The sequence below is a fragment of the Phyllobates terribilis genome, unplaced genomic scaffold, assembly GCF_046119375.1.
Source record: "Phyllobates terribilis strain yellow unplaced genomic scaffold, ASM4611937v1 Scaffold_171__1_contigs__length_4068163, whole genome shotgun sequence".
Taxonomy (NCBI): domain Eukaryota; kingdom Metazoa; phylum Chordata; class Amphibia; order Anura; family Dendrobatidae; genus Phyllobates; species Phyllobates terribilis.
This window is the reverse complement of record NW_027362931.1, coordinates 2,424,147-2,496,235: the sequence shown is the minus strand read 5'-3', so window position 1 is coordinate 2,496,235 and position 72,089 is coordinate 2,424,147. Positions and strand designations below refer to the sequence as shown.

Sequence of the window (72,089 nt, the reverse complement as noted above, 5' to 3'; positions counted from 1 at the left end):
CCTGTCCTAGGAGCTTACAATCTAATATACAGTATACAGACTGCTCCTGAGGGCATGCAGAATAATGTACACCCTGTCCTAGGAGCTTACAATCTAATATACAGTATACAGACTGCTCCTGAGGGCATGCAGAATAATGCACACCCTGTCCTAGCAGCTTACAATCTAATATACAATATACAGACTGCTCCTGAGGGCATGCAGAATAATGCACACCCTGTCCTAGGAGCTTACAATCTAATATACAATATCTGAGTGTAGCTTACCGAGGGGTGGTTGCGGTGGAGCGCGGTCACAGGAGGCCGGTGTCGGCGGTCCCTGGACTCTCATAAGATGTCGGCGCCGGTGAGCAGAGTAGCTTTTCCCATTTATTGCCTTGCAGTGGGCTTTGGGAAAATGAACGCTTGAGGCGGCGCATGCATCTCCCGAGATCTCAATCTGCGCATGCGTCACCTCCAGCAGCCATTTTCCCAAAGCCTACTGCAGGGCAATCTATAGGAAAGGGGACTCTGCTCACCGGCGCCGACATCTTATTAGAGCCCAGGGCCTGCAGCATCGCCCCACTCCTGTCGCCGCCGACTGCCTAAAGCAGTGGCCCTGCCTCCTGTTACCCCGCTCCACCACCGCCGCCCCCTGGTAACCTACTGTTAAACGGACTATAAGAGGCACCACCATTTCATTTAAAAAAATGATTTTCCACCCCAAAATTTGGGGTGCGTCTTATAGTCTGCAAAATATGGCAATGGCAATGCAAGTCTATGCGCTTGTGGAAAAATTGGACGGCGCTTTGACATCGGAGTGTGGTCCGATTTTCACCGACTTGCAGAAGGGAGAAGGTGAGAAACCTTTTCTTTCTCCTCTCTATGTCCGAGAAAACCTGATACCACTCTGATGAAAGTCTGATCAGAGTCTGTCCCTCTATTATACCAGGTGCCGCTGCTTCAGTTCTGCTCTTGATTTCCTGTGGTTCCAGTTCTGGTCTTCCTGCTGCCATCAAGCCACGGCGTTCTCCGTTGTTTCTGCTCGGCCGTCCTGCTGCGCCGCCGTCATCTGTCCGTGCTTCATTACTGCTGCTCATCTGAACTAGATGAGACATAACACCTATCATTACAAAAAAGAGGATTACATGACAGGTCCTATTTAAGGAATCATCCTGATGCACAAGAAAGAACACGTCGCTCAGAGATGTTTGCTGAGATTTTTTTAGGGGTAAATGATGAAGTTCTAAACTTCACCACAAACTCCGCACAGCTACACAATGTGTGAACAGGGCCTTAGTGCTAAGTGAAGAGCTACCTACATAGACTTGTCTTCCTCAAAATGCCGCCTCTGGGACACAAGATGGTTCAGGATTAGAACTTTACACATTCTGTACCAACTGTGATGTCATGTGATATCTATGATGTCATGTGCCCTGTGATGTCATAATAACTGCCACTGCTGTGTTATGTATCGAGTTTCCAACATCAAGGAAGAGTTGAATTAATAAAAAGAAATCACCGGCTGCAAATAACCACCGGCCTCATTATTAATTGAGTCATGACGCAGATAATAACCTAAACATTTCCACTCTTTTATTCTAATCCGCATCATCTACTGCTCTATGACCTAAAGGGAAACACCGGCGCCATCCTGCAACTCCTGATCACCATAAACCGTCAGCTCCCGGTCACTCCTGATCCAGCAGGACCATGAGAGCGGATAATGGAGAACTGGACCCGTCTGCTATTAAATGGATGTTCTGAAAACGCTAGGTTCTGACAACATTAATGGCAAAGCTGCCCAAAAATGGAGCCAAATGGGGGGGTGTCAGCCGGTGCTCCCCTTTCTATATGCTTTTATTACAGCACATGGGTGTCATAGAGGGCAAAGCCAGCCGATTGCTGAGGGTCTTCAAGACCAGTGACACATGATCAGTTGATGGCCAGCAAGTCCTCATTCAGGGAAGGGTCTGTCCGGATTGGTAGCCCCTGTTAGGCCGGGCTCACACTGCTTTACTAAAGCCCCCAAATGATTTTCCATGGAATCTGCTCAATAACATTTTTTTGTAAATCATAGACTCATTCTAACAATCCCAGCACGGGACACAGGATCCAGCGCCATCTGCTGAGATTTTCAGGTTAATGATGCAGTTCTGAATCCGACTACTAGCCCCCCATCTATACAATGTATGAGTGAGGTCATAGGTGAAGAGTTCCCGACCTGGACTTGTCACCTTCCAGCAGTCAGCCTGGAATGACACAAGATGGCTCAGGAGTTACACTCTGGACATTCTATACCAATTGTGATGTCATAGGATGCCTATGATGTCTATGTGCTTTGTGATGTCATCAGAACTGCCTGTTTAACCCCTTCCAACCCAATGACATACTTTGATTTTGTGAACAGGTTATTTGGATGCAACGACGCAGACAATGAAGGGACAATAGTAATCATCCAAAACTATAACTATAGGGACACATACACACACAGCTGAAACCAGAAGTTTCCATACACTATATAAAAAGACGCAGGTTTTTCTCAATATCTGACATGAAATCAGAATAAACCTTTCCCGTTTTAGGTCAATTAGGATTTTACCATCATTTTTAATATTTGCCAAATGCCAGAATAATGAGAGAGAGAGAAGGTTTTCAGGCATTTTTATGACTTACTGATTCCAGTGATTCAGTTCCAGGTGCGATATCACAGTGTTCAGGATCCAGCAGGATGGATCAGTGTTCTGGTCAGTATGAGGAGTGAGCCGCTGTCTGCAGCTGGAGAGATTCAGTGACCCGTGCACTGCTCTCCCGGGATGTCTAATGCTGGGAGGAGCAGTCAGCAGCACTCAGCGCACTAGCACATGACATGCTGCAAGCACGGCAGCTCACACGTGTCACTGATTACTATTCACCGCTCCTCCCAGCATTAGACATCCCGGCAGAGTACGGGAGTCACTGGATCTGTTCTGCTGCAGTGCAGACAGCAGCTCACTTCAGGGACTGACTGATCGCTGATCAATAATGCTGAATCTCTGCCTCTGCGATACCGCACCTGGAGCAACCAGGGAGAGCGGTGCTGCTGCTGGTAAGTCTAATAGTGATTGGCAGCATCGCAGCCAATCAGTGTTAGTTTTGTTTGTGGCCTCTTCCCCGTGCTAACAGCAGAGCTGAGGTAATGAGCCATGATGTGCTGAGTAACAGCGCTCCTCCCTAACTGTGTCACAGGCTGACAGTGAGAAGCACAGGAAGATGGATGGCCGCCTGCTACACCACTCACCAAAGGTCAGATATATGTAGCTGAGCAGGATTATCACATAACTAAGTGACCCCCATCAACACCAACACTGAGGGGCTTTACTCATTGGTGATAGAGGGTGAGAGGGCTCAGTCACTAACGGAGGATTTCCCTCAATGTTTTGTTTCACCCCTGACTGACTGAGCCTCCCCTGTATTACCCCTGAGTGCCCCTGTATCAACCCTGACTGATGCCCACCCTGTACCACCCCTGACTGATATAATGTCCCCCATCGTGGGCTCCATGCTATAACCATGTCCCCCTTCTGGTGTAATGTCACTCATCCTGGTATATTGTGCCCATCTTAATATAATGTTCCCAGCCTGGTATCTTATCTCCCATCCTGATATAATGTCCGCCATCCTGGTATAAGGTCCGCCATCCTGGTATAAGGTCCGCCATCCTGGTATAAGGTCCGCCATCCTGGTATAAGGTCCGCCATCCTGGTATAATGTTCCCCCAGCCGGTAGCTGACTTCTGCGGGCCGCCAGCACCTGCTGCTTGCCTCTGATTGGCTGGCAGCATGTCTTGAAGTGCAGGGAGCCGGCGGGTCTCTGCGTCACAATACATTTCAGCAGAATGTGTGTCAGAGAATGCACATCCAGGTGAAATCGGTGTCGTCGGGCCACGCACAAGCATGGGTTTGGTCCCGGTTGTACCCTCTATGACCGCGATCATTACGCCCCTGCTTGTTTTGTATGTTTTAATATAACAGTAACAGTATTGCAGTATATAGTGGAAATAATGATCCCATATGAATCCAGCCTAATGCTGGATATCACAGGAGTATCAAGATGGGTGCGCACAGCTGAATGGTCACCATACAGGCACATGCCCGCTGTATGTTGTGTGCGCACAGCTGAATGGTCACCATACAGGCACATGCCCGCTGTATGTTGCGTGTGCACAGCTGAATGGTCACCATACAGGCACATGCCCGCTGTATGTTGCGTGTGCACAGCTGAATGGTCACCATACCGGCACATGCCCGCTGTATGTTGCGTGCGCACAGCTGAATGGTCACCATACAGGCACATGCCCGCTGTATGTTGCGTGTGCACAGCTGAATGGTCACCATACTGGCACATGCCCGCTGTATGTTGCGTGCGCACAGTTGAATGGTCACCATACAGGCACATGCCCACTGTATGTTGCGTGTGCACAGCTGAATGGTCACCATACTGGCACATGCCCGCTGTATGTTGCGTGCGCACAGTTGAATGGTCACCATACTGGCACATGCCCGCTGTATGTTGCGTGTGCACAGCTGAATGGTCACCATACAGGCACATGCCCGCTGTATGTTGCGTGTGCACAGATGAATGGTCACCATACAGGCACATGCCCGCTGTATGTTGTGTGTGCACAGCTGAATGGTCACCATACAGGCACATGCCCGCTGTATGTTGCGTGTGCACAGCTGAATGGTCACCATACAGGCACATGCCCGCTGTATGTTGCGTGTGCTCAGCTGAATGGTCACCATACAGGCACATGCCCGCTGTATGTTGTGTGTGCACAGCTGAATGGTCACCATACAGGCACATGCCCGCTGTATGTTGCGTGTGAAGTGGTCTCCACTCCTGAGCCAACTCCGCACACGTGGACCCTGCTGTGGACGTACTGGTACTGTATGTTCATCTGTGCCAAGGGATTAATATATTTCTAATTGATTTTATGTATGTGCCTGGGGACAGGAGCACCCTGGCACCGGCTGTCTTAAAAAAGGCACGGAACAAATGCATTCATATTAAAACCATTTTTACATGCAAAAAAAGTTGCAATTTGTACAAAATTATATTACTATGCAACATTTGACCCACTGGATGTCAGCTCTTTTTTAGCATTGAGACGTGTGCTACCATGCTTAAAATGTTCTGCTTACATAATTTGCACCAAATGTATCATTAGTGACGAAATGTGATAAATATGGAATAATGGAGTTGAAGCGAGTACAAAAGATTTTGCTCAAATTCTGCCATTTTTGATAAATGTGAACCATTGTGTTTTTATGTTACACCACAATACTAGCATATTTTATCTCACAATTGGTGGGCTTGTATTATTTCTATGTAGTTACATATTGGGCCCCAGGAATAATTTCCTCTGGTGGGTCCGAGGCTCAGCAGTACGAGGCTGCACCTGAGTATGGAGCTAGCATTGGAGCGCCCCCCTCTGCTCTGCGATCTCGCCCCTCTGTCTGATACACTGTGACTGGCAGCCGCCTACAGGCCTGTGTCTAGTGTCTCTGAGGGGGCAGCAGCCGCCTACAGACCTGTGTCTAGTGTCTCTGAGGGGGCAGCAGCTGCCTACAGGCCTGTGTCTAGTGTCTCTGAGGGGGCAGCAGCCGCCTACAGGCCTGTGTCTAGTGTCTCTGAGGGGGCAGCAGCTGCCTACAGGCCTGTGTCTAGTGTCTCTGATGGGACAGCAGCCGCCTACAGGCCTGTGTCTAGTGTCTCTGAGGGGACAGCAGCTGCCTACAGGCCTGTGTCTAGTGTCTCTGAGGGGGCAGCAGCTGCCTACAGGCCTGTGTCTAGTGTCTCTGAGGGGGCAGCAGCTGCCTACAGGCCTGTGTCTAGTGTCTCTGAGGGGGCAGCAGCAGCCGCCTACAGGCCTGTGTCTAGTGTCTCTGAGGGGGCAGCAGCCGCCTACAGGCCTGTGTCTAGTGTCTCTGAGGGGGCAGCAGCCGCCTACAGGCCTGTGTCTAGTGTCTCTGAGGGGGCAGCAGCTGCCTACAGGCCTGTGTCTAGTGTCTCTGATGGGACAGCAGCCGCCTACAGGCCTGTGTCTAGTGTCTCTGAGGGGACAGCAGCTGCCTACAGGCCTGTGTCTAGTGTCTCTGAGGGGGCAGCAGCTGCCTACAGGCCTGTGTCTAGTGTCTCTGAGGGGGCAGCAGCTGCCTACAGGCCTGTGTCTAGTGTCTCTGAGGGGGCAGCAGCAGCCGCCTACAGGCCTGTGTCTAGTGTCTCTGAGGGGGCAGCAGCCGCCTACAGGCCTGTGTCTAGTGTCTCTGAGGGGGCAGCAGCCGCCTACAGGCCTGTGTCTAGTGTCTCTGAGGGGGCAGCAGCCGTCTACAGGCCTGTGTCTAGTGTCTCTGAGGGGGCAGCAGCCGCCTACAGGCCTGTGTCTAGTGTCTCTGAGGGGGCAGCAGCTGCCTACAGGCCTGTGTCTAGTGTCTCTGAGGGGGCAGCAGCCGCCTACAGGCCTGTGTCTAGTGTCTCTGAGGGGGCAGCAGCCGCCTACAGGCCTGTGTCTAGTGTCTCTGAGGGGGCAGCAGCCGCCTACAGGCCTGTGTCTAGTGTCTCTGAGGGGGCAGCAGCCGCCTACAGGCCTGTGTCTAGTGTCTCTGAGGGGGCAGCAGCCGCCTACAGGCCTGTGTCTAGTGTCTCTGAGGGGGCAACAGCTGCCTACAGGCCTGTGTCTAGCGTCTCTGAGTGGGCAACAGCTGCCTACAGGCCTGTGTCTAGTGTCTCTGAGGGGGCAGCAGCTGCCTACAGGCCTGTGTCTAGTGTCTCTGAGGGGGCAGCAGCAGCCTACAGGCCTGTGTCTAGTGTCTCTGAGGGGGCAGCAGCCGCCTACAGGCCTGTGTCTAGTGTCTCTGAGGTGGCAGCAGCCGCCTACAGGCCTGTGTCTAGTGTCTCTGAGGGGGCAGCAGCCGCCTACAGTCCTGTGTCTAGTGTCTCTAAGGGGGCAGCAGCTGCCTACAGGCCTGTGTCTAGTGTCTCTGAGGGAGCAGCAGCTGCCTACAGGCCTGTGTCTAGTGTCTCTGAGGGGGCAGCAGCCGCCTACAGGCCTGTGTCTAGTGTCTCTGAGGGGGCAGCAGCAGCCTACAGGCCTGTGTCTAGTGTCTCTGAGGGGGCAGCAGCCGCCTACAGGCCTGTGTCTAGTGTCTCTGAGGGGGCAGCAGCCGCCTACAGGCCTGTGTCTAGTGTCTCTGAGGGGGCAGCAGCTGCCTACAGGCCTGTGTCTAGTGTCTCTGAGGGGGCAGCAGCTGCCTACAGGCCTGTGTCTAGTGTCTCTGAGGGGGCAGCAGCCGCCTACAGGCCTGTGTCTAGTGTCTCTGAGGGGGCAGCAGCCGCCTACAGGCCTGTGTCTAGTGTCTCTGAGGGGGCAGCAGCCGCCTACAGGCCTGTGTCTAGTGTCTCTGAGGGGGCAGCAGCCGCCTACAGGCCTGTGTCTAGTTTCTCTGAGGGGGCAGCAGCCGCCTACAGGCCTGTGTCTAGTGTCTCTGAGGGGGCAGCAGCCGCCTACAGGCCTGTGTCTAGTGTCTATGGGGGGCAGCAGCCGCCTACAGGCCTGTGTCTAGTGTCTCTGAGGGGGAAGCAGCTGCCTACAGGCCTGTGTCTAGTGTCTCTGAGGGGGCAGCAGCCGCCTACAGGCCTGTGTCTAGTGTCTCTGAGAGGGCAGCAGCCGCCTACAGGCCTGTGTCTATTGTCTCTGAGGGGGCAGCAGCCACCTACAGGCCTGTGTCTAGTGTCTCTGAGGGGGCAGCAGCCGCCTACAGGCCTGTGTCTAGTGTCTATGCGGGGCAGCAGCCGCCTACAGGCCTGTGTCTAGTGTCTCTGAAGGGGCAGCAGCTGCCTACAGGCCTGTGTCTAGTGTCTCTGAGGGGGCAGCAGCCGCCTACAGGCCTGTGTCTAGTGTCTCTGAGGGGGCAGCAGCCGCCTACAGGCCTGTGTCTAGTGTCTCTGAGGGGGCAGCAGCCGCCTACAGGCCTGTGTCTAGTGTCTCTGAGGGGGCAGCAGCCGCCTACAGGCCTGTGTCTAGTGTCTCTGAGGGGGCAGCAGCCGCCTACAGGCCTGTGTCTAGTGTCCCTGAGGGGGCAGCAGCCGCCTACAGGCCTGTGTCTAGTGTCTCTGAGGGGGCAGCAGCAGCCTACAGGCCTGTGTCTAGTGTCTCTGAGGGGGCAGCAGCCGCCTACAGGCCTGTGTCTAGTGTCTCTGATGGGACAGCAGCCGCCTACAGGCCTGTGTCTAGTGTCTCTGAGGGGACAGCAGCTGCCTACAGGCCTGTGTCTAGTGTCTCTGAGGGGGCAGCAGCTGCCTACAGGCCTGTGTCTAGTGTCTCTGAGGCGGCAGCAGCCGCCTACAGGTCTGTGTCTAGTGTCTCTGAGGGGGCAGCAGCCGTCTACAGGCCTGTGTCTAGTGTCTCTGAGGGGGCAGCAGCCGCCTACAGGCCTGTGTCTAGTGTCTCTGAGGGGGCAGCAGCTGCCTACAGTCCTGTGTCTAGTGTCTCTGAGGGGGCAGCAGCCGCCTACAGGCCTGTGTCTAGTGTCTCTGAGGGGGCAGCAGCCGCCTACAGGCCTGTGTCTAGTGTCTCTGAGGGGGCAGCAGCCGCCTACAGGCCTGTGTCTAGTGTCTCTGAGGGGGCAGCAGCCGCCTACAGGCCTGTGTCTAGTGTCTCTGAGGGGGCAGCAGCCGCCTACAGGCCTGTGTCTAGTGTCTCTGAGGGGGCAGCAGCCGCCTACAGGCCTGTGTCTAGTGTCTCTGAGTGGGCAACAGCTGCCTACAGGCCTGTGTCTAGTGTCTCTGAGTGGGCAACAGCTGCCTACAGGCCTGTGTCTAGTGTCTCTGAGGGGGCAGCAGCTGCCTACAGGCCTGTGTCTAGTGTCTCTGAGGGGGCAGCAGCCGCCTACAGGCCTGTGTCTAGTGTCTCTGAGGGGGCAGCAGCCGCCTACAGGCCTGTGTCTAGTGTCTCTGAGGGGGCAGCAGCCGCCTACAGGCCTGTGTCTAGTGTCTCTGAGGGGGCAGCAGCCGCCTACAGGCCTGTGTCTAGTGTCTCTGAGGGGGCAGCAGCCGCCTACAGGCCTGTGTCTAGTGTCTCTGAGGGGGCAGCAGCCGCCTACAGGCCTGTGTCTAGTGTCTCTGAGGGGGCAGCAGCCGCCTACAGGCCTGTGTCTAGTGTCTCTAAGGGGGCAGCAGCCGCCTACAGGCCTGTGTCTAGTGTCTCTGAGTGGGCAACAGCTGCCTACAGGCCTGTGTCTAGTGTCTCTGAGTGGGCAACAGCTGCCTACAGGCCTGTGTCTAGTGTCTCTGAGGGGGCAGCAGCTGCCTACAGGCCTGTGTCTAGTGTCTCTGAGGGAGCAGCAACCGCATTCTGCCACCCCTTTCAGACAGCTCCAACAAGCGCCTGGGGCAAGATGCTCATCTCACCTCATGACAGAAGCAGCCCTGGTTGACATATAGAGAATGAGTAGAAGGAATGATGGCGCAGAGAACCAGTACAGTACAGACCAAAAGTTTGGACACACCTTCTCATTTAAAGATTTTCCTGTATTTTCATGACTTTGAAAATTGTACATTCACACTGAAGGCATCAAAACTATGAATTAACACATGTGGAATTATATACTTAACAAAAAAGTGTGAAACAACTGAAAATATGTCTTATATTCTAGGTTCTTCAACGTAGCCACCTTTTGCTTTGATGACTGCTTTGCACACTCTTGGCATTCTCTTGATCAGCTTCAAGAGGTCGTCACCGGAAATGCAATTCAGCAGCGGTACCCGACAATTTAGAATAGAAGGAATAGAGAATCATACATAGATTAGATAGATAGAAACATGTCAGTCACATATATAAGAAGTACAGTGACAGTGTTGATTACTCTACTTGTCATTTAGTGTTAAAATAAAGGATTTATTTTAAAAAAAATTGGCGAGGGGTTCCCCGTAATTTTAGGCTCTAGCGGAGGTTAAGCAGACTGCTGGGGCAGATGTTTGAAGCCTGGGAAGGGGGTAATACCCACAGAGCTTCCCAGGCTACTAATATCAGCCCCCAGCTGAATACCTAGCCTTTACTAGCTATTAAAATGGGGGACCCCCCCAAAAAAATGACGTGGGGTCCCCCCTAATTTAATAGCTAGCAAAGGCTAGGCAGACAGCTGGGTGCTGATATTAATAGCCCAGGAAGGGAGCCATGAATATTGGCCCCCTCCCAGGCTAGAAACACCAGCCGTCAGCCACCTCAGAAATGCATGAGGTGAGCCGAGTTCATTGGACATGAACTCGGCTCATCTGGATGCCGTCACTGCGCTTCTCAGTGTCTGCGGGATGACAGGCTGGATGGCAGCGTTCTGCTGCGGTCCAGCCTGTCATCTCGATGTAGCAGAGCTGAAGCTGTCGTGGGAACCATGGAAAGGTAAGGATGAGGTTGCTTTATTATTTTTCTTTTATTGCAGGAGATCGTTGGCTTCAGCTGGAATGGGCGTGATGGTAAGTATGGTTTAATTTAGAACAATAAAGAATTGTGTCTTTATTTCAATTAAAGGACTTTTTTCTCGGTGTTGTGTTTTTTTTAAATACTTTACTAGAAAATCATGGTGGTCATGTCTAATATTGGCGTGACCCCATGAATTTCAGGCTTAGGGCCAGCTGATAATATCAAGCTTGCCCTAACCCCTTTATTACCCAGTGAGCCACCGCACCAGGGCCCTGGATGAGTTGGGTACAGCGCCAGAAGATGGCGCTTCTATGAACGCGCCATTTTCTGGGGTGGCTGCGGACTGCAATTTGCAGAGGGGGTGGCCCAGAAATCTTGGGCCTCCCAGCGCTGCGGATTCCAGCCCCCAGCTGCCTAGTTGTACCTGGCTGGACACAAAAATAGGGCGAAGCCCCACGTCAATTTTTTTTTAATTATTTCATGAAATAATTTAGAAAAAAAGGGCTTCCCTATATTGTTGTGTCCTGCCAGGTACAAATAGGCAGCTGGCAGTTGGGGGCAGCCCGTTCCTGCCTGCTGTACCTGGCTGGCATACAAAAATATGGCAAAGCCCACGTCAAAATTTTTGGGAGAAAATAATTAAAAAATAAATAATAATTTAGGGACTGCATCTTTATTAATCCCTCAAGTGTCATTTACTGTTAAAATAAAGGATTTATTAAAAATAAAATTGGCGTGGGATCCCCCATAATTTTAGTCTCTAGCGGAGGTTAAGCAGACGGCTGGGGCAGATGTTTGAAGCCTGGGAAGGGGGTAATACCCACGGAGCTTCCCAGGCTACTAATATCAGCCCCCAGCTGAATACCTAGCCTTTACTAGCTATTAAAATGGGAGACCCCCCAAAAAAATGATGTGGGGTCCCCCCTATTTTAATAGCTAGCAAAGGCTAGGCAGACAGCTGGGGGCTGATATTAATAGCCCAGGAAGGGTGCCATGAATATTGGCCCCCTCCCAGGCTAGAAACACCAGCCGTCAGCCGCCCCAGAAATGGCGCATCCATAGGATGCGCCAATTCTGGCACTTAGCCTCGCTCTTCCACGCTGCCCTGGTGCGGTGGCAGGGGGTAATAGTGGTGGGGTTCATGTCAGCGCCAGCTGCCATGAAGCCCAGGTTAGTAATGATGGGCATCTATAAGACACCCCCATTACTAACCTACAAAGTGTTAAAAATAAAAAACTCACACTACACCCAGAAAAAAATAATTTATTTGAAATAAAACACACAATTTTATTTAATTCTTAGTTTACTAAAAAAAAAATAGTTACCTGTCCACGTTCCTGCGCTGATCTCCCATGCACAGCTGTCACATCTGGAGATGGTGACAGCTGTGCATGGCTGCTGTAAGCTCACACTGCCGGGAACACGTCCGCTCCCGGCAGCGGGAGCCACTGACTGAGGTCACCGGAGTGCATTCAGGCAGCGTAGCTCCGGAGACCTCCTTTACGGCACTGCTGTACCGTGGGAATTTCTCACGATACAGCAGGGCCGTAAAGGAGCTAACCGGAGCAGCGCTGCCTGAACTCCGGCGAACCCGCTTATGCAATGAAGGGGCTGCTCTACGGCCCCATCATTGTAGCGGCGGCAGCGGTTCAGAGCGGTTATATTCTATGTGGCTGCTCTAAACTGGAGATCATCGTGGGACACTCGTGGACTACTACGGAGGGGTAAGGATAAGGTTGTGGTTTATTATTTTATATTTTATTACAGGAGATCGATGGCTTCGGGGAATTAGGTGTCTAGGTGAGCATAGGTGTAGTTTTTTATTTTTTACTTTATTTTAGGTGGCGATCGGCAGGGACAGGTAATGTATGAACTAATTTATTGTAGGCAACCACTGGCCACCAATGACATGTATTTAAAATTTATTGGGGACACAGTAGGGTAATTTAAATAGCAGGATCAGGCTGATGGGAACTACTGCTCCCATCGAGCTGATCCTGCTGGCAGGAGTGGACGGGGGACAGACATAGGCCGATGGGAGTAGTAGTGTCACATCGGCCTATGTCTGCCTGCACGCGCACACCCGCAGACATCGCACAGACACCGCGCACACCCGCACACACTCGCAGACATCGCACAGACACCGCGCACACCCTCACAGACATCGCACAGACACCGCGCACACCCGCACACACTCGCAGACACCGCGTTCACCCGCAGACATCGCACAGACACCGCGCACACCCGCACACACTCGCACAGACACCGCGCACACCCGCACACACTCGCAGACATCGCACAGACAGCGTGCACACCCGCACACATCGCACAGACACCCACACACACCAATCATGACGGGCTGATGGTCTGGGAGGTGAGGCTGCCCTGTGCGGCCGTGGGAAAGTTCATGTGAGTTCATGCAATGCAGTCAAGCATGAACTCACATGAACCCTCTGAGGGCACCGCGGCTACTTCAATGAACAGCTGATCGGCATCACCTGATACCTCAGCTGTTCAGTTGAAATAACCGGCGGGAAAGCGCAGCACAGAACGGGAAAGCCGGCGGTGAAGTCTTTTCACTGCCGGCTTCCCCGCCCGGGTCCTTCGCTCCCCGCTCCTTGGTGCTGCACTCCCCGCCCGGTCCTAACTTACGATCGGGATGGGAGGTGGCGAGGGGAGTGGAGGATCGGGGTGGGAGGCTGCGGGGAAGCAGTATGGGGCTGTGTGATTGTTTAAAAGCCGGCGGATTTTTACCGCCCGCCAGCATTTTACCGCCCGCCAACTTTTTACCGCCCACCAGCTTTTTACCGCCCACCAGCTTTTAACCCCTTAAGCCCCGCGGGTGGTTTGCACGTTAATGACCAGGCCAATTTTTACAATTCTGACCACTGTCACTTTATGAGGTAATTACTCTGGAACGCTTCAACGGATCCCCCTGATTCTGAGACTGTTTTTTCGTGACATATTGTACTTCATGATTGTGGAAAAATTTCTTCGATATCACTTGCGTTTATTTGTGAAAAAAACGGAAATTTGGCGAAAATTTTGAAAATTTTGCAATTTTCAAAATTTGAATTTTTAAGCCCTGAAATCAGAGCGATATGTCACACAAAAGAGTTAATAAATAACATTTCCCACATGTCTACTTTACATCAGCACAATTTTGGAACCAAATTTTTTTTTTGTTAGGGAGCTATAAGGGTTAAAAATTGACCAGCGATTTCTCATTTTTCCAACAAAATTTACAAAACCATTTTTTAGGGACCGCATCACATTTGAAGTCACTTTGAGAGGTCTTTATGACAGAAAATACCCAAAAGTGACACCATTCTAAAAACTGCACCCCTCAAGGAGCTCAAAACCACATTCAAGAACTTTATTAACCCTTCAGGTGCTTCACAGGAATTTTTTGAATGTGGAAGAAAAAAATGAACATTTAACTTTTTTCACAAAAATGTTACTTTAGACCCAATTTTTTTTATTTTCACAGGGGTAACAAGAAAAAATGGACCCCAAAATTTGTTGTGCAATTTCCCCTGGGCACGCAGATACCCAATATTTGGGGAAAAAACACTGTTTGGGCGCACGGCAGGGCTCGGAAGGGAAGGAGCGCCATTTGACTTTTTGATTGTAAAATTTGCTTGAATAATTAGCGGACGCCATGTTGTGTTTGGAGAGTCCCTGTGTGCCCAAACTTTGGAGCTCCCCCACAAGTGACCCCATTTTGGAAACTAGACCCCCCAAGGCACCTTTCTAGATGCATAGTGAGCACTTGGAACCCCCAGGTGCTTCACAAATTGAGTCGTAAAAATGAAAAATTGAAAAAAAAAACACTTTTTCATTTTTATGAATCAATTTGTGAAGCACCTGGGGTTCCAAGTGCTCACTATGCATCTAGATAGGTGCCTTGGGGGGTCTAGTTTCCAAAATGGGGTCACTTGTGGGGGAGCTCCAATGTTTGGGCACACAGGGACTCTCCAAATGCAACATGATATCCGCTAACAAATTGAATGGAAAATCGGCTCAAATTGTTAGCGGACACCACATTGCGTTTGGAGAGCCCCTCTGTGCCCAAACTTTGGAGCTCCCCCACAAGTGACCCCATTTTGGAAACTAGACCCCCCAAGGCACCTTTCTAGATGCATAGTGAGCACTTGGAACCCCAAGGTGCTTCACAAATTGATTTGTAAAAATGAAAAAGTGAAAAAAAAAACACTTTTTCATTTTTATGAATCAATTTGTGAAGCACCTGGGGTTCCAAGTGCTCACTATGAATCTAGATAGGTGCCTTGGGGGGGTCTAGTTTCCAAAATGGGGTCACTTGTGGGGGAGCTCCAATGTTTGGGCACACAGGGACTCTCCAAATGCAACATGATATCCGCTAACAAATTGAATGGAAAATCAGCTCAAATTGTTAGCGGACACCACGTTGCGTTTGGAGAGCCCCTCTGTGCCCAAACTTTGGAGCTCCCCCACAAGTGACCCCATTTTGGAAACTAGACCCCCCAAGGCACCTTTCTAGATGCATAGTGAGCACTTGGAACCCCCAGGTGCTTCACAAATTGATTAGTAAAAATGAAAAAGTGAAAAAAAAAACACTTTTTCATTTTTATGAATCAATTTGTGAAGCACCTGGGGTTCCAAGTGCTCACTATGCAACTAGATAGGTGCCTTCGGGGGTCTAGTTTCCAAAATGGGGTCACTTGTGGGGGAGCTCCAAAGTTTGAGCACACAGGGGCTTGCCAAACGCAACATGGTGTCGCCGATCACCTCCCCTTGCCCCGCAATGCCGCGGTTAATGTGCTGGGAGCGGTGCAGGACCGCTCCCTGCACATAGTATCGGGTGTCAGCTGTGACAATCAGCTGACACCCGGCGGCGATCGCGCCCGCACAGTCTGTGTGCGCGCGCGATCGCCATGACGTACTAATACGGGTCTGGCTTTTAAGTCCCAGGGCACAGACGCGTATTAGTACGTCAGATGTTGTTAAGGGGTTAAACAATCAGGAGAATTCTCTCACGCTGGGATGGCATTCTGATGACAGGCTGGATCTCAGCTGAGCGCTGCCATCCAGCTTGTCATCCTTCAGAGACACTGCAGAGCGCAGGCATTATGGGAACTTCCGATTCCGGTATTCGATATTGTAAAAGTATCGGAATTAAGTATCGGAATTCCGATACCGCGAATATCGGCCGATACCCGATATTTCATTATCGGAATGCTCAACACTACTAATTATATATCTCACGGATATCTATCATCTATCTCAATATTTGCACATCTAACACCTAAATATCTGTCATTTCTATTCTGCGCTCTCTTCCGGCACGTGTCACACAGACGTGTGTGCGGATGTCACACTTTATGTCATCTGTGTGCAGGACGTACTGACGTCCGAGCTGCCGGCAAAAAACGGACATGTCCGGTCCGTGTGACCATGTGCGCAGCCTATAGATTATAATGGGTGTACGTGTGTGTCTCCGGTACGTGTGAAGGGGGCCTAAAGGGTATGAGCACTTCTAGTAAGAGTTACCAGTAGGGGGCGTGACCACTTAAAGTGCCTAGGGCAGCATGAATGCCAGATACGGCCCTGAGCACAGCCCTAATAAAGTCATTAGAGCTGCAGATAAAGGGGGCTCGATCACAGCTCTGGATAGTGGGTTGTATGAGCCGGAGGTTATGTACATGGATGACGATACTAATATATGCCGCACTCTAGATGGAGATCCTACTAATTCATACAATACGCCCTTACATTGTCTTTTGGAGGAGGGTTTGGTATCGGCTGTACTTAATGCCAAACAAATAGAACGATTAAAGGAAAATCACCCACAATGTCCAATATTTCATACATTACCGAAAACTCACAAAGAAGGAAACATCCATCAGTCTAGAGATACATTCAATACTGGCTGCAGAGAAGATTCCTATAATATAGTGAATATTACCAGAAAACATTTACCTATGTTATACACTGACAAGGATCCAGCAACAAGAAAGACAACTGACACGTGGAGGACAAACACCAAAGGTTTCATTGAATGTGGGAGAAATAAATGTGGTTTGTGCAAGTCTGTGCACAAAGCAAAAATGTCTGCATCTACTAACCATAATAAACCCTATAATATCCGACATCTCATTAGTTGTAGCTCCACACGTCATTGACACCATACAATGTGAAGCTTGTCTGCTGCAATATGTGGGGGGCACGGTCAGACCCTTACGTCACCGCATTGGGGGACACGTTAGGGACGTTCTTGGCCCCACAACACGTAATACATCACAACATCTCATACAACACAATAGGGATTAATCCCTTTACAGTTGTGGGTATTGAATATGTCACCAGACCAGCTAAGGGGGAGATTGGTATAAAAAGTACACCCCCGAGAAGCCTTGTGGATTCTGGAATTGGACTCCAGATTCCCCAGTGATATGAAGCTTCCTTCAGACCTTGTATCCATTTACTGAATTGTGTTTTTCCTCTTTTATAGTAATTATACATAATATACACATTATAGATGCAGACACTTCATTCTTCTATTGCACGGATGCTTTTTGTTGTGGACATATGATCATCCATAGGGGTAATGTAGACATACTTGCACATGTCCATTTGGGGCTGGGGGTCTCCGCTGTGCATTAGACCCTATGATGTGTATAAGAAGCCGGTTACTGTTGATTTATTATGTCATGAAGAAGAACTGAACACAAATACCAGGTAGAAACGCAGAGATGTTTTGCTCCTATCTGTTTTTTAATGTTTCTATGATTTTAATTTGGATTTTTCAATAAAAGTTTTTGGTTTTATTCACACTGGAAAACAAGTGCTGGATTATCAGTAACTTTCTTTGTCCCGTCCATTCCTTCCCAACTGTGATTTTTCATCCAAGCATTGAGAGATGAGCTGAAAGCAGACAATGTTTTCTATAGAGGAATGGCAGACATGGGTGTTGTCCACATAGAAAGCCTCTCCTAAATCCCATACACAAAAAAGCCGCCCTACAATCTGCCAGGACACATGTGGAAACATATGAAGACTCCTGGGACTTTATACTCTGGAGTGATGAGACCAAGATAAAGGTTTTTTTTGGAACTGATGGCTTCAAAACTGTATAACATTGAAGAGGTGAGGAATACAATGAGAATGCATGGTGTCTACAGTGAGACCTGGTGGTGGCCGTGTCCTTATGTGCGGCTGCATGAGGGGCTACATTTCATTGATGGTATCTTGAATTCACAGATGTTCTGCTCTATAGTGACAGAAAAGATGCTGCCCTCACTCTGTTCCCTTGGTAGGCCACTGTTACATTTCTGAAGAACAGGGTGACAGTGATTCAGTGGCCAAGTGTCTCCTGATCTGAACCCAACCAAACACCTATGGGGAATTCTGAAGAGACAAGTTGTCATCGCTCCATCCAGCATCCAGGCTCTAAGAGCTCGTTATCGAAAAAGAGATAAAAGATAGATATAGTATTGTCACTAACTTGTTCATTCCAGGCCTAGAAAACTTGGTGCCGTCCTTTAAAATTATGGAGGCCATACAAAATAATAGATGTAGTAGCTTTTAATGTGGGGTGTACTCATTTTTGCATCAACTATATTGAGTAAAACTGAAGGTTTTCTAATGAGAGTTATATTATTACCCTTACTTTCATGTTTTGATTACAAAAAAATGTTCTATGAAACTTAGTGTTGGCAAAATTGTAGGAATTGATCTTGTGTTCAGTGAGCTATTAAATAAAATCTTACTCATCAAAGGGGGTGTACTCATTTATGCTGAACAATATTTATTAAACTTTATAAAACACAGTGAACATAATTACACTTTCTTTCCCATATGACTTCTCTCATGTTTTACAAGGTGTGATTTTTGTATAAAAGATTTCCCACATTCTGAACATGAATACGGCTTCTCTCCTGTGTGACTTCTCTCATGCTGCACAAGATAAGTTTTTTTTGTAAAGCATTTCTCACAGAATGAACATGAATACGGCTTCTCTCCTGTATGAATTCTCTTATGAGCAGAAAGATTTGATTTATGTATAAAAGATTTCCCACATTCTGAACATGAATACGGCTTCTCTCCTGTGTGAATTCTGTGATGTATAACAAGCTCTGATTGATATATAAAAGATTTCCCACATTCTGAACATGAAAATGTGTTTTCTCCTGTATGAATTCTCTTATGTGCAGCAAGTTGATATTTATGTATAAAAGATTTCCTACATTCTGAACATGAATACGGCTGCTCTCCTGTGTGAGTTTTCTGATGTCTAACAAGATATGATTTCTCTGTAAAACATTTTCCACATTGTAAACATGAAAACGGTTTCTCCCCGGTGTGAATTCTTTGATGTAAAACCAGATCTGATTTACTTTTAAAACATTTCCCACATTCTGAACAAGAAAATGGCTTTACTCCTGTGTGAATTCTGTGATGTTTAACAAGATGTGATTTATAACTAAAACACTTCCCACATTCTGAGCATGAATATGGCGACTTTCCAGTATGAATGCTCTGATGTCTATTAAAATGCCCTTTAGCTGTGAAGGTCTTCCCACATAGTGAACACAAAAATGTTTTTTCTCCTGTGTGATTTCTCTGATGTGTAATAAGATTCCCTTTATTTGTAAAGCATTTCCCACATTCTGAACACGAATATGGCTTCTCTCCTGTGTGAATTCGCTGATGTGGAATAAGACTCCTTTTATCTGTAAAGGACTTCCCACATTCTGAACATGAATACGGCTTCTCTCCTGTGTGAATTCTCTGATGTATAATAAGACTCCCTTTAAATGTAAAGCATTTCCCACATTCCGAACATGAATATGGCTTTTCTCCTGTGTGAATTCTCTGATGTATAACAAGCTGTGATTTATCTGGAAAGCACCTTCTACATTGTAAACATGAAAAAGGTTTTTCTCCTGTGTGAATTCTTTGATGTTTAACAAGGACTGATTTACTTCTACAACATTTCCCACATTCCGAACATGAAAATGGCTTCTCTCCTGTATGAATTCTCTGATGTGTAATAAGATCTCCTTTATGTTTAAAGGCCTTCCCACATTCCGAACATGAAAATGGCTTCTCTCCTGTGTGAATTCTCTCATGTATAATAAATTGTGATTTATATGTAAAGCATTTCTCACATTCTGAACAGGAGTATGGCTTCTCTCCTTTATGTTTTCTGTGTGTTAAAAAATCTGAGCTTTTTGTAAATTGCTTGTCACACTGAAATCTTGAATCCACTTTGCCCCCTGGACTTTTGGTAACAATGTGAGATTGCTCAGGAGATGATTCCTCATGATCAGGTGGATTATAGGAAAGTGAAGTGCTGTGAAGTCCAGGAGGTGCAGGAAGGGTGATGAGGTTTTCTCCATTAGAGTGCTTCCTGATATCTTCTTTTTTATAATTTAGTGATGAACCGTTATTCTCACAAGGATTTCCTATTAGGATGAAAGATAAATTAGATGTGAGTTTTTTCTTCAACACAAAAGAGATTTCTGAATGTATTTTCTGGATCTCACAGTGAAGACCCTCGTCAGTGAAAGTACCGGGAATAAGGAGGACAACTACATGCCATAACATTAACACAATGACGGGTAAAGTGAATGACACTTATAAACTGGTGACATTGGCACAAGTCAGGGGTGGCAGAGATTAGACAGCAAATAGTTCTTTAAGTGGTAATTACTGATGACCGGTTCCCTTAATGTACCTCCAGTGCCATTTCACTCTCTCAAGCTTCGTATCTTGCCCTCAGTATAGAAAAGTGTCCACGTAATTAAAGAAGTTGTCCACTACTATTAAAAATGCCCCCAATGTAATTAACCCGTTGAGAGAAGATTTCTTTTAATTACCTAGCTTTGTCTTTATTGGCTGTGAGCGGCGCTATCGCTGGACACTCACAGGCATCACGCGACCCCCGGCTGCAGCCGGCTCTTGCTTCACCTGATGTCTGATGTCACGTCAAGTGAGGCGTGACTCGGTGGGCTGTGGGTGGGGTTTCCCCACGCGTCACACCCAGCATCCACCGCTCAGTTTCCCAATGAATACAAGGTAATTGTGATTCACAAAATGTTATACAATTGAACGGTGAAGGAAAAAAAAAAATTACATTTTTACCACTATAATGTTATTTTAGCCCCAGATTTTACATTTTCACAAGGGAAACTGGGTAAAGATGACCACATAATTTTATACAATTTCTGCTGAACGGGGCAATACCCCATATGTGTCTGTACTGTACTGCTTAGCCACATGGCGAGACTCGGGAGGGACGGAGCGCTATTTGACTCTTGGAGAACAAACTTTAGTAGAACAGTTTGCAGACTCCATATACAGAGCCCCTAAGTGGCAGAAGAGCAGAATCCCCCCTCAAGTGACACCAGTTTGGAAATTACACCCCTATGGAAATGTATCTACAGGAATAGTGATGAATTTGACTCCATGGGTGCTTTCCAGAAACGAGCAGTAATGGATGTTGCGAAGTGAAAATGCAAATATTTCCTTATAGTGGTCAGTACATTGTAGCGTCCGGTACATTGCAGTGCCCTTACGTTGTAGCGCCCAGTACATGATTCCCAGCTAGTGCTTTCTGGAGAAATAAATTGGCTCTCCTCGCTACAGTAATGCCAAACATGTGGATGCTAACTGCACACGGTGGGGCTCAGGAGGAGGGGGCATTTGGATTTGGGAGCGCAGATGTCACTGGATTTCTTTAAGTGGGAGCCAAGTCACTTTTCCAGAGCCTTTGTGCTACCAGTGATATGGACACCCCCTATATTACTGTTTACAGATGATGAACCTGAGTGGGGACTTGTTTTTTGTGGGTTGAGTAGAAGCTCTTAATGGTGGCATTTTGGGGTACAGAACATTTTGGAGCATATTTATCCTGTGCTGTACACTGAACACTTACAGTGGGTACGGGAAGAATTCAGACCCCTTTACATTTTTCACTCTTTGTTTCATTGCAGCCATTTGGTAAATTCGAAACAGTTCATTTATTTTTCTCACTAAAGTACACTCTGCACCCCATCTTGACTGAAAAAAAGCAGAAATGCAGACAATTTTGCAGATTTATTAAAAAAGAAAAACTGAAATATCACATGGTCATAAGTATTCAGACCCTTTGCTCAGACACTCATATTTAAGTCACATGCTGTCCATTTCCTTGTGATCCTCCTTGAGATGGTTCTACTCATTTATTTGAGTCCAGCTGTGTCTAAAGAAACTCATAGGACTTGATTTGGAAAGACACACACCTGTCTATATAAGACCTCACCGCTCACAGTGCATGTCAGACCAAATGAGAATCATGAGCTCAAAGGAACTGCCCAAGGAGCTCAGAGACAGAATTGTGGCAAGGCACAGATCTGGCCAAGGTTACAAAAGAATTTCTGCATTATTGAATTGAAGGTTCCTAAGAGCACAGTGGCCTCCATAATCCTTAAATGGAAAAAGTTTGGGACCACCAGAAGTCTTCCTAGACCTGGCCGTCCAGCCAAACTGAACAATCGTGGGAGAAGAGCCTTGGTGAGAGAGGTAAAAAAGAACCCCAAGATCACTGTGGCTGAGCTCCAGAGATGCAGTAGGGAGATGGGAGAAAGTTCCACAAAGTCAACTATCACTGCAGCCCTCCACCAGTCGGGCCTTTATGGCAGAGTGGCCAGATGGAAGCCTCTCCTCAGTGCAAGACATATGAAAGCCCGCATAGAGTTTGCTCACAACACATGAAGAACTCCCAGACTATGAGAAATAAGATTATATGGTCTGATGACACGAAGATAGAACTTTTTGGTGATCATTCTAAGCGGTATGTGTGGAGAAAACCAGGCACTGCTTATCACCTGCCCAATACAATCCCTACAGTGAAACATGGTGGTGGCAGCATCATGCTATGGGGGTATTTTTCAGCTGCAGGCACAGGATGACTGGTTGTAAATGAAGGAAACATGAATGCAGCCAAGCACAGAGATATCCTGGATGAAAACCTCTTACAAAGTGCTCTGGACCTCAGACTTGGCAAAAGGTTCACCTTCCAACAAGACAATGACCCTAAGCACACAGCTAAAATGACAAAGGAGTGGCTTCAGAACAACTCTGTGACTATTCTTGACTGGCCCAGCCAGAGCCCTGACCTAAACCCAATTGAGCATCTCTGGAGAGACCTGAAAATGGCTGTCCACCAACGTTCACCATCCAACCTGACGGAACTGGAGAGGATCTGCAAGGAAGAATGGAAGAGGATCCCCAAATCCAGGGGTGAAAAACTTGTTGCATCATTCCCAAGAAGACTCATGGCTGTACTAGCTCAAAAGGTGCTTCTATTCAATACTGAGCAAAGGGTCTGAATACTTATGACCATGTGATATTTCAGTTTTTCTTTTTTAATAAATTTGCAAAAATTTCTACATTTCTTGTTTTTTTCAGTCAAGATGGGGTGCAGAGTGTACTATAATGAGAAAAAAATGACTTTTTACAATTTACAAAATGGCTGCAATGAAACAAAGAGTGAAAAATCTAAAGGGGTCTGAATACTTTCCGTACCCACTGTACATCGGGGTTTCCATCTAAATCTACAAAATACATGATTCAGATGACACCCCCGAGGGATCCATTCAGAATAATGAGGCAGCAGAGTTACACCGGACTTCGTCTAGCCTCTGGTCGACTGCGCTTTTATGCACGCTGAAAAAGATGGACATCACTGGATCATAGGCCAGACGGCGTCCACAGCGCCTCATTATACGGAATCTTCCCCCGGGGTTCTGTCCGAATCGCAAGCTCAGTCATTTATATGGCAGCAAGAGACTTGTGTAAGAATAATATGAAAGTAAAAGATGGAAGTAATATTAAAAAACACAATTAGGAAAATTAAAAATGTGCTTATTAAATCATTAAGAAGAGGTGTGAATGCGGCCCAGTTATTCATCGGTGCGCAACCGGACTCTGTACAAGAGCAGCCGCGCCATCACCGGACGCTTCTGCTGTGATGTGGACGGCGGATAAAGCTTCACTGCACCGGAGACTTCATACAATATCACACACCGGTCATCATCACACGCCGCTAATCATAGTCACATGCCAATCATCGTCATCATCATCACACGCCGCTAATCATAGTCACATGCCAATCATCATCGTCATACGCCAGTCATCATCATCACACGCCACTAATCATAGTCACATGCCAATCATCATCGTCATACGCCAGTCATCATCATCACACACCGCTAATCATAGTCACATGCCAATCATCATCATCATACGCCAGTCATCATCATCACACACCGCTAATCATAGTCACATGCCAATCATCATCGTCATACGCCAGTCATCATCATCACACGCCACTAATCATAGTCACATGCCAATCATCATCGTCATACGCCAGTCATCATCATCACACACCGCTAATCATAGTCACATGCCAATCATCATCATCATACGCCAGTCATCATCATCACACACCGCTAATCATAGTCACATGCCAATCATCATCGTCATACGCCAGTCATCATCATCACACACCGCTAATAATAGTCACATGCCAATCATCATCATCATACGCCAGTCATCATCATCACACGCCGCTAATCATAATCACATGCCAATCATCATCATCATATGCCAGTCATCATCATCACACGCCGCTAATCATAGTCACATGCCAATCATCATCGTCATACGCCAGTCATCATCATCACACGCCGCTAATCATAGTCACATGCCAATCATCATCATCATACGCCAATCATCATCATCATCACACGCCGCTAATCATAGTCACATGCCAATCATCATCATCATACTCCAGTCATCATCATCACACGCCGCTAATCATAGTCACATGCCAGTCATCATCGTCATACGCCAGTCATCATCATCACACGCCACTAATCATAGTCACATGCCAATCGCCATCGTCATACGCCAGTCATCATCATCACACGCCACTAATCATAGTCACATGCCAATCATCATCGTCATACGCCAGTCATCATCATCACACGCCTCTAATCATAGTCAGATGCCTATCATCATCATCATACGCCAGTCATCATCATCACACGCCGCTAATCATAGTCACATGCCAATCATCATCATCATACCCCAGTCATCATCATCACACGCCGCTAATCATAGTCACATGCCAATCATCATCATCATACGCCAGTCATCATCATCACACGACGCTAATCATAGTCACATGCCAATCATCATCGTCATACGCCAGTCATCATCATCACAAGCCGGTCATCATCATCACACGCCGCTAATCATAGTCACATGCCAATCATCATCATCATACGCCAGTCATCATCATCACACGCCGCTAATCATAGTCACATGCCAATCATCATCGTCATACGCCAGTCATCATCATCACACGCCGCTAATCATAGTCACATGCCAATCATCATCATCACACGCCGCTAATCATAGTCACATGCCTATCATCATCATCATACGCCAGTCATCATCATCACACGCCGCTAATCATAGTCACATGCCAATCATCATCGTCATACGCCAGTCATCATCATCACAAGCCGGTCATCATCATCACACGCCGCTAATCATAGTCACATGCCAATCGTCATCGTCATACGCCAGTCATAATCGTCAGGCGCCGCTAATCATAGTCACATGCCAATCATCATCGTCATACGCCAGTCATCATCATCACACACCGGTCATCATCATCACACGCAGCTAATCATAGTCACATGCCAATCGCCATCGTCATACGCCAGTCATCATCATCACACACCGGTCATCATCATCACACGCCGCTAATCATAGTCACATGCCAATCATCATCGTCATACGCCAGTCATCATCATCACACGCCGCTAATCATAGTCACATGCCAATCATCATCGTCATACGCTAGTCATCATCATCACACGCCGCTAATCATAGTCACATGCCTATCATCATCATCATACGCCAGTCATCATCATCACACGCCGCTAATCATAGTCACATGCCAATCATCATCGTCATACGCCAGTCATCATCATCACACGCCGCTAATCATAGTCACATGCCAATCATCATCATCATACGCCAGTCATCATCATCACACGCCGCTAATCATAGTCACAAGCCAATCATCATCGTCATACGCCAGTCATCATCATCACACGCCGCTAATCATAGTCACATGCCAATCATCATCGTCATACGCCAGTCATCATCATCACAAGCCGGTCATCATCATCACACGCCGCTAATCATAGTCACATGCCAATCGTCATCGTCATACGCCAGTCATAATCGTCAGGCGCCGCTAATCATAGTCACATGCCAATCATCATCGTCATACGCCAGTCATCATCATCACACACCGCTAATCATAGTCACATGCCAATCATCATCATCATACGCCAGTCATCATCATCACACGCAGCTAATCATAGTCACATGCCAATCGCCATCGTCATACGCCAGTCATCATCATCACACGCCGCTAATCATAGTCACATGCCAATCATCATCGTCATACGCCAGTCATCATCATCATCACACGCCGGTCATTATTACACACCTGTGGAAACATCTACAGGAATCTCCTCCTTCCCGTCGCTCACACACGGCTGATCCCTCCTCGTCATCACTTCTTCTTCTGTCTCGTCCTTCACTTTATTCTTAGTCGGATCTTCCTCCTGATATATCAGATGTAACAATCAGCACAATACAAGAAACCACCAAAATCTGTGACATCTATGACCTCGATCAGAAATGTCCCCCCATATACAGATCCGGTACAGGGCTCAGCACCGTCTACCTGATGACTCTCCGGGATGTTGTGATTCTCTTCTGGACAGTCCTGGGGATACAGAGGACGGGGACATCTCTCTGGTGGATTTCTTTCCATGAGTCCATCTGTAGGAAACACATAGTGACAGAATACAGTGACATGTAAAAGTTTGGGCACCAATGGTCAAAATTACTGTTATTGTGAACAGTTGAGTTGAAGATGAAATAATCTCTAAACGGCCTAAAGTTAAAGATTACATTTCCTTTGTATTTCAGGCAAAATAATAAATAATAAACTATATATACAGTGGTGGCCAAAAGTATTGGCACCCCTGCAATTCTGTCAGATAATACTCAGTTTCTTCCTGAAAATGATTGCAATCACAAATTCTTTGGTATTATTCTCTTCATTTAATTAGTCTTCAATGAAAAAACACAAAAAGAATTGTCCTAAAGCCAAATTGGATATAATTTCACACCAAACCTAAAAAAGGGGGTGGACAAAAGTATTGGCACCCTTTTAAAAATCCTGTGATGCTTCTGTAATTGGTGTAATTAACAGCACCTGTAACTTACCTGTGGCACCTAACAGGTGTTGGCAATAACTAAATCACACTTGCAGCCAGTTAACATGGATTAAAGTTGACTCAACCTCTGTCCTGTGTCCTTGTGTGTACCACATTGAGCATGGAGAAAAGAAAAAAGACCAAAGAACTGTTTGAGGACTTGAGAAACCAAATTGTGAGGAAGCATGAGCAATCTCAAGGCTACAAGTCCATCTCCAAAGACCTGAATGTTCCTGTGTCTTCTGTGCGCAGTTTCATCAAGAAGTGTAAAGCCCATGGCACTGTGGCTAACCTCCCTAGATGTGGACGGAAAAGAAAAATTGACGAGAGATTTCAACGCAAGATTGTGTGGATGGTGGATAAAGAACCTCGACTAACATCCAAACAAGTTCAAGCTGCCCTGCAGTCCGAGGGTACAACAGTGTCAACCCGTACTATCCGTTGGCGTCTGAATGAAAAGGAACTGTATGGTAGGATACCCAGGAAGACCCCACTTCTTACCCCGAGACATAAAAAAGCCAGGCTGGAGTTTGCCAAAACTTACCTGAGAAAGCCTAAAACGTTTTGGAAGAATGTTCTCTGGTCAGATGAGACAAAAGTAGAGCTTTTTGGGAAAAATCATCAACATAGAGTGTACAGGAAAAAAAAGAGGCATTCAAAGAAAAGAAAACGGTCCCTACAGTCAAACATGGCGGAGGTTCCCTGATGTTTTGGGGTTGCTTTGCTGCCTCTGGCACTGGACTGCTTGACCGTGTGCATGGCATTATGAAGTCTGAAGACTACCAACAAATTTTGCAGCATAATGTAGGGTCCAGTGTGAGAAAGCTGGGTCTCCCTCAGAGGTCATGGGTCTTCCAGCAGGACAATGACCCAAAACACACTTCCAAAAGCACTATACAATAGTTTGAGAGAAAGCACTGGAGACTTCTAAGGTGGCCAGCAATGAGTCCAGACCTGAATCCCATAGAACACCTGTGCAGAGATCTCAAAATGGCAGTTTGGAGAAGGCACCCTTCAAATATCAGGGATCTGGAGCAGTTTGCCAATGAAGAATGGTCTACAATTCCAGCAGAGCATTGTAAGAAACTCATTGATGGTTACCGGAAGCAGTTGTTTGCAGTTATTTTGGCTAAAGGTTGTGCAACCAAGTATTAGGCTGAGGGTGCCAATACTTTTGTCGGGCCCATTTTTGGAGTTTTGTGTGAAATGATCAATGATTTCATTTTTGCTTCATTCTCTTTTGTGTTTTTTTCACTGAAGACAAATTAAATGAAGATAATAAGACCAAAGAATTTGTGATTGCAATCATTTTCAGGAAGAAACTGAGTATTATCTGACAGAATTGCAGGGGTGCCAATACTTTTGGCCACCACTGTATTTTCATCTTTTACATTTAAAAAAAATTTCAATGAGGAAAAATGGATAAATGCAAAAGTTTTGGCACCTGGCAAGGTTAGTACCCAGTATCGCCCCCTTTTGAAAGTATCACAGCTTGTAAATGCTTTTTGTAGCCAGACAATAGTCTTTCAATTCTTGTTTGAGGGATTTTCATCCTTTCTTCCTTGGAGGAATTCTTCCAGTTCTGTGAGATTCTTGGGTCGTCTTGCATCCTCAGCTATTTTGAGGTCTAGCCACAGATTTTCAATGATGTTCAGATCAGGGGACTATGAGGGCCATTGTAAAACCTTCAGCTTGTGCCTTTTGACGTGTGTTTAGTACCATTATCATTTGCCATCCTCTTTTTACCTTCAGCTTTTTTGCAGATGGTGTTATGTTTGTATCAAGAATTTGCTGAAATTTCATGGAATCCATTCTTCCCTCTACCCGTTCCCTGTGCCATTGGCTGCAACACAACCCAAAAGCATGACTGATCCACCACCATGCTTAATGGCTGGCGAGATGTTCTTTTACTAAAATTCTGTGCCCTTTTTTCTCCACACAACTTTGATCATTGCTCTATTTTAACCTCATCGGTCTACAAGACTTGTTTACAAAATGCATCAGACCTTCTTAGATGTACTTTTGCATACTTCTGACGCTGAATTTTATGGTGAGGTCGCAGGAGAGGTTTTCTTCTGATGACTGTTCCATGAAGGCCATATTTGTGCAGGTGTCTCTGAAGAGTACAACAATGTTCCACAACTACAGAGTCTGCTAAATCTTTCTGAAGGTCTTTTGCAGTCAGGCGGGGGTTCTGATTTGCCTCTCTAGCAATCCTACTGAAAATTTGCTTGGTCTTCCAGACCTTATCTTGACCTCCATTCTTTCTGTTAACTGCCATTTCTTTATTACATTTTGAACCAAGGAAAAGGCAACTTGAAAACGCTTTGCTCATAGCCTTCTCCTGCTTTGTGGGCCTCCACCATTGTTAGAGTGCTAGACAGCTGCTTAGAAAAAGCCATGGCTGCGGTTATTTTGGCACAATGTTAGAGTAAGCTGTGTTTTTATAAAGCTGGAAATTTGCATCACCTGGCCTTTCCTAACGATGATAGTGAACGAGCCATAACCCTAACAGGCTAAGTAAGGTCTGAATCATTGGTCAAAGTTATCTGAGCACACAAATGTCCAAGGGTAACACAAAGGAAATGTGTCATCTTTAACTTTAGGTCTTTTAGAGATCATTTCATCTTCAACTTGCTTAACTGGTCACAATAACAGTAATTTTGACCAGGGGTGCCCAAACTTTTACATGCCACTGTAGATTGTATCATGTGATCATGAGATGATGGGAGTAGTAGTAGATGGCCACAGAACCGACATGACAGTCTGCCCTCCTCACCCTGCTGATCGGCCCATATTGCGGTCGCCTCTTGTGCTCCATGTATAACCTCAATCTTAATATCAATCAGATCTTCACCCTAAAAATAAAAATGGAAGATGAGCTCAGGTCCCATCACTTCATGGTCAGATGTTGTGGGGACTTCAGTGTCATCTACCTGATGATCCTCCGGGATGTGGTGATTCTCCTCTGGATAGTCCTGCGGATTCAGAGGACGGGGACATCTCTCTGGTGGATTTCTCCTCCTGGATCCATCTGTGGAGACACACAGACTGAATACATGACCTGCCGTGTATCTGTCTATATATGAGATCCGTCTCTCAGAACCGGTAATTCTATGTGTATGTATCTGGGAATAAATTACATTGTTGTGGTCCTCACCACCGATACAGAGGTCCCAGCACATTGTGGGCCTCAAGTATGAAGTGATAATCAGCGAGGCCTAAGCCTAATGCTCTGCACTCGGAGGATGAGGACCCTGAGGAGAGGGACAGAGAAGACCCTCATCAGTCAGATGAAGGAACCGTACTAAGAAACACAACTTCTCCAAGATTCAGCTCCACCAGGGATGGAACCACAGAGGAGCTGGGGAAAGCTCCACATTTCTATCCATTGGTTTCCTCTCCTGATTTACTGTATGGAGATTGGGGGAAGGACGGTGACCATTTACCAGTGATTGTTTTTTTGAGAGCTCATGACGTCACCATGTGGACACGGCCTCCCTCCTGGACAGGATCCTCTGGGATCACTAAGAGGAGAGAACCTGATCTATTAAAAGACGAGTTACCGTGTTTTTCTTCTCCTTTAAATAGAGATAAATCTCCACATCCGCCTCGGTATAAACACTAAAATAGGCAGCAAGTTCTGCGTTTGTCTCTAAAGGATGAAAAAAAAGGCACATGTACGACTAACGTACGAAGTCACAGAACCCGGAAGGACGGTGTTGTGGGGAGCACCCGGTACGCAGCGGTTAGTACCCATCAATGTGTAGAAAGGACAACTAGAGAGCCGGCACCGGGGTCATGGGCGCTTACTGATGCACACGGGGAGCCAAGGAGAGATTGTCTGGTCAGACTCCACAGAAAAGCTCCATAATACATATTCTTCTAAACAAACAACCCTGTAAGGGAGACTTACACTTATTACCACCACACCCGGATCTCAGATTGAAGTCCCCATTATTTTTGCTTTGTCTCCCAAAATGAGAACGAATGTTTTTTTTTTAATAAAAATAAATCTAACTATCTACACACATATATATATATTATATTATTTGGCATTTTCATGTCAGGATTTATCTTGCACGGTAAATGCCAAAAGAAAAAAACACATCAGAAACACCTCCCCAAAACTGCAATGAAAAAACAACAATCAAAAAAAGTCACCAATAAAAAGGTCAACGGCCATTCAAGAAGAGAAGCCCTCACACAGCTCCGATAACGGAAGATAAAGCGATGGGTGTCAGGAACAATTCTGAAAATGGCAGCAACGTCGTTCTTACCACCCAATAAATGCTGAGAAACAAAACCCAAAAAGCCAGAAGCCCGACCACGACTGATGACGACATTGAGCTGGCACCGATTCTGAGGGACGGACAAGCGACAGCGGATTAGGGGGAAAATCAGCAGTAAATTAACCCCGACTCTGCTGAGTAACGATCCACGACAGACTCAGGAACCGAAAGATCTCACAGGAGAGAACGGACAGAAGCGCTGGGACATCTGCAGACAAAATGTGACCGATGCTCTAACGAAGGTGAAAGATTCTGAAAGAAGCCGCCGAGGACGAAGACTCAAGACTGATGAAGACGACAGCGGAGAAACCGCGACTCACAGATCAGAAGAGAAGAATCAGGGAATGAAAGCTGTGAGAAAATGTAGAGAAAACCAGAGCAAGTCTGGAGAAAAATCATCTATTATAGGACGAGGCCGAGAGACGCCATCACATGCACCGGAGCCAACAAGAGTCTCCTCTCACCTGGTGATGTCAGAGGCCGGAGCTCCTCCATCATCACCTCCTGGTACCGATCCTGGTGTCCTTCTAGATACTCCCACTCCTCCATGGAGAGATAGACAGCGACGTCCTGACACCTTATAGGAACCTGACAACGACACCGTCATCACCCAGAATCCTCCACTGCTGTCCTGTATAATGTCCCAGCAGTCACCTCTCCGCTCATCACCCCGAATCCTACAGTGCTGTCCTGTATAATATCCCAGCAGTCACCTCGCCGCTCATCACCCAGAATCCTCCAGTGCTGTCCTGTATAATGTCCCAGCAGTCACCTCTCCAGTCATCACCCAGAATCCTCCAGTGCTGTCCTGTATAATGTCCCAGCAGTCACCTCTCCGGTCATCACCCAAAATCCTCCAGTGCCGTCCTGTATAATGTCCCAGCAGTCACCTCTCCGCTCATCACCCAGAATGCTCCAGTGCTGTCCTGTATAATGTCCCAGCAGTCACCTCTCCGGTCATCACCCAGAATCCTCCAGTGCTGTCCTGTATAATGTCCCAGCAGTCACCTCTCCACTCATCACCCAAAATCCTCCAGTGCCGTCCTGTATAATGTCCCAGCAGTCACCTCTCCGGTCATCACCCAGAATCCTCCAGTGCCATCCTGTATAATGTCCCAGCAGTCACCTCTCCAGTCATCACCCAGAATCCTCCAGTGCTGTCCTGTATAATGTCCCAGCAGTCACCTGTCCGGTCATCACCCAGAATCCTCCAGTGCTGTCCTGTATAATGTCCCAGCAGTCACCTCTCCGGTCATCACCCAGAATCCTCCAGTGCTGTCCTGTATAATATCCCAGCAGTCACCTCTCCACTCATCACCCAGAATCCTCCAGTGCTGTCCTGTATAATGTCCCAGCAGTCACCTTTCCACTCATCACCCAGAATCATCCAGTGCGGTCCTGTATAATGTCCCAGCAGTCACCTTTCCACTCATCACCCAGAATCATCCAGTGCTGTCCTGTATAATGTCCCCCGCAGTCACCTCTCCGGTCATCACCCAGAATCCTCCAGTGCGATCCTGTATAATGTCCCAGCAGTCACCTCTCCGGTCATCACTCAGAATCCTCCAGTGCCGTCCTGTATAATGTCCGAACCGTCACCTCTCCGCTGATCACCCAGAATCCTCCAGTGCCGTCCTGTATAATGTCCCAGCAGTCACCTCTCCGGTCATGACCCAGAATCCTCCAGTGCTGTCCAGTATAATGTCCCCGCAGTCACCTCTCCGGTCATCACCCAGAATCCTCCAGTGCCGTCCTGTATAATGTCCCAGCAGTCACCTCTCCGGTGATCACCCAGAATCCTCCAGTGCTGTCCTGTATAATGTCCCAGCAGTCACCTCTCCGCTGATCACCCAGAATCCTCCAGTGCCGTCCTGCATAATGTCCCAGCAGTCATCTCTCCGGTCATCACCCAGAATCCTCCAGTGCCGTCCTGTATAATGTCCCAGCAGTCACCTCTCCGCTGATCACCCAGAATTCCCCACTGCCGTCCTGTATAATGTCCCAGCAGTCACCTCTCCGCTGATCACCCAGAATCCTCCAGTGCCATCCTGCATAATGTCCCAGCAGTCATCTCTCCGGTCATTAGCCAGAATCCTCCAATGCTGTCCTGTATAATGTCCCAGCAGTCACCTCTCCGGTCATCACCCAGAATCCCCCAGTTCTGTTCTGTATAATGTCCCAACAGTCACCTCTCCGATCATGACCCAGAATCCTCCAGTGCTGTCCTGTATAATGTCCCAGCAGTCACCTCTCCGGTTATCACCAGAATCCTCCAGTGCTGTCCTGTATAATGTCCCAGCAGTCACCTCTCCGGTCATCACCAGAATCCTCCTGTGCTCTCCTGTATAATGTCCCAGCAGTCACCTCTCCGGTCATCACCCAGAATCCTCCAGTGCTGTCCTGTATAATGTCCCAGCAGTCACCTCTCCGGTCATCACCAGAATCCTCCAGTGCTGTCCTGTATAATGTCCCAGCAGTCACCTCTCCGGACATCACCCAGAATCCTCCAGTGCTGTTCTGTATAATGTCCCAGCAGTCACCTCTCCGGTCATCACCCAGAATCCTCCAGTGCTGTCTTGTATAATGTCCCAGCAGTCACCTCTCCGGTCATCACCCGGAATCCTCCAGTGCTGTCCTGTATAATGTCCCAGCAGTCACCTCTCCGGTCATCACCCAGAATCCTCCAGTGCTGTCCTGTATAATGTTCCAGCAGTCACCTCTCCGTTCATCACCCAGAATCCTCCAGTGCTGTCCTGTATAATGTCCCAGCAGTCACCCAGAATCCTCCAGTGCTGTTCTGTATAATGTCCCAGCAGTCACCTCTCCGGTCATCACCCAGAATCCTCCAGTGCTGTCCTGTATAATATCCCAGCAGTCACCTCTCCGGTCATCACCCAGAATCCTCCAGTGCTGTTCTGTATAATGTCCCAGCAATCACCTATCCGGTCATCACCCAGAATCCTCCAGTGCTGTCCTGTATAATGTCCCAGCAGTCACCTCTCCGGTCATCACCCAGAATCCTCCAGTGCCATCCTGTATAATGTCCCAGCAGTCACCTCTCCGCTCATCACCCAGAATCCTCCAGTGCTGTCCTGTATAATGTCCCAGCAGTCACCTCTCCGCTCATCACCCAGAATCCTCCAGTGCTGTCCTGTATAATGTCCCAGCAGTCACCTCTCCGCTCATCACCCAGAATCCTCCAGTGCTGTCCTGTATAATGTCCCAGCAGTCACCTCTCCGGTCATCACCCAGAATCCTCCAGTGCTGTCCTGTATAATGTCCCAGCAGTCACCTCTCCGGTCATCACCCAGAATCCTCCAGTGCTGTCCTGTATAATGTCCCAGCAGTCACCTCTCCGCTCATCACCCAGAATCCTCCAGTGCCGTCCTGTATAATGTCCCAGCAGTCACCTCTCCGCTCAGCAGCTCATTCATCTTGTTGCTGAGCTCTAGGATCTTCTTCTTCCTCCTCTCATGTATCGGGGGGTGCGGGGGAGGCTCTGTGATGGGGCCCGGGCTCCGCCCTCCTGACTCCTGGAGATGGATGATGGGAGTCACTCCCCCGGTGTCTTCCTCACTATTGTGTAATCCTGTGTATGGAGAGAGACACTTAGGGGGAAGAATTCCTTCCCGACTCCAGATCTGACAATCAGTAGAAATCCCGGGATCAATAACCGTCTCCAGTAATCTGGGGCCATAACCTGGATATTATTACACTCAGGACAGACATCCAGGCCCCTCTACAGCTCTTATAGGGAATCCCCATGACAACTCCTCCTGGCAGAGAGCTGCACACAATCACTGCTCTTACAGTAAAGAATCCTTCTCTTCCTCTTCTGGATTTCCTCTTCCTGATGTCGGACTTGTTACATAACACAATAAAGCTGATAGAAATGTAGAGGAGTTACCTCTCCGCTCAGCAGGGAGATGATCTCCAGGGTGAAGTGTAATAATCTTCTGGTGGTCTCGTCCTCGTCCATCCTCGGGGTCATTCAGGAGAAGGAGGGATGAGCACTGGATCAGCTGGAGGGATCTCGTCCTGCCGGCGTCTTCATGATAAAGGAGAAGATGGAGATCACAGGGGACGATATAACGACAATCACTGAATTCTGCCCCAAATATCCGACATTTATCAGGAAGAATCTGGAGGAAAAGCCACAAACTCCACCGATCTGACCGCTCATTATCAGCCTCGTAGGAGGACGGTCACCGTGGTAACTACACCTCCAGTGGGGGCGGTCACCGTGGTAACTAAACCTCCAGCGGGGGACGGTCACCGTGGTAACTCCACCTCCAGCGGGGGGCGGTCACCGTGGTAACTCCACCTCCAGCGGGGGGCGGTCACCGTGGTAACTCCACCTCCAGCGGGGGGCGGTCACCGTGGTAACTCCACCTCCAGCGGGGGGCGGTCACCGTGGTAACTCCACCTCCAGCGGGGGACGGTCACCGTGGTAACTCCACCTCCAGCGGGGGGGCGGTCACCGTGGTAACTCCATCTCCAGCGGGGGCGGTCACCGTGGTAACTCCACCTCCAGCGGGGGCGGTCACCGTGGTAACTCCACCTCCAGCGGGGGCGGTCACCGTGGTAACTCCACCTCCAGCGGGGGGCGGTCACCGTGGTAACTCCACCTCCAGCGGGGGGCGGTCACCGTGGTAACTCCACCTCCAGCGGGGGACGGTCACCGTGGTAACTCCACCTCCAGCGGGGGACGGTCACCGTGGTAACTCCACCTCCAGCGGGGGACGGTCACCGTGGTAACTCCACCTCCAGCGGGGGACGGTCACCGTGGTAACTCCACCTCCAGCGGGGACTGTCACCGTGGTAACTCCACCTCTAGCGGGGGACGGTCACCGTGGTAACTCCACCTCCAGCGGGGGACGGTCACCGTGGTAACTCCACCTCCAGCGGGGGACGGTCACCGTGGTAACTCCACCTCCAGCAGAGGACGGTCACCGTGGTAACTGCACCTCCAGCGGGGGCGGTCACCGTGGTAACTCCACCTCCAGCGGGGGACGGTCACCGTGGTAACTCCACCTCCAGCGGGGGCGGTGAGGTGAGGAGGAGCCGCTGCACATCCCCCATACAACACTGAGGAGCCGCAGTCACATGGAGCAGGAGCCTCCACAGGAACAGCTCTGATCTCACCCCACACTCTCCTCTCACAGATTCACCACAAACCCTCCCTGTAATCTCACCGGAATGGCGGGAAGCGGAAACCTGCTGCTGGCTGATACCAGAGAGCAAGAGCTGCGCACAGCCAGGACGGAGCTGCTGCACTTAGAGCGGGAGGACCTGTGGTGACGTCACCGCCATGTGATCAGGGGCGGAGCTCAGTAGAGAAGTGGTGAAGGTCTTGTGGTGACGTCACCGCCATGTGATCAGGGGGCGGAGCTCAGTAGAGAAGTGGTGAAGGTCTTGTGGTGACGTCACCGCCATGTGATCAGGGGGCGGAGCTCAGGAGAGAAGTGGTGAAGGACCTGTGGTGACGTCAACGCCATGTGATCAGGGGGCGGAGCTCAGGAGAGAAGTGTTGAAGGACCTGTGGTGACGTCAACGCCATGTGATCAGGGGGCGGAGCTCAGGAGAGACGTGAAGGACCTGTGGTGACGTCTGCTGCAATATGTGGGGGGCACGTTCAGACCCTTACGTCACCGCTAGTGATGGGTAAAGTGTGATTTTTGGGGCGCCGGCTCCTCATTTCCTGTTCCCTTTGGCTTTACGTTTGAAGCCATATTCTGGGATGTTTTAGCCTTTTAGTAGAATCTCCACATCTGACAATTTCTGACATAAAACAGAATAGTTTCCGGAATAACCGGATTTTATATTATTTGCTGTAAAAACTTTAACAAACACAAAATGAAGATGCAAAATAGCAACAAGCTAGTAATGATCAGCGCCACATTGTAAAGCTGCGTTCACACTGGGCAGGTTGGCTGTGGGCCGTCTGCAGTGTGAACTGTGGCATCTGCATCCAGGCGGATTCACCCGTCCATTGACTGCAATGAATTCCGCAGCTCGGATATTCGGCACATATTCACACGCTGCTGCTGAAGACCATTTCACACCTCATGGCAGATGCTGAGTTTTTCCAGGAAGTGAGAATGTGTTTTGGGTAGAGACCATGGCCGCTGTCGGCTTCTGTAAATGCCGTGGAACGTCCAGGCTGATGATCTGCATGGAAACTGCGCTGCAAATCCACACAGTGTGAACGCCGCCTAGAATTGTCTGCAGGGCCCATTGGATAAACTCAGTGCCATCGCTGGGATGGACTGACGCCGTTTATTTCCTCTGTTATTATCTGTTTTTTTGGGGTCCCATCAAGGAGCAATGTCTTTTGCCCTCACTAATATAATGTCATTAAAGGGGTTGGATCACATGGGCATTAGTGCCATTAATTGAAGAGAACTTTTTACAATAGGTTTATTCTCCATAGACTTATTTTAAAAATTCTGCTTCAATCCTGCTGGTATTCCATAAAACCCTATGGAACTGTTTACACGGGTTTCCATGGAAGTCGTCCTGTGCCGGAGCCCTATTCAGGATGCGACCATGTTGTCGGGCAGCGCTCGCTGACTGAGCGCATGGAGCATGCAGCCCCCGAGCCTGCGCTCCAGTGATGCTCAATCCAGCGATGGTGTCTGCAGAGGAGATCCTGATCTGCCCATATGCATCGCTGGATCATTTGTTCTCTTCCATTCAAGTGAATGAGAGAGAACAAGGGACGCACATTTACATCCGCTGTTTCTCCCTCGCTCAGCTGGCGGTAAATAACTATAATCAGGCTAAATCCAGATGTCAGTGTTCCTTTAATAAAGTGCCTGACTGCCTGACTGCTGCTTGTCACAGATTGGAGGGGGGCGGGGCTGTGAGTCAGTGCTATGTGCAGCAGCAGGAGGAGCAGGCATCCTCAGGATCAGAGTGACTACTGCCGGGAGGGCGGGGCCGGGAGGGGCGGGGCCAGAGAGGAGGGAGGGGCGGGGCTGTGAGTCAGTGCTATGTGCGGCAGCAGGAGGAGCAGGCATCCTCAGGATCAGAGTGACTACTGCCGGGAGGGGCGGGGCCAGAGGGGAGGAGGGGCGGGGCTGTGAGTCAGTGCTATGTGCAGCAGCAGGAGGAGCAGGCATCCTCAGGATCAGAGTGACTACTGCCGGGAGGGGCCAGAGGGGACTGACTGTGGAACGTGAACTGGCAAAGAGCCGTTTACATTTCAATTTGCTCCCTGCCAGGAGACGACTCATATCATTCACTATAAAGAGCCGGCTCGTTCAGGAGCTACACATCACTAGTCACCGCATTGGGGGACACGTTAGGGACGTTCTTGGCCCCACAACACGTAATACATCTGCTGCATCACAACATCTCATACAACACAATAGGGATTAATCACTTTACAGTTGTGGGTATTGAATATGTCACCAGACCAGCTAAGGGGGGAGATTGGTATAAAAAGTACACCCCCGAGAAGCCTTGTGGATTCTGGAATTGGACCCCAGATTCCCCAGTGATATGAATCTTCCTTCAGACCTTGTATCCATTTACTGAATTGTGTTTTTCCTCTTTTATAGTAATTATACATAATATACACATTATAGATGCAGACACTTCATTCTTCTATTGCACGGATGCTTTTTGTTGTGGACATATGATCGTCCATAGGGGTAATGTAGACATACTTGCACACGTCCATTTGGGGCTGGGGGTCTCCACTGTGCATTAGACACTATGATGTGTATAAGAAGCCGGTTACTGGTAATTTATTGTTCCATGACTATGAATCAAACACATATAACAGTTCTAAACACGTAGCTTTTGCGACTTTCCCCAGGAGATCCTGTTCTTGGCTATGTGCGCACGTTCAGGATTTGAATGCAGAAAATTCCTTCAGGTTTCTGCATCTCTTGGCAGGAAAAACACTGCAGAAAAAAACACGCGTTTTACAGCTATCTTGATGCGTTTTGTACAGCAATAAATCCTTTTTGGAGCCAAATAAAGATATTTGAAAAAAGAAATGTGGGACATCGCTTTAACCCTTGGATTACTGTCAGACCTGTATATTGGTTAATTTAAATGATTAAAGAATGTGTCAGTTGTAGTTCAAATAAAGTGTTTTACTCTGTGTGTGGGTTTATTTAGCTCTTTACTTAAGTTTAGTAATGAGATGGCCTGATTGACACTTTTTCATCACTAAACAAAAGGGCTAGGTGTCAGCTAATCCCATACGGGTTAATCCCATTAGTATTCCCATTCATGTCATTTCTGGGGCAGCTGAGAGCTGCTCTTTTTAGCCTAGGAAGGTGCCATTAGGCAACCATGTTCCCTGGCTATTAATAACAGCTCACAGTTGTTTGTTTAGCCGCTACGTCCCCCAAAACCCTGTGTTCTAAAGCCGCACTTTTGTTCTCAATACATGCGGATCCACCGCATATAATGACATTTCAATCAGTCAAAATCTGCAGCGGAGACCCAGAAATTGATTTTCTGCAGGTGAATTTGGGTATGCCCATGATCAGGAGCCGCTGTGGGTTTGGAGCTGTGTATTTATGCAGTGTCAAACCCGCAGTGTTCAGATGTTACAGCATAGTGGATGGGATTTCTAGAAATCCTATTTCCACTATGTGTGCATCTGAGGCTGCGGAAACTGACATGCGGTGTGTTTTTCAGGACCGCAGTATGTCAAATTCTCCTGTGGAGTCGCTTGTCTCCGCAACATAAATTTGACCACTAGAATGTATTGTATTGTATTCAGTGAACACATGCGGACTTACCTGCGTTCAATAGAAGCAGTGTTTTGGACGCAGCAAACATATGTTGCGTCCCAAGTGTTGCCACGTCCGGACCATGGGCACATAGCCTTATATTAAAAAAAAAAATGGCGTGGGATCCATTATTTTCATAATCAGCCAAAGGAAAGCCAACCGCTGTGAGGTGATATTAGTAGCCGGGGAAGGGGCCATTAGCCAAAAATGTTTCCTGGCTATTAACAGCACACAGCTATTTGCTTATCCTTTACTGGCTAGATTACAGGGGGACCCCAGAAAAAAATTGACGTAGGGTCCCCTATAAAATCTAACCAGCAAAGGCTATACAGACATCTGCGGGTTGATACTAAAAGCCAGGGAAGGGGCCATGGATCCTGGCCCCCTCCGCGGCTAATAATATCAGCTCTCAGCTGCCCCAGAACTGGCGCGGGGTTCATGTCAGCCTTGTATTGACAGCTGACATGAAGCCCAGGTTATAGACGCCCCCATTACTAACACCGTAGTAATGTTTTTGTCATTTTACAATAAAGACACAGCTAGAATAATGTGTTTTATTGAAATAAAATTACACGGTTTTAATCTTTTATTTGAAAATAAAAAAACAGTGGATACTCACCTAACGCCCAGTCCCTGAAGCCCTTGTCTCCTGTAAGAAACCAAAAATAAAAAACAACCATATCCCTTACCTGCCTTCATGATCTAATCCCAGTGTCCCACGGCAATCCGGTTAACTTCTACAGCATCCACATCAATCACTGATGTGACTGTTGTAGAAGACAGCTCTGTATACACTGACAGGAGTGTAATCACTCCTGTCAGTGTACATCGCTGCGCTGCTGGGACTGAGTTCACCTGAGTTCATCAGCTGAAGATCAGCTGATAAGCCCTGGTGCCCTCATACACTGCATCAGTGTTGCGTGGCAAAACTCCCAAGCAGCACTGATGCCGCATGTGAGGTCACCGGAGCTCGTCAGATGATCTCAGCTGATGAACTCTGGTGAACTCATTCCCAGAAGCACAGCGATGTACACTGCCGAGAGCGATTGTCGGGTGGTCGGGTTGCCGTGAGACATCGGGAGGATGGCGGACAGGTGAGAATACAGTGTTTTTATTTAATATTGATTTTTTACTTTTTTTTTTTTTACCCTGCGCACAGACGCCAGCTGAGAAGACTACTTCTCCCCTCAGCTGCGCCTGCTCCCGCTGTTATCAGCGGGATCGGCCATCGGATGATGGGAGGAGTAGTCTTCCGTGGTCCATTCTTTGTGCGGTTTTGCGGCGTTTTTGACTCATTGACTTGAATTGAGTCAGTCAAATATGCAGCAAACATCCGCAGTAAATCCACAAATATATTTATACACTGTGTTCCAAATTATTATGCAAATAATATTTTCTCAAATTACCTATATGAATTGCAGTCATTGTAATTTTCCAGTCAAATAACTATTAGAGTACAATTGAAAGGTTTTTGTACAAACTGCCTATGATAACAGGATATTTTTAAAAAAATAAAAAGCTCAAACTGCACTCAAAATGCATGTTCCAAATAATTATGCACAGCAGAGTTTTCAACCTTTTCATTTTAATAAAGAACAAAAAAATGGTCATTTTTGAAATTATAAGCATTAGCAGGTTATTACAAACTGAAATCAAACAGTTTTGAACTCAAAACTTTATTCTAGGTGATGTTACATTTGCACATAGGACCCTTTGTTCGAAAGGAGCTTCTGAACTCTCTTGTCCATTGAATTTGTCAGGTTTTGGATGGTTTCTGCTTTAATTGTTTTGCATGAGGACAGAATACCCTCCCAGAGCTGTTGCTTAGATGTGAACTGCCTCCCGCCATCATAGACACTCCTTTTGATGATGCTCCAGAGGTTCTCCATGGGGTTGAGGTCAGGGGAGCATGGGTACCACACCATAAGTTTGTCCCCTTTTATGCCCATAGCAGCCAGAGATGCAGATGTGTTATGTGCAGCATGAGACGGGGCATTATCATGCATGAAAATGATCTCGATGGTCCAGATGGATGGAGTGGAGGATGGCTGGTTGATGGACACCCCATGCAAACACGGCTATGGCGCTAACAAGGAGGAGGTGGAGTAATGTTTTGAGCTGGAATCATGGGGAGAGAGATTGTCGGCCCTTTTAGGATTCCTGAAGGGGTAAAGATGAACTCCATAATGTATGTTGAGTTTCTCAAACAGCACTTCCTTCCATGGTTCAAGAAGAAGAACCGTGCATTCCGCAGCAAGATCATTTTCATGCATGATAATGCCCCGTCTCATGCTGCACATAACACATCTGCATCTCTGGCTGCTATGGGCATAAAAGGGGACAAACTTATGGTGTGGCCCCCATGCTCCCCTGACCTCACCCCATTGAGAACCTCTGGAGCATCATCAAAAGGAGTGTCTATGATGGCGGGAGGCAGTTCACATCTAAGCAACAGCTCTGGGAGGGTATTCTGTCCTCATGCAAAACAATTAAAGCAGAAACCATCCAAAACCTGACAAATTCAATGGACGAGAGAGTTCAGAAGCTCCTTTCGAACAAGGGGTCCTATGTGCAAATGTAACATCACCTAGAATAAAGTTTTGAGGTGAAAACTGTTTGATTTCAGTGTGTAATAACCTGCTAATGCTTATAATTTAAAAAATGACCATTTTTTTGTTCTTTATTAAAATGAAAAGGTTGAAAACTCTGCTGTGCATAATAATGTGGAACATGCATTTTGAGTGCAGTTTGAGTTTTTTATTTTTTTTAAAATATCCTGTTATCATAGGCAGTTTGTACAAAAACCTTTCAATTGTACTCTAATAGTTATATGACTGGAAAATTACAATGACTGCAATTCATATAGGTAATTTGGGAAAATCTGAGAAAATATTATTTGCATAATAATTTGGAACACAGTGTAGATGAAGTTTTTGTTGCAGATTTGACTGACTCAATTCAAGTCTATGGGTGAAAAACGCTGCAGAAACGCACAAAGAATTGACATGCTGCAGATTTAAACGCAATGACAATCCGGTCAAGATAATTCCTGATCATGTGCACAGCACTTCAGGATTGTCATTGCATTAGCTGGCACACGGATTACCTAGCGTTTTTGGTGCATTTCCGAGCGGAAAAAACGCAGCGAAAACACATCAAAGACGCACAGTGTGCACATTGCTTTTTAATGTTTCTATGATTTTAATTTGTATGTTTCCATATAAGTTTTTGTTTTTATTCACACTGGAAAACAAGTGCTGGATTATCAGTAACTTTCTTTGTCCCGTCCATTCCTTCCCAACTGTGATTTTTCATCCAAGCATTGAGAGATGAGCTGAAAGCAGACAATGTTTTCTATAGAGGAATGGCAGACATGGGTGTTGTCCACATAGAAAGCCTCTCCTAAATCCCATACACAAAAAAGCCGCCCTACAATCTGCCAGGACACATGCGGAAACATATGAAGACTCCTGGGACTTTATACTCTGGAGTGATGAGACCAAGATAAAGGTTTTTTTTGGAACTGATGGCTTCAAAACTGTATGACATTGAAGAGGTGAGGAATACAATGAGAATGCATGGTGTCTACAGTGAGACCTGGTGGTGGCCGTGTCCTTATGTGGGGCTGCATGAGCGCTGCTGGTGTCGGGGAGCTACAGGTCATTGATGACATCATGAATTCATAGATGTTCTGCTTTGTTACGCCCACTGGTGGTGCAAGTGGACTTCTGGACCCACCGGGCCGACCCTGGAGGGGCGTAACTAAGCAGCTACTTTGGTGTTCACTGGAGCCTCTAGTGGTGAGGTCAGGCTTGTGCGGCAGGTAGCTGCCAAGTACAACTCCAGGGTGGTGTCCGGCAGTAGCTGCTGACCCCAGGGGTCAGGTTAGCTGACACTGATTACAGCTCCATTCAGACTCAGTAAATACAGTCCAGGATCACTGACACGGAGACTTAGGGGAATGTTCAGACACTGGATGCACTGTGACCAGGGGACTTCAGGAACAGGAATGGCCACACTAGGACCAGGGAACAATGTTCAGGGCTCTGGCCGAACCAGGACCATTTGACAAGGGTTCAGGCACTGACTACTCCGGGACCAAGGGACAAGAGTACAGGCACTGGCCGCTCTGGAACCAGGGGATGAGGGTTCAGGCACTGGCCGCTACAGGACCACGGGACGAGGGTACAGACACTGGCCTCTCCAGGTCCAGGGGATGAGGGTACCAGCACTGGTCTCTCCAGAACCAGGGGACAAGGGTACAGGCATTGATCTCTCAAGGACCAAGGGACGATGGTACAGGTACCGGCCACTCCAGAACCAGGGGATGAGGGTTCAGGCACTGGCCGCTCCAGGACCAGGGGGCAAGGGTTCAGGGACTGGCTGCTCCAGGACCAGGGGACGAGGTTTTCAGCACGGGCTACTCTAGGACCAGTGATTCAGGTACAGGACTCTGGCCACAGGGGGACCAAGGGTTTACGGACTCAGGACCCTGGCCACGCCAAGACCAGGAGACCTCACAAGTCACAAGCAGTACACCTTAGTAAGGGGAGAGTGAGTCTTTTATACAAGCTGCCTCCCAGCTATTGGTTGGGAGCCATCTTGCAGGTGTACTAGTTAAGCTAATGCCTCTCAGCAACCAGCTGAGGCATTTAGCATAAGGCGCACGCTGCCCCTTTAAGAACAGGGAAACAAGCGTGTACTAGACGCCGCCGGGATGCAGTCACAGGAACAGAGGACAAGGAGAGCGCCAGGAACCAAGTCCACGGCCGGAGCGGTGAGAAAGCGTCTTTGCATGGAGGGAGAAGAAGACACCATGTGAGGGCGCCGGCATCAGCGTTACTCTATAGTGGAAGAGAAGATGCTGCCATCACTCCGTGCCATTGGTAGACCTGCACTTCTCCAACACGACAATGATCCAAAACACACATCTAAGGCCACTGTTACATTTCTGAAGAACAGGGTGACAGTGATTCAGTGGCCAAGTGTCTCCTGATCTGAACCCAACCAAACACCTATGGGGAATTTTGAAGAGACAAGTTGTCATCACTCCATCCAGCATCCAGGCTGGTGCCGTCCTTAAAAAATCATGAAGGCCATACAAAATACTAGATGTAGTAGCTTTTGATGTGGGGTGTACTCATTTTTACACCAACTAATTTGAGTAAAACTGAAGATTTTGTAATGAGTTATATTATTAACCTTACTTTCATGTTTTGATTACAAAAAAAATGTTCAATGAAATTCAGTGGTGGCAAAATTTTAGAAATTTATTCAGTGAGATATTAAATACAATCTTACTTATCAAAGGGGGTGTACTTATTTATGCTGAGCAATGTTTATTAAATTTATGAAACACAGTGAACATAATTACAGTTTTTTTCCTGTATGACTTCTCTCATGTTTTACAAGATATGATTTATGTATAAAAGATTTCCCACATTCTGAACATGAATACGGCTTCTCTCCTGTGTGACTTCTCTCGTGCATCACAAGACTTGATTTATATGTAAAGCATTTCCCACATTCTGAACATGAATATGGCTTCTCTCCTGTGTGAATTCTCTGATGTCTAATAAGACTTCCTTTATCTGTGAAGGACTTCTCACATAGTGAACATGAATATGACTTCTGTCCTGTGTGGATTTTCTGATGTCTAACAAGATGTGATTTATCGGCAAAGCACCTTCCACATTCTAAACATGAAAATGGTTTTTCCCCTGTGTGAATTCTTTGATGTTTAACAAGCTCTGATTTACTTCCAAAACATTTCCCACATTCTGAACATGCAAATGGCTTCTTTCCTGTATGAATTTTCTCATGTGTTGCAAGATTTGATTTATATATAAAACATTTCCCACATTCTGAACAGGAAAATGATTTTTCTCCTGTATGAATTTCCTCATGTGCAACAAGGACTGATTTATATATAAAAGATTTCCCACATTCTGAACATGAATATGGTTTCTCCCCGGTGTGAATTCTCTGATGTTTAACAAGATCTGATTTATATCTAAAGCATTTCTCACATTCTGAACATGAATATGGCTTTTCTCCAGTATGAATGCTCTGATGTCTATTAAGATGCCCCTTACCTGTGAAGGATTTCCCACATAGTGAACATGAATATGGTTTCTCATTTGTGTGAGTTTTTTGATGTCTAATAAGATCTGATTTATCTCTAAAGCATTTCCCACATTCTGAACATGAATACGACTTCTCACCTGTATGAATTCTCTGATGTGTAGTAAGATTCCCTTTATCTGGGTAGGATTTATCACATTCTGAACATGAAAATGGCTTTTCTCCTGTGTGAATTCTCTGATGTCTAATAAGATCTGATTTATCTCTAAAGCATTTCCCACATTCTGAACAGGAGTATGGCTTCTCTCCAGTATGAATGCTCTGATGTCTATTAAGATGCCCCTTACCTGTGAAGGATTTCCTACATAGTGAACATGAATATGGTTTCTCATCTGTGTGAGTTTTTTGATGTCTAATAAGATCTGATTTATCTCTAAAGCATTTCCCACATTCTGAACATGAATACGACTTCTCACCTGTATGAATTCTGTGATGTGTAGTAAGATTCCCTTTATCTGGGTAGGATTTATCACATTCTGAACAGGAGTATGGCTTTTCTCCTTTGTGTTAAAGAATCTGAGCTTTTAGTAAGTTGCTTGTCACACTGAAATCTTGTATCTGTGTCACCTGGAGTTGTGGTAACAATGTGAGATTGTTCAGGAGAGGATTCCTCATGATCAGGAGGATTATAAGAAGGTGAAGTGCTGTGAAGTCCAGGAGGTGCAGGAAGGGTGATGAGGTTTCCTCCATTAGAGTGCTTCCTAATATCTTCTTTTTTACAATTTAGTGATGAACCGTTATTCTCACAAGGATTTCCTATTAGGATGAAAGACAGATTAGATGTGATTTTTTTCTTCAACACAAAGGAGATTTCTGAATGTATTTTATGGAGCTCACAATGAAGACCCTCGTCAGTGAAAGTACCGGTAATAAGGGGGACAACTACATGCCATAACATTAACACAATGACAGGTAAAGTGAATAACACTTATAAACTGGTGACATTGGCACAAGTCAGGGGTGGCAGAGATTAGACAGCAAATAGACAGTTCTTAAAGGGAACCTGTCATCAGCATTTACCCCTTAATGTAGCACCAGTGACATTTCACTGTCTCAAGCTTCCTATCTCGCCCTCAGTGTAGAAAAGTGTCCACGCAATTAAAAATTACTTTTTAATATTTCAGTATCATATATAAATGAGATTGACTAATCACAAAGGCGGCCGCACATCCAGGAGCAGTGGAGCTCCGGCCTCAGTAATGACGTCACAGAAGATGTGGTGTCCAGATCCAAGGAAAAAGATGCTTTTAATTACTCCATGTTAAAAATTACACCCATGAGGAAAGGGTATGGGGGTTAGGTGGACAGTGCTACGCGTTTTTAACGATCTGGCGTTCTTTGTCACAGCTTCTGGAACAGTGTGTGATTTAATCAGATGGTTCGCCATGTCCACAGACCTCATCACTGAGAAGAAATCAGCATGGATTCCGGAACAGTGTGTCAGCGCATCCTGAATGATCTAACAACAACTGCAGACCGGTGAAATAATTAGTTCACATTTTTTATTTATTTTGCTCACTTATATAGCACCACTAATTCCACAGCGCTTTCCAGACATTATGGGCACTGTCCCCATTGGGGCTCACAATCTAAATTCCCTATAAGTGTGTCTTTGGAGTGTGGGAGGAAACCGGAGAACCCGGAGGAAACTCACACAAACACGGGGAGAACATACAAATGCCTTGCAGATGTTGTCCTTGGTGGGATTTGAACCCAGGACCCCAGTGCTGTAGGGCTGCAGTGCTAACCACTAAGCCACTGTACAGTGCTAACCACTGAGCCACCGTGCAATGCTAACCACTGAGCCACCGTGCAGTGCTAACCACTGAGCCACCGTGCAGTGCCAACCACTGAGCCACCGTGCAGTGCCAACCACTGAGCCACCGTGCAGTGCTAACCACTGAGCCACCATACAGTGCTAACCACTGAGCCACCGTGCAGTGCTATCCACTGAGAATAAGTGCAAATACAAAAAGTGAAAAACAAATATACAATGAAAAATGGGAATGAGTATAAAAAAACATCCAAAAACCCCATCTAAGGAGAAACATACAGAGGAGAGATGCATACCTCTCTGGATTATTGAGTAGTGAAGCATTACCTCTCTGGATTATTGAGTAGTGAAGCATTACCTCTCTGGATTATTGAGCAGTGAAGCATTACCTCTCTGGATTATTGAGCAGTGAAGCATTACCTCTCTGGATTATTGAGCAGTGAAGCATTACCTCTCTGGATTATTGAGCAGTGAAGCATTACCTCTCTGGATTATTGAGTAGTGAAGCATTACCTCTCTGGATTATTGAGTAGTGAAGCATTACCTCTCTGGATTATTGAGTAGTGAAGCATTACCTCTCTGGATTATTGAGTAGTGAAGCATTACCTCTCTGGATTATTGAGTAGTGAAGCATTACCTCTCTGGATTATTGAGTAGTGAAGCATTACCTCTCTGGATTATTGAGCAGTGAAGCATTACCTCTCTGGATTATTGAGCAGTGAAGCATTACCTCTCTGGATTATTGAGCAGTGAAGCATTACCTCTCTGGATTATTGAGTAGTGAAGCATTACCTCTCTGGATTATTGAGCAGTGAAGCATTACCTCTCTGGATTATTGAGTAGTGAAGCATTACCTCTCTGGATTATTGAGCAGTGAAGCATTACCTCTCTGGATTATTGAGCAGTGAAGCATTACCTCTCTGGATTATTGAGCAGTGAAGCATTACCTCTCTGGATTATTGAGTAGTGAAGCATTACCTCTCTGGATTATTGAGTAGTGAAGCATTACCTCTCTGGATTATTGAGCAGTGAAGCATTACCTCTCTGGATTATTTAGTGGTGAAGCATTACCTCTCTGGATTATTGAGTAGTGAAGCATTACCTCTCTGGATTATTGAGTAGTGAAGCATTACCTCTCTGGATTATTGAGCAGTGAAGCATTACCTCTCTGGGTTATTGAGCAGTGAAGCATTACCTCTCTGGATTATTGAGTAGTGAAGCATTACCTCTCTGGATTATTGAGTAGTGAAGCATTACCTCTCTGGATTATTGAGTAGTGAAGCATTACCTCTCTGGATTATTGAGCAGTGAAGCATTACCTCTCTGGGTTATTGAGCAGTGAAGCATTACCTCTCTGGATTATTGAGTAGTGAAGCATTACCTCTCTGGATTATTGAGCAGTGAAGCATTACCTCTCTGGATTATTGAGTAGTGAAGCATTACCTCTCTGGATTATTGAGTAGTGAAGCATTACCTCTCTGGATTATTGAGCAGTGAAGCATTACCTCTCTGGATTATTGAGTAGTGAAGCATTACCTCTCTGGATTATTGAGCAGTGAAGCATTACCTCTCTGGGTTATTGAGCAGTGAAGCATTACCTCTCTGGATTATTGAGTAGTGAAGCATTACCTCTCTGGATTATTGAGTAGTGAAGCATTACCTCTCTGGATTATTGAGTAGTGAAGCATTACCTCTCTGCGCAGGTTCAGACCGGGGAACACACGAGCCCAAACTGTAACTCCAGAAGGCTTCTGTGGTGCACAGTCGTCTCATACGATCGCCGCCCCGGGTAGATGTAATAACTCCTTCTATACCCATAACACGTAAAGATGAGATCTGTCTATTATGTGGAGACATTAAATGTTTAGATGCCAGTCTGCAGCTCGTTGAGAGCATTCAGGCTGCGCTGACACACTGTTCCGGAATCCATGCGGGTTTCTTCTCAGTGATGACGTCTGTGGACGCGCCTAACCGTCTGATACATCAGCACCGGTTTGTCATTATCAATGGAATGTAAGATGCACCGACATCGGCTCCGCAAAACCAGCAGAATTAGATGAAGAGACATCTGAAGATAGTAACAATACTCCGTCCAATTACATATAACCGGTGGAAGTGATAATAACATTTATATTAATTTTCAAAGAAGTTTCATTTGAGGCATCGAATAAACGTAACTCAAAGCAAGCGAAAGCCCCTCAGGTCTCTAGATGTCAGACCAGAGCCGTCACTCCATAGACCCCAGATCTTGTCACATTTACAGACAGCATCTCCTTTTAGGTATATGCCTTTAGTATAAGTTTACTAGCCCGTTACCTTTATCATTCTGATATCATGGGCTCCTCATCTGCTATCTATTTTCTTGCCATATATAACATACATGTCACGGCAATTTTGCCGTACTCCTCAATAGTCAGATCTTCAACATATCCCAGTATACATAGTAATGGGGAAAGCTCTACGTCAACTGAATAAACCCTGTTAACCATTGCTACAACACTCTTCCAGAAGGACACCAGGTTAGGACCGTTCCACATCATATGAAGCAGCTCTGCTATGGTAGTTTTGCATCTAGGACAGTGGGGACTTGAACGAAATCCGATGTTTAATAAGAATTGAGGTGTCCTGTATACCCGGTGTATCACATATATATGGGACAGTCTATGGGATTCTCTTACAGACAATTGTGGAACTCTTTCCAGTAGATCTGACCAGTGATTTTCCTCTATGGTCCCATTACACTCTCCCATTTCTCTTTTCATCGCGTCGGCTGGTTTGTCAATATAATGTTATAAAGTAATGAGATCAGTCCACGAGAACTGTGTAGATTAGCTATTCTCTGTATTATTGAGTTTCGGGGTATCCCTCCTTCCAGAACAATGCCTTCCCCCCGATACGCGTGCCTAAATTGTAAGTATCTATAGAATTCAGAGGAGGTAACTCATATTCATTGTGCAGCTGTGAGAATTCCTTAATCACATCACCTATCAGCACTTGATTAAGTCTGTTTAAACCCTTGGAGCTCCAGGAGTTAAATCCCACCACTTGCTGTAGATTTGGAAGGCATGGAGTGTTCCATAATGAAGAAAATTGCGAAACACCTTCTATTCCTTGTAATTCTTTCACCGTCCCCCAAAGTTTGTGACATAACAGCATAGTCGGTATTTTGCCTCCAAGTGTCCCAAACTTATGCGCCTCCAATACCTCATAGAGTTTATCTGATTGGAAATAATGCTGTAGCAACATACGCTGAGCCCCCCTCCCCCAGGGTCGTCCCATCTCCACATACGCTGAGCCCCCCCTCCCCCAGGGTCGTCCCATCCCCACATATGCTGAGCCCCCCCTCCCCCAGGGTCGTCCCATCCCCACATCCGCTGAGCTCCTCTCCCCCAGGGTCGTCCCATCCCCACATACGCTGAGCCCCCCCTCCCCCAGGGTCGTCCCATCCCCAGATACGCTGAGCCCCCCCCCCCTCCCCCAGGGTCGTCCCATCCCCACATACGCTAAGCCCCCCCCTCCCCCAGGGTCGTCCCATCCCCACATACACTGAGCCCCCCCTCCCCCAGGGTCATCCCATCCCCACATACGCTGAGCTCCCCTCCCCCAGGGTCGTCCCATCCCCACATACGCTGAGCTCCCCTCCCCCAGGGTCATCCCATCCCCACATACGCTGAGCTCCCCCTCCCCCAGGGTCGTCCCATCCCCACATACGCTGAGACCCCCCCTCCCCCCGGGTCGTCCCATCTCCACATACGCTGAGCCCCCCCTCCCCCAGGGTCATCCCATCTCCACATACGCTGAGCTCCCCCTCCCCCAGGGTCGTCCCATCCCCACATAAGCTGAGCCCCCCCCTCCCCCAGGGTCGTCCCATCCCCACATACGCTGAGCCCCCCCCTCCCCCAGGGTCGTCCCATCTCCACATACGCTGAGCCCCCCCTCCCCCAGGGTCGTCCCATCTCCACATACGCTGAGCTCCCCCTCCCCCAGGGTCGTCCCATCCCCACATACGCTGAGCCCCCCCTCCCCCAGGGTCGTCCCATCCCCACATATGCTGAGCCCCCCCTCCCCCAGGGTCGTCCCATCTCCACATACGCTGAGCTCCCCTCCCCCAGGGTCGTCCCATCTCCACATACGCTGAGCCCCCCCCTCCCCCAGGGTCGTCCCATCTCCACATACGCTGAGCCCCCCCCTCCCCCAGGGTCGTCCCATCCCCGGATAGGTTGAAGCTGAGATGCCGGATAATACACCCATGGGTTAGGAACTGCAAGCCCTCCCATTGTTTAGTTTCTTTGCAATGTTTTCAGTTTAATTCTCGGAGTCTGTTTGCCCCATATTAATTTTCTAAACTCCTGACCGACTTTAAAGAAAAGCCTCTGATTTATCCATATTGGGGGGTTGTGTAGAACATACAGCAGTTGTGGCATCCGGATCAGTGTGACCAGGTTAGCACGGCCCACCACCGACAACGGTAACTTAGACCAGGCACCTCGTTTACCTCTAAATTCAATCAAGACGGGGTCAAGGTTCAACTTCTCATAATCATTTATTTTTGCCGATATATTGATGCCTAAATATTTAAACTCCGACACCAATTGTGAACCCGAGTTAATGTAGTGGGAAGCATTCTCATCTGTATTGTCCAATGGAAGTATGACTGATTTGCTCCAGTTTATCTTCAGACCGGAGTATTTTCCAAATATTTCTATCGTTTCCATTGCTATAGGAAGGGACTCAGAAGTTTTAGCCAGAAATAATAAAGTGTCATCAGCGTATAATAAAGCGACCTTCTCTTCACTGATCCCTCTACGAAACCCAACTATTCCTGGATGTTCCCTGATAACCGATGCCAGGGGTTCAATGGCCAGTGCAAAGAGCAGGGGGGACAATGGGCACCCCTGCCTCGTACCTCTACTCAGTCCAAAAGCCGGGGAGAGGTGTCCAATTACCCGTATTCTAGCCACCGGCTTACCATACAGCAATTTAACCCATGAAATAAAACTATGTGCTATACCAAACTTCTCCAACATCGCCCATAAATATTCCCACTCAACAGAATCGAACGCCTTAGCGGCGTCCAGAGAACATACAGCTCTGTCCCCATCACCATCCACCGGCAACTGAAGATTAAGAAACAATCTCCGGATATTAACAGCTGTGGATCTAGCCGGCATGAAGCCTGACTGGTCGGTATGAATTACTGTAGAAATTATTGTATTCAATCTAGACGCCAGAACCTTCGCAATGATTTTAACGTCAGTTGACAATAAAGATATGGGTCTGTATGAGTCAGGGATTAAAGGGTCTTTACCTGGCTTAGGTATGACTACTATCACCGCCTCTAGCATTGAATGGGGTAGGGTTTTACCCCCTCACCGTCTCCGCAGGTAGCCAGTAAGTGGGGAAGTAGAATATCTCCAAATTTCTTATATATTTCTGTGGGAAGCCCGTCTAGTCCTGGCAATTTGTTATTAGCCATAGAGGCTACTGCCATTTGTACCTCCTCCAGCTGTAGTGGTCTGTTTAATAATTCTTGATCTTTACCGCTGAATGTCGGTCGTTTGATTTCCCTCAAGTAAGATAAGATTTGTTCTCTATTAAATTGCAGTTTGGGTGTATATAAATCTTTATAAAATTCTAGCAGAGTGTTTGAGATCTGGTCAGTCTGGTTTACTACCGCTCCTTCCCAGTCCTTCAGCACCAATAAAAGCCCTCCCCGTCTGGGCTCTTGCCATCATGGCCAATAAGTCTCCTGCCTTCTCCCCCTCCTCGATGAAGTGTGTCTGGGTGAAACATGCGTTTGTTTTTAGCTTTTTTCCTAATATGTGTGGTGTATGCTTCTTGTGCCTCTCCCCACTCCATCAGGTCCTCTTTTACATGGTTAGTACAAATTTCTCTTCTGTAGATCTAACTCTATCCTGTAAAAACTCCCCAAACTGTTTTGTCTTAGTTTTGGATCTGTTAATGGCCTGTATTAAGACTCCTCGTAAGCCGCTTTCATGGCATCCCATAATGTGTTTGCGACACTCGTTTGTCGTTTTCCTTATAATAATGTTCTAAGGTCGATGTGATCCGTGTAATATCTATAATTTGAAGCCAGAAGGGATTCATGGCCGATATAGTCAGAGAATCCAGCGGCCTGGGTAACAAACAGAGAGTAGTCAGCGAGGGTGAATGATCTGATAGCGTCTGGGCAGATAGTCCACTGTTCTCACCAAGGGGGAAATATGTTCTGTGCTCAATACCAGATCAATACGCCATAATGTTTTATGTGTCTTAGAATAGCAAGAAAACTGTCTAGTGTTAGGATATGTGAGACGCCATTTGTCCACTAATGATAGTTCTGATATTATTTCTCCTAACTTAGTTATGGGGCAGTTTTTGTAGCAGTGTCTGATTTATCTCTATCCCAATATGGATGAACACCATTATTGAAATCTCCCATACAAAGGACTGGAACTCCCGGTCTCTTATTCATTAGTGAAGCCATATTTTTCACACTAATGTTGTTATATGGAGGAGGAACATAGACGGCCACAAGTAGAATTTCTTTTGTAAATATTTTTACAGTGGATCCCCACAAATCTCCATCCATCTATCTTGGAATCAATGAATTCAAAAGGGATAGTCCTATGTACTAGGATGCTGACCCCCTAGAGTATGTGGACAAGGTAGAGTGGAAGCTGTGGCCGATCCATGAGTATTTCATGCCCACAACACTGTTTTTCCCAAAGTGCGTTTGCTGCAAACACCACTGCAGGCAGGTGATCCCGGATATGCTCCATGACCACCGCTCTCTTTAAGGAGTCCCCCAGACCTCTGACCCGGGCAGCCTTAAGGATGGCACCACTGCAGGCAGATGATCCCAGATATGCTCCATGACCACAGCTCTCTTTAAGGAGTCCCCCAGATCTCTGACCCGAGCAGCCTTAAGGATGGCACCACTGCAGGCAGGTGATCCCGGATATGCTCCATGACCACCGCTCTCTTTAAGGAGTCCCCCAGATCTCTGACCCGAGCAGCCTTAAGGATGGCACCACTGCAGGCAGGTGATCCCGGATATGCTCCATGACCACCGCTCTCTTTAAGGAGTCCCCCAGATCTCTGACACGAGCAGCCTTAAGGATGGCACCACTGCAGGCAGGTGATCCCGGATATGCTCCATGACCACCGCTCTCTTTAAGGAGTCCCCCAGATCTCTGACCCGAGCAGCCTTAAGGATGGCACCACTGCAGGCAGGTGATCCCAGATATGCTCCATGACTGCCGCTCTCTTTAAGGAGTCCCCCAGACCTCTGACCCGTGCAGCCTTAAGGATGGCACCACTGCAGGCAGGTGATCCCGGATATGCTCCATGACCGCCGCTCTCTTTAAAGGAGTCCCCCAGACCTCCAACCCAAGCAGCCTTAAGGATGACACCACTGCAGGCAGATGATCCCGGATATGCTCCATGACCGCCGCTGTCTTTAAGGAGTCCCCCAGACCTCTGACCCGGGCAGCCTTAAGGATGACACCACTGCAGGCAGATGATCCCGGATATGCGCCATGACCACCGCTCTCTTTAAGGAGTCCCCCAGACCTCTGACCCGGGCAGCCATAAGGATGGCACCACTGCAGGCGGGTGATCCCGGATATGCTCCATGACCGCCGCTCTCTTTAAGGAGTCCCCCAGACCTCTGACCCGGGCAGCCTTAAGGATGGCATCACTGCAGACAGGTGATCCCGGATATGCTCCATGACCGCCGCTCTCTTTAAGGAGTCCCCCAGACCTCTGACCCATGCAGCCTTAAGGATGGCACCACTGCAGACAGGTGATCCCGGATATGCTCCATGACCGCCGCTCTCTTTAAGGAGTCCCCCAGACCTCTGACCCAGGCAGCCTTAAGGATGGCACCACTGCAGGCAGGTGATCCCGGATATGCTCCATGACCGCCGCTCTCTTTAAGGATTCCCCCAGACCTCTGACCCGGGCAGCCTTAAGGATGGCACCACTGCAGGCAGGTGATCCCGGATATGCTCCATGACCGCCGCTCTCTTTAAGGATTCCCCCAGACCTCTGACCCAGGCAGCCTTAAGGATGGCACCACTGCAGGCAGGTGATCCCGGATATGCTCCATGACCGCCGCTCTCTTTAAGGATTCCCCCAGACCTCTGACCTGGGCAGCCTTAAGGATGGCACCGCAGGCAGGTGATCCCGGATATACTCCATGACCGCTGCTCTCTTTAAGGATTCCCCCAGACCTCTGACCCGAGCAGCCTTAAGGATGGCACCACTGCAGGCAGGTGATCCCGGATATACTCCATGACCGCCGCTCTCTTTAAGGAGTCCCCCAGACCTCTGACATTCCATGTAAGGAATTTTACTTTATCAGCCATTATATATAGCTATAAGGGATTGAAAAATACAGGTGACTTGTAAGGTATCTCGCCTTTCTCTTCCCTTTTATAACCCTCTTTACAGTATTTCCACTTAGTCGGCTTGACCACTAGTATTTGCAGAAGCAAACAACAAGTTATAGAAACAAAAACCCCACAAACACATTTAAACAAGTAAATATTAATCCATCCGTTCAATCTGGATGAAGAAAGCCACCAGTCCGTCCTGTAGCCGTATACAAGGCAAGCGAATGAAGAAAGGCACCAGTCCATCCTGTAGCCGTATACAAGGCAAGCGAATGAAGAAAGCCACCAGTCTATCCTGTAGCCGTATACAAGGCAAGAGAATGAAGAAAGGCACCAGTCCATCCTGTAGCCGTATACAAGGCAAGCGAATGAAGAAAGGCACCAGTCCATCCTGTAGCCGTATACAAGGCAAGCGAATGAAGAAAGCCACCAGTCTATCCTGTAGCCGTATACAAGGCAAGCGAATGAAGAAAGCCACCAGTCCGTCCTGTAGCCGTATACAAGGCAAGCGAATGAAGAAAGGCACCAGTCCATTCTGTAGCCGTATACAAGGCAAGCGAATGAAGAAAGTCACCAGTCCATCCTGTAGCCGTATACAAGACAAGCGAATGAAGAAAGGCACCAGTCCATCCTGTAGCCGTATACAAGGCAAGCGAATGAAGAAAGGCACCAGTCCATCCTGTAGCCGTATACAAGGCAAGCGAATGAAGAAAGCCACCAGTCCATCCTGTAGCCGTATACAAGGCAAGCGAATGAAGAAAGGCACCAGTCCATCCTGCAGCCATATACAAGGCAAGCGAATGAAGAAAGGCACCAGTCCATCCTGTAGCCTTATACAAGGCAAGCGAATGAAGAAAGCCACCAGTCCATCCTGTAGCCGTATACAAGGCAAGCGAATGAAGAAAGGCACCAGTCCATCCTGTAGCCGTATACAAGGCAAGCGAATGAAGAAAGCCACCAGTCCATCCTGTAGCCGTATACAAGGCAAGAGAATGAAGAAAGTCACCAGTCCATCCTGTAGCCGTATACAAGGCAAGCGAATGAAGAAAGTCACCAGTCCATCCTGTAGCCGTATACAAGGCAAGCGAATGAAGAAAGGCACCAGTCCATCCTGTAGCCGTATACAAGGCAAGCGAATGAAGAAAGGCACCAGTCCATCCTGTAGCCGTATACAAGGCAAGCGAATGAAGAAAGGCACCAGTCCATCCTGTAGCCGTATACAAGGCAAGCGAATGAAGAAAGGCACCAGTCCATCCTGTAGCCGTATACAAGGCAAGCGAATGAAGAAAGGCACCAGTCCATCCTGTAGACGTATACAAGGCAAGCGAATGAAGAAAGCCACCAGTCCATCCTGTAGCCGTATACAAGGCAAGCGAATGAAGAAAGGCACCAGTCCATCCTGTAGACGTATACAAGGCAAGCGAATGAAGAAAGGCACCAGTCCATCCTGTAGCCGTATACAAGGCAAGCGAATGAAGAAAGCCACCAGTCCATCCTGTAGCCGTATACAAGGCAAGCGAATGAAGAAAGTCACCAGTCCATCCTGTAGCCGTATACAAGGCAAGCGAATGAAGAAAGGCACCAGTCCATCCTGTAGCCGTATACAAGGCAAGCGAATGAAGAAAGGCACCAGTCCATCCTGTAGCCGTATACAAGGCAAGCGAATGAAGAAAGGCACCAGTCCATCCTGTAGCCGTATACAAGGCAAGCGAATGAAGAAAGCCACCAGTCCATCCTGTAGCCGTATACAAGGCAAGCGAATGAAGAAAGCCACCAGTCCATCCTGTAGCCGTATACAAGGCAAGCGAATGAAGAAAGCCACCAGTCCATCCTGTAGCCGTATACAAGGCAAGCGAATGAAGAAAGTCATCAGTCCATCCTGTAGCCGTATACAAGGCAAGCGAATGAAGAAAGGCACCAGTCCATCCTGTAGCCGTATAAAAGGCAAGCGAATGAAGAAAGCCACCAGTCCATCCTGTAGCCGTATACAAGGCAAGCGAATGAAGAAAGGCACCAGTCCATCCTGTAGCCGTATACAAGGCAAGCGAATGAAGAAAGGCACCAGTCTATCCTGTAGTCGTATACAAGGCAAGCAAATGAAGAAAGGCACCAGTCCATCCTGTAGCCGTATACAAGGCAAGCGAATGAAGAAAGCCACCAGTCCATCCTGTAGCCGTATACAAGGCAAGCGAATGAAGAAAGCCACCAGTCCATCCTGTAGCCGTATACAAGGCAAGAGAATGAAGAAAGGCACCAGTCCATCCTGTAGCCGTATACAAGGCAAGCGAATGAAGAAAGCCACCAGTCCATCCTGTAGCCGTATACAAGGCAAGCGAATGAAGAAAGTCACCAGTCCATCCTGTAGCCGTATACAAGGCAAGCGAATTAAGAAAGTCACCAGTCCATCCTGTAGCCGTATTCAAGGCAAGCGAATGAAGGAAGTCACCAGTCCATCCTGTAGCCGTATACAAGGCAAGCGAATGAAGAAAGTCACCAGTCCATCCTGTAGCCGTATACAAGGCAAGCGAATGAAGAAAGGCACCAGTCCATCCTGTAGCCGTATACAAGGCAAGCGAATGAAGAAAGCCACCAGTCCATCCTGTAGCCGTATACAAGACAAGCGAATGAAGAAAGTCACCAGTCCATCCTGTAGCCGTATACAAGGCAAGCGAATGAAGAAAGCCACCAGTCCATCCTGTAGCCGTATAAAAGGCAAGCGAATGAAGAAAGTCACCAGTCCATCCTGTAGCCGTATACAAGGCAAGCAAATGAAGAAAGTCACCAGTCCATCCTGTAGCCGTATACAAGGCAAGCGAATGAAGAAAGGCACCAGTCCATCCTGTAGCCGTATACAAGGCAAGCGAATGAAGAAAGCCACCAGTCCATCCTGTAGCCGTATACAAGGCAAGCGAATGAAGAGAGGCACCAGTCCATCCTGCAGCCGTATACAAGGCAAGCGAATGAAGAAAGCCACCAGTCCATCCTGTAGCCGTATACAAGGCAAGCGAATGAAGAAAGGCACCAGTCCATCCTGTAGCCGTATACAAGGCAAGCGAATGAAGAAAGGCACCAGTCCATCCTGTAGCCGTATACAAGGCAAGCGAATGAAGAAAGGCACCAGTCCATCCTGTAGCCGTATTCAAGGCAAGCGAACAATCAACCTAAAACGAAAAGGGTTAAACACTTCCTGGGGGCCTGCAATATTCAGATATAGCTCAGGATAGTTGTGTCCACTGGGTGATGGGCTAGGCAGTAAAGGATATGACCCCAACAGTCAATCGGGAAACTCTGATCGTATATATCTTTAATTATCCAGGTTCAAAGTTACTGATTTTGATGGTTCCTCGGCTCATTCAGATCAATCCAGCGGAGTGCGTCTTTCAGATGTTCAAAAAAGAAAGTCTCTCCCAGAGCCGCCGCTCTAAGTTTCGCAGGGTAAATCATGGAGTATGAGGTTTGCAGACTACGCAGAGTTCAGTTTACATCAAGAAACTGCGCCCTACGTTTTGAAACTTCAATGGAGTAATCCGGAAAAAAGAAATTCTTTGGCCGTTAATAGAGATGTCCCCTTTATCACGGGCGGCCTTAAGGGTGGCATCTCTGTCTTTGTAGTGCAGCAGCTTTATTAATACTGGACGTGGAGGGGACCCTGGTGACAGTGGCCGGGTTGGCACCCTGTGCGCCCTTTCCACAGCAAAGAAGGCAGACAGGCAATCAGCCCCAAACAACGTAACCATGTCTCAAAGTACTCATTCAGATTATTGCTCACAATTTTTTCAGGGACACCCATCACTCTTATATTATTTTGCAGGAGTCTGTTCTCCAAATCATCTGTTTTAGGTAATAGGGTCATGATCGGCTGTCCATGTCTGTGGCTGTCCTGTGATATCTGAGACTGTTTATCCTCCAGATCACTGGTTCTGCCCTCTGCTGCTGTAGTGCGGTCGTTAACCTTTTGTAGCCCTTGCCTCATAAAACAAAGTTCCTCTTTAATCTCTCCCATCTGACTGTTAAGTGAGGCTAAAGCAGCTTCATACTGTGTTACAGCCACAAACACATGCTTTATCGTGGGCTCATTAATGTTCTGATCTGTATTATGGTGGGAAGCAGTGATTTCTGGCTGAGGCTGCGGGCACGGGAACTTGCAGAGACCTTATCAGCAGTGTTATTGAATTCCTCTGAGAGCACAGAGAAAGGATTAGACACCTCAATGATTTGTGTCTGTGCCTCATTGTCAGTGCAGGTTCCTGTGTCTGAAGCTCTAACACATCCAGCCAGCCTCAGTGCTGTGCCTGCAGCCACTGACGTCCCTGTTCTGTTACCTGCTGCAGAGGAGCCTGCGCCATCTTGGGTGCCTCCATTCCCTCCTGCTCCCCGTCGTCTCGCTGCTGCTCCTCTGGCCATGATCGCTCCTCCTATGCACACCGGTAAGTGCTATGACATGTATAAAAGGGGTAATACCGCTTTTTATTACGTTAGGGGACCAATGGATCCTCCGGCAGGCTAGTTATCCCAGGGGCTCTCCTAGCACACTTCCACTCACATGTCCGGCCACGCCCCATGGATGTAATTTTTACACATGGACTAATTAAACGCATGTTTTTACTTGGAGCTGGATACCGCATCTTCTTTGGCTATTCATCACGCTTTGATCAGAACCTTCTCCCGAGCTCCAATCATGAACCACACAGGTGAGCTGGATTTACTTTATCTCTTATCAGTAATCATGTCCACAGTATGTCTACCAGCATGATAGGAAACCTTAGAAGACGGCAATAGCACTGAAGACACATTAACCACTTAAGGACCGAGCCACTTTGTATGTTAATGACCCGGCCTCATTTTACAATTCTGACCGGCGTCACTTTATGTGGTAATAACTCTGGAGCTTCCGCACATCCCAATGATTCTGAGAATGTTTTTCGTGACACATTGCACTTCATGTTAGTGGTAAATTTTGGTCGTTATTATTTGCATTTATTTATGAAAATATCAAAAATTTGCCCAAAAAAAAAATTGAGAATTTTGCAATTTTCCAACATTTAATTTTTATGCCCTTAAACCAGATATTTATTATCTATTTTTGGTGGTAAAACTAACATTTACTACATGTCTACTTTACATCAGAGTCATTTTTAAAACAAATATAGTTTTTGTTACGAAATTAGAGGGTTAGAAATTTATCAGCAGTTTCTCATTTTAACAAGAAAATTTACAAAACCTATTTTTTAGGGACCACATCATGTTTGACTTTGAGGGACCTATGTGACAGAAAATACCCAAAAGTGACACGATTTGAGAAACTGCACCAATCAAAATTGCTCAAAACCACATTCAATAACTTTATTAACCCTTTAGGTGCTTTACAGGGATGAAAGCAATGTGGAAGAGAAAAATGAAAATTAATTTTTTTCCCACAAAAATTGTTTCTTTAGCCCCAAATTTTGCATTTTTACAAGAATGAAAGGAGAAAATGCATCATACAATTTGATGTGCACTTTCTCCTGAGTACGCCGATACCCCATATGTGGGGGAAAACCTACGGTTTGGGTGCATGGCAGGGCTCAGAAGGGAAGGCGCGCCATTTGACTTTTGGAGTGCAAAATCGTCTAAATAGATAGCGGACGCCATGTCACATTTGCAGAGCCCCTGATGTGCCTAAACAGTGGAAACCCCCCACAACTGACCCCATTTTGGAAACTACAACGCTCAAGGAATTTATCTAAAGGTATGGTGAACATTTTAAAACCACAGGTGTTTCACAAAATTTTAAGAAATTGGACTGTGAAAATTAAAAATTATGTTTTTTCTCCAAAAATGTTGTTTTAGCCACAAATTTTTCATTTTCACAAAGAAATCATCCAGGGGTGCAGTGATCATATTGACTCCATATGTGTTTCACAAAATGTTATACCATTGAACGGTGAAGAACAAAAATGACATATTTACCACTAAAATGTTTTAGCCCCAGATTTTACATTTTCACAAGGGAAAATGGGCAAACATGACCACATAATTTGTTACACAATTTCTGCTGAACGGGGCAATACCCATATGTGGCTGTACTGTACTGCTTAGCCACATGGCGAGACTCGGGGGGGAAGGCGCAATATTTGACTCTTGGAGAACAAATTTTCATAGAATAATTTGCAGACTCCATATACAGAGCCCCTAAGTGGCAGAAGAGCAGTATCCCCCCTCAAGTGACCCTATTTTGGAAATTATACCCCTTTAAGAATTTATCTACAATTGTAGTGATGAATTTGACTCCATGACTGTTTTCCAGAAACGAGCAGCAATGGATGTTGCTGAGTGAAAATGCAAATATGCCATTGTAGTGACTGGTACATTGTAGTGCCCAGTACTTTGTAGCGCCCAGTACTTTGTAGTTCCCATTACATTATGCCCGGCTCGTGTTTCTGGAGTCACGCACCCTGTAAATTATGTTGGCTCTTCTATCTACATTCATGACAAACATGTGGACGCTAACTGCGGTCTAGACACACTGTGGGGCCCAGGAGTAGGGGAGTATTTGGATTTGGGAGCGAAGATTTTGCTGGATTTCTTTTAGTGGGAGCCACATCACTTTTCCAGAGCCTTTGTTCTACCAGTAATGTGGACGCCCCCTACATTACTGTTTACAGATGATGAACCTGAGTAGGGACTTGTTTTTTGTGGGTTGAGTAGAAGCTTTTATTGGTGGCATTTTGGATCACATTTATCCTGTGCTCTACGCTGAGCACTTACATCAGGGTTTCAATCTATATCTACAAAATACGTGTTTCAGATGACACCCCCGAGGGATACATTCATATAATGAGGCAGCAGAGTTGCTCTGGACTCTGTGTTGGCTCTGATCAGCGTTGTCCTTTTTTTCAAAAGTGCACAAAGCTGTGGCGGACCGTGCTTTTATGCACGCTTAAAAAGACGGACACCGACGGATCACAGGTCAGACGGCGTCCACAATGTCTCCATCTGCCTCATTATAGGGAATCTGTCTCGGAAGTTCTGTCTGAATAACAAGCTGAATCATTTACATGGCAGCATGAGACTTGTGTAAGAACAATATGGAAGTAAAGGATGGAAGTAATATTAAAGCCAGTAATTATTATACACTGGACATTATTACACACCTGTGGAAACATCTACAGGAATCTCCTCCTTCCCGTCACTCACACACGGCTGATCCCTCCTCGTCATCGCTTCTTCTTCAGTCTCGTCCTTCACTTTATTCTTAGTTGGATCTTCCTCCTGATATATCAGATGTAACAATCAGCACAATACAAGAAACCACCAAAATCTGTGACATCTATGACCTCGATCAGAAATGTCCCCCCCATATACAGATCCGGTACAGGGCTCAGCACCGTCTACCTGATGACCCTCCGGGATGTTGTGATTCTCCTCTGGACAGTCCTGGGGATACAGAGGACGGGGACATCTCTCTGGTGGATTTCTTTCCATGAGTCCATCTGTAGGAAACATAAAGTGACGTAATACAGTGACATGTAAAAGTTTGGGCACCCCTGGTCAAAATTCCTGTTATTGTGCACAGTGAAGCAAGCTGAAGATGAAATGATCTCTAAAAGGCCTAAAGTTAAAGATGAGATTTCCTTTGTATTTTAGGCAAATAATAAATAATGCAAAAGTTTAGACACCCTGCATGGTTAGTACCTAGTAGCGCCCCCTTTTGCAAGTATCACAGCTTGTAAACCCTTTTTTGGCCAAATTCTTATTTGAGGGATTTTCATCCTTTCTTCCTTTGAGAATTTTTCCAGTTCTGTGAGATTCCTGGGTCGTCTTGCATCTCCTCTGCTATTTTGCAGTCTATCCACAGATTTTCAAGATGTTCAGATCAGGGGACTGTGAGGGCCATTGTAAAACCTTCAGCTTGCGCCTTTTCAGGTCTTCTATTGTGGATTTTGACGTGTATTTAGCATCATTATCCATTTGCCATCCTCTTTTCACCTTCAGCTTTTTTACAGATGGTGTTATGTTTGCATCAAGAATTTGTTGAAATTTCATTGAATCCATTCTTCCCTCTACCTGTGAAATGTTCCCAGTGCCACTGACTGCAACAGAACCCCAAAGCAGGATTGATCCACCCCCATGCTTAATAATTGGCGAGATGTTCTTTTCCTAAAATTCTGTGCCCTTTTTTCTCCACACATACCTTTGAACATTTTCTATTTTACCCTCATCGGTCCACAGAACTTGCTTCCATAATGCATCAGGCTTGTTTAGATGTTCTTTTGTACTTCTGACACTGAATTTTATGATGAGAATGCAGGAGAGGTTTTCTTCTGATGACTCTTCCATGAAGGCCATATTTGTGCAGGTGTCTCTGCACAGTAGAACAATGTACCTCAACTCCGGAGTCTGCTAAATCTTTCTGAAGGTCTTTTGCAGTCAGCTGGGTGTTCTGATTTGCCTCTCTAGCAATCGTACGAGCAGCTCTCACTGAAATTTTGCTTGGTCTTCCAGACCTTATATTGACCTCCACTGTGCCTGGTAACTGCCATTTCTAAATTACATTTCTGAGGAAAGGGCAACTTGAAAACGCTTTGCTATCTTCTTATAGCCTTCTCCTGCTTTGTGGCCTCCACCATTTTCTGAGTACTTGGCAGCTGCTTAGAAGAACCCATGGCTGCTGTTTTTGGCACAATGTTAGAGGAGGCTGAGTTTTTATAAAGCTAAGAAATTTGCATCACCTGGTCTTTACTATCGACGATAGTGAACGAGCCATAACCCTAACAGGCTAATTAAGGTCTGAGACCTTGGTTGAAGTCATCTGAGCACACAAATCTCCAAGGGCGCCCAAACTTTTACATCAGCCCATTTTCCTTTTAGTAGTTTTTAAACTGTAAAAAATGACAATATTTCTTATTTTTTCCTAAAATACAAAGGAAATGTGTCATCTTTAACTTTAGGCCATTTAGATCATTTCATCTTCAACTTGCTTAACTGTTCACAATAAGTCATTTTGACCAGGGGTGACCGAACTTTTACATGACACTGCAGATTGTGTCATGTGATGATGAGATGATGGGAGTAGTAGTAGATGACCACAGAACAGACATGATAGTCTCCCTCCTCACCCTGCTGATCGGCCCATATTGCGGTCGCCTCTTGTGCTCCATGTATAACCTCAACCTTAATATCAATCAGATCTTCACCCTAAAAAGAAAAATGTAAGATGAGCTCAGGTCCCATCACTTCATGGTCAGATGTTGTGGGGACTTCAGTGTCATCTACCTGATGATCCTCCGGGATGTTGTGATTCTCCTCTGGACAGTCCTGGGGATACAGAGGACGGGGACATCTCTCTGGTGGATTTCTCCTCCTGGATCCATCTGTGGAGACACAGAGACTGAATACATGACCTGCCGTGTATCTGTCTATATATGAGACTCGTCTCTCAGAACCGGTAATTCTATGTTTATGTATCAGGGAATAAATTACATTGTTGTGGTCCTCACCACCGATACCGAGGTCCCAGCACATTGTGGCCTCAAGTATAAAGTGAGGCCAAAGCCTAATGCTCTGCACTCGGAGAATGAGGACCCTGAGGAGAGGGACAGAGAAGATCAGGGCTGTGGAGTTGGAGCCCATTTTGCTGGAGTCGATATAAAATGGACAGAGTGACTCCTAAAATATATAATAAATTGGATTTAGTAATTCAATGCAGTTTGTGGGAAATATTTTTTCATAAGAATTTGGGAAAGTTATGAAATGTCCTATAAATGTCCATCCTATTCCTGATCTAAGGGTCTAGACTTTTAGCTGAGATTAATCTGTGCTACAGTAAATTTATCACTTAAACATGAGCCATGTATGAGGGAGTCGGAGTCGGTGTCATGGAAAGTGAGGAGTCGGAGGTTTGGCTTACCGACTCCACAGCCCTGGAGAAGACCCTCGTCAGTCAGATGAAGGAGCCGTACTAAGAAACACAACTTCTCCAAGATTCATCTCCACCAGGGATGGAACCACAGAGGAGCTGGAGAAAGCTCCACATTTCCATCCATCGGTTCCTTTCCTAATTCGCCATTATGGAGATTGGGGGACGGATAGTTACCATTTACCAGTGATTGTATTTTGAGAGATCATGATGTCACTATGTGGATGTGGTCTCCCTCCTGGACAAGATCCTCTGGGATCACTAAGAGGGGAGAACCTGACATCCTCCTATTAAAAGATGAGTTACTGCGGTTTTATTCTTTTTTAAATAGAGATAAATCTCAACATCCGCCTCGGTATAAACACTAAAATAGGCAGCAAGTGCAGCGTTTGTCTCTAAAGGAGGAAAAAAGGGCACATGTACGACTAACGTACGAAGTCACAGAACCCGGAAGGACGGTGTTGTGGGGAGCACCCAGTACGCAGCGGTTAGTGCCTATCAATGTGTAGAAAGGACAACTAGAGAGCAGGCACCGGGGTCATGGGCGCTTACTGATGCACACGGGGAGCCAAGGAGAGATTGTCTGGTCCGATTCCACAGAAAAGCTCCATAATACATATTCTTCTGAACAAACATCCCTTTAAGGGAGACTTACACTTATTATTACCACCCTTGTGCTGCCCGATGTTCCTGCAGGGCCAACACCTGCGTCATCATCCCACTTATATCGTTCTGATCAGACCCCATGAAGAGGAAGAGCAGACCACCTGACATTTTGCTATCGTTGAGTCCTTGAGGCGAGAACACCCCGTCCCGCGCATTCTGATGTCATGTGATAACGCTCTTTAACCCCTTGCTGATATCTGGTGTTCATGCATGGAGCATGCCAGGTGCACGTATGTGGAGAGAGCTCCAATTGCTGCCATTTAACCACTTCACTGCTGCTGACAGCCTGACAGTGCCATTTAAAGGGAACCTGTTATGTAAAACAATGCTATTAACCTGCATACATCGGGCTAATCTACAGGTTAACAAAGGTTTGCCATGACTACCAGCAGCCTACAGAAGACCCCCGTCTCTGCCTCCTTGGTTTTCCTATGAAGCCCGGTATGAATAGGATCTTAGGTTGAAATCGACATTATTTTTGCTTTGTCTCCCAAAATGAGAAGAAAAATATTGTTTTTTATAAACAAACATATTTGGCATTTTCACTTCAGGATTTATCCCACACGGTAAACGCCATAAGGCAAAAAACATCAAAACCTCAAAAACACCTCCCCAAAACTGCAATGAAAGAACAACGATCAAAAAGTCACAGATACCCCTAAAATGGTACCAATAAAAAGGTCAGCGGCCATTCAAGAAGAGAAGCCCTCACACAACTCCGATAACGGAAGATAAAGTGATGGGTGTCAGGAACAGTTCTGAATATTTAACCCATAAAATATATTCTAAAAAAAAAAATGGAAGTTTGGAATCTCCGTAACTGTAATGACCTGGAAATTCACAGCGAGGTCACAAAACCCAAAACATAAATGTGGAATAGCGTTTTGTTGTTTTTAATTAACCTCATCTGGAATTGTTCCTGTTTTTCGGCACATTATATGGTAAAATGCACAATTTGTCATGTAAAAAACAGAAGAGCTCAAACATCTGTGGATGGAAAAATATAAATATTATGGCCTATAGAAGAAGGGGAGGGGAAAAATGGAAATTTGCCCCATCGGGACGGGGTTGAAACGTTGATATTGACTCCTAGGATTGCTGCCTCCTGTAGGTGGCGCTAGAGACCCCGTTCTCTGCATATCTTATTTCCCATGGGGCATTGCATGGCCTATAACTCTCTGTACTCAGAATCTCCGCTGTCCTCCAGGAGACACATTACCCCCTATAGAGAGGAGTGCGCGGTAATCCGACCTTCTCCTCCAGTGCGGAAAGTTCTGTGCTTCTCCGCCTGCAGAGCGAGTGGTGAATAGACGCGGGGGCCGGAGAACTGCTGGAGCCTCCATGTCCGGCTCTGGGGGGTGATCGGCTCCACCACGCTCCATCTTTATCTCAGGACTCGTGTTTCGGGGTCTGAGGGACGGTCCGGTGCTGATATTTATCCAGGACTTTGTGCTCAGTACGGAGAAAGTGATTTGTCACAAAGAAGAAGAATGAATGGAGGAGACCAAGGAAGGTCACACAAGTGTCAGCCAAGAGGGAGGAGCCGGACGCCCGACCACGACTGATGACGACATTGAGCCTGCACCGATTCTGAGGGACGGACGAGCGACAGCGGATTAGGGGGAAAATCATCAGTAAATTAACCCCGACTCTGCTGAGTAACAATCCACAACAGACTCAGGTACCGAAAGATCTCACAGGAGAGAACGGACAGAAGCGCTGGGACATCTGCAGACAAAATGTGACCGATGCTCTAAGGAAGGTGAAAGATTCTGAAAGAAGCCGCCGAGGACGAAGACTCAAGACTGATGAAGACGACAGCGGAGAAACCGCGACTCACAGATCAGAAGAGAATAATCAGGGAATGAAAGCTGTGAGAAAATGTAGAGAAAACCAGAGCAAGTCTGGAGAAAAATCATCTATTATAGGACGAGGCCGAGAGACGTCATCACATCCCCCGGAGCCAACAAGAGTCTCCTCTTACCTGGTGATGTCAGAGGCCGGAGCTCCTCCATCATCACCTCCTGGTACCGATCCTGGTGTCCTTCTAGATACTCCCACTCCTCCATGGAGAGATAGACAGCGACGTCCTGACACCTTATAGGAACCTGACAACAACGACACCGTCATCACCCAGAATCCTCCAGTGCTGTCCTGTATAATGTCCCAGCAGTCACCTCTCCAGTCATCACCCAGAATCCTCCAGTGCCATCCTGTATAATGTCCCAGCAGTCACCTCTCCACTCATCACCCAGAATCCCCCAGTGCCGTCCTGTATAATGTCCCAGCAGTCACCTCTCTGCTCATCACCCAGAATCCTCCAGTGCTGTCCTGTATAATGTCCCAGCAGTCACCTCTCTGCTCATCACCCAGCATCCTCCAGTGCTGTCCAGTATAATGTCCCAGCAGTCACCTCTCTGCTCATCACCGAGAATCCTCCAGTGCTGTCCTGTATAATGTCCCAGCAGTCACCTCTCCGATCATCACCCAGAATCCTCCAGTGCTGTCCTGTATAATCTCCCAGCAGTCACCTCTCCGCTCATAACCCAGAATCCTCCAGTGCTGTCCTGTATAATGTCCCAGCAGTCACCTCTCCAGTCATCACCCAGAATCCTCCAGTGCTGTCCTGTATAATGTCCCAGCAGTCACCTCTCCAGTCATCACCCAGAATCCTCCAGTGCTGCCCTGTATAATGTCTCAGCAGTCACCTCTCCGGTCATCACCCAGAATCCTCCAGTGCTGTCCTGAATAATGTCTCAGCAGTCACCTCTCCGGTCATCAATCAGAATACTCCAGTGCTGTCCTGTATAATGTCCCAGCAGTCACCTCTCCGCTCATCATCCAGAATCCTCCAGTGCTGCCCTGTATAATGTCCCAGCAGTCACCTCTCCGCTCAGCAGCTCAATCATCTTGTTGCTGAGCTCTAGGATCTTCTTCTTCCTCTCATGTATCGGGGGGTGCGGGGGAGGCTCTGTGATGGGGTCCGGGCTCCGCCCTCCTGACTCCTGGAGATGGATGCTGGGAGTCACCCCCTACCCCGGTGTCTTCCTCACTATTGTGTAATCCTGTGTATGGAGAGAGACACTTAGGGAGAAGAATTCCTTCCCGACTCCAGATCTGACAATCAGTAGAAATCCCGGGATCAATAACCGTCTCCAGTAATCTGGGGCCATAACCTGGAATATTATTACACTCAGGACAGACATCCAGGCCCCTCTACAGCTCTTATAGGGAATCCCCATGACAACTCCTCCTGGCAGAGAGCTGCACACAATCACTGCTCTTACAGTAAAGAATCCTTCTCTTCCTCTTCTGGATTTCCTCTTCCTGATGTCGGACTTGTTCCATAACACAATAAAGCTGATAGAAATGTAGAGGAGTTACCTCTCCGCTCAGCAGGGAGATGATCTCCAGGGTGAAGTGTAATAATCTTCTGGTGGTCTCGTCCTCGTCCATCCTCGGGGTCATTCAGGAGAAGGAGGGATGAACACTGGATCAGCTGGAGGGATCTCGTCCTGCCGGCGTCTTAATGATAAAGGAGAAGATGGAGATCACAGGGGACGATATAACGACAATCACTGAATTCTGCCCCAAATATCCGACATTTATCAGGAAGAATCTGGAGGAAAAGCCACAAACTCCACCGCGGCCTCCTCCGCCGATCTGACCACTCATTATCAGCCTCGTAGGAGGACGGTCACTGTGGTAACTACAGCGCCAGCAGGGGACAGTCACCGTGGTAACTACACCTCCAGCGGAGGCCGGTCACCGTGGTAACTACACCGCCAGTAGAGGCCGGTCACCGTGGTAACTACACCGCCAGCAGAGGCCGGTCACCGTGGGAAGTACACCTCCAGCAGAGGACGGTCACCGTGGGAACTACACCTCCAGCGGAGGACGGTCACCGTGGTAACTCCACCTCCAGCGGGGACGGTCACCGCGGTAACTCCACCTCCAGCGGGGACGGTCACCGTGGTAACTCCACCTCCAGCGGGGGCGGTCACCGTGGTAACTCCACCTCCAGCGGGGGCGGTCACCGTGGTAACTCCACCTCCAGCGGGGGACGGTCACCGTGGTAACTCCACCTCCAGCGGGGGACGGTCACCGTGGTAACTCCACCTCCAGCGGGGGACGGTCACCGTGGTAACTCCACCTCCAGCGGGGGACGGTCACCGTGGTAACTCCACCTCCAGCGGGGGACGGTCACCGTGGTAACTCCACCTCCAGCGGGGGACGGTCACCGTGGTAACTCCACCTCCAGCGGAGGACGGTCACCGTGGCAACTCCACCTCCAGCGGAGGACGGTCACCGTGGTAACTCCACCTCCAGCGGAGGACGGTCACCGTGGTAACTCCACCTCCAGCGGAGGACGGTCACCGTGGTAACTCCACCTCCAGCGGGGACGGTCACCGTGGTAACTCCACCTCCAGCGGGGGCGGTCACCGTGGTAACTCCACCTCCAGCGGGGGCGGTCACCGTGGTAACTCCACCTCCAGCGGGGGCGGTCACCGTGGTAACTCCACCTCCAGCGGGGGACGGTCACCGTGGTAACTCCACCTCCAGCGGAGGACGGTCACCGTGGTAACTCCACCTCCAGCGGAGGACGGTCACCGTGGTAACTCCACCTCCAGCGGAGGACGGTCACCGTGGTAACTCCACCTCCAGCGGAGGACGGTCACCGTGGTAACTCCACCTCCAGCGGAGGACGGTCACCGTGGTAACTCCACCTCCAGCGGAGGACGGTCACCGTGGTAACTCCACCTCCAGCGGGGGCGGTCACCGTGGTAACTCCACCTCCAGCGGGGGCGGTGAGGTGAGGAGGAGCCGCTGCACATCCCCCATACAACACTGAGGAGCCGCAGTCACATGGAGCAGGAGCCTCCACAGGAACAGCTCTGATCTCACCCCACACTCTCCTCTCACAGATTCACCACAAACCCTCCCTGTAATCTCACCGGAATGGCGGGAAGCGGAAACCTGCTGCTGGCTGATACCAGAGAGCAAGAGCTGCGCACAACCAGGACGGAGCTGCTGCACTGAGAGCGGGAGGACCTGTGGTGACGTCACCGCCATGTGATCAGGGGGCGGAGCTCAGGAGAGAAGTGGTGAAGGACCTGTGGTGACGTCACCGCCATGTGATCAGGGGGCGGAGCTCAGGAGAGAGGTGGTGAAGGACCTGTGGTGACGTCACCGCCATGTGATCAGGGGGCGGAGCTCAGGAGAGAAGTGGTGAAGGACCAGTGGTGACGTCACCGCCATGTGATCAGGGGGCGGGGCTCAGGAGAGAAGTGAGGGCCATGTGATGTGAAGACGTCACCGCAGCTCCTCCCGCTCGGTGTAGGTCTGTGTTGCGCTCTGTTGCTCTCTGGTGTCAGCCCCAGTGGTG

General features: G+C 47.5%; 1 protein-coding gene and 1 pseudogene across 1 annotated transcript; both read right to left on the bottom strand.

Annotated features, from left to right (window-relative positions):
* Positions 1-18,196: 18,196 nt before the first annotated feature.
* On the bottom strand, positions 18,197-35,110 carry LOC141212369 (uncharacterized). The gene is made up of 8 exons (XM_073664922.1): positions 34,974-35,110; positions 34,477-34,655; positions 31,531-31,654; positions 29,711-29,808; positions 29,554-29,632; positions 26,237-26,334; positions 25,997-26,114; positions 18,197-19,886 (listed from the first exon to the last, which is right to left on the bottom strand). Exons 2-8 carry the CDS (start codon positions 34,498-34,500, stop codon positions 18,259-18,261), a joined length of 2,169 nt encoding a protein of 722 aa, XP_073521023.1. The 5' UTR covers positions 34,501-34,655; positions 34,974-35,110; the 3' UTR covers positions 18,197-18,258.
* Positions 35,111-45,077: 9,967 nt separating this feature from the next.
* Positions 45,078-63,614, bottom strand: LOC141212375 (uncharacterized; annotated as a pseudogene).
* Between the last annotated feature and the right edge of the window lie 8,475 nt (positions 63,615-72,089).

Coding starts and splice junctions, on each gene's coding strand:
- LOC141212369 (XM_073664922.1), bottom strand. CDS start 34,500: ATGAATGAGCTGCTGAGCGGAGAG. Junction 31,655..34,476: donor ATGAGCTGCTGAGCGGAGAG/GTGACTGCTGGG, acceptor TGTCGTTGTCAG/GTTCCTATAAGGTGTCAGGA. Junction 29,633..29,710: donor ACATCCCGGAGGATCATCAG/GTAGATGACACT, acceptor TTTTATTTTTAG/GGTGAAGATCTGATTGATAT.